The sequence below is a fragment of the Aegilops tauschii genome, chromosome 2 (assembly GCF_002575655.3).
Source record: "Aegilops tauschii subsp. strangulata cultivar AL8/78 chromosome 2, Aet v6.0, whole genome shotgun sequence".
NCBI lineage: Eukaryota > Viridiplantae > Streptophyta > Magnoliopsida > Poales > Poaceae > Aegilops > Aegilops tauschii.
Window position 1 is genome coordinate 425841495 of NC_053036.3, and position 72089 is coordinate 425913583.

General features: G+C 45.1%; 2 protein-coding genes across 5 annotated transcripts; one reads left to right on the forward strand and one right to left on the reverse strand.

Annotated features, from left to right (window-relative positions):
- The first annotated feature begins 18190 nt into the window (after window positions 1-18190).
- LOC109734200 (uncharacterized) lies at window positions 18191-18930 on the forward strand. Its single transcript, XM_020293410.4, has 2 exons — window positions 18191-18386; window positions 18491-18930. Exons 1-2 carry the CDS (start codon window positions 18287-18289, stop codon window positions 18748-18750), a joined length of 360 nt encoding a protein of 119 aa, XP_020148999.1. The 5' UTR covers window positions 18191-18286; the 3' UTR covers window positions 18751-18930.
- A 361-nt stretch (window positions 18931-19291) lies between these two features.
- Window positions 19292-26551, reverse strand: LOC109734216 (uncharacterized). 4 transcript variants are annotated; one of them, XM_040399273.2, is made up of 7 exons: window positions 24219-24358; window positions 23899-23981; window positions 23606-23809; window positions 23069-23152; window positions 21097-21887; window positions 19744-20711; window positions 19292-19664 (listed from the first exon to the last, which is right to left on the reverse strand). In XM_040399273.2, the coding sequence occupies exons 4-7, from the start codon at window positions 23076-23078 to the stop codon at window positions 19556-19558; spliced, it is 1878 nt and encodes a 625-aa protein (XP_040255207.1). In that variant the 5' UTR covers window positions 23079-23152; window positions 23606-23809; window positions 23899-23981; window positions 24219-24358; the 3' UTR covers window positions 19292-19555. The 4 variants fall into 4 exon arrangements, with proteins under 4 accessions (XP_040255207.1, XP_020149014.1, XP_040255208.1 ...); XM_020293425.2 differs by lacking the exon at window positions 23606-23809 and having other exon boundaries at window positions 24219-24392; XM_040399274.3 differs by lacking the exons at window positions 23606-23809; window positions 23899-23981; window positions 24219-24358 and adding an exon at window positions 26089-26551.
- Window positions 26552-72089: the final 45538 nt, after the last annotated feature.

Sequence of the window (72089 nt, forward strand, 5' to 3'; positions counted from 1 at the left end):
GTCCCTCGAACTCTTGATCCAGCAAAGTGTCGAGGGAGAGTTCCGTCAGCACGATGGCGTGGTGACGGTGATGTTGAAGTGATCCGCACAGGGCTTCGCCTAAGCACTACATGAATATGACCGGAGGCGTAAACTGTGGAGGGGGGCGCCGCACACGGCTAACAATGTTTGTTGAGTGTTCTAGCGGTGCCCCCCCATATATATATAGGTTGGAGCGGAGGAGAAGCAGCCAAGGAGGCGCCCCAATTAGGAGGAATCCTACTTGGGGTCCTCCCAATTCGGCCTCCCCCCTTTCCTATTCCTATTCGCGGTAGGAAGGGAAGAGGGGGAAGGGCGAATCCTATTCCCTTTTTTTCCTTTCCTTCTTCCCCTTCCCTTCTCCAATTTGGCCAACCCATATGGGGGGCGGGGCGCACCAGCCCCTTAGTGGCTGGTGTGTTTCCCCTCTTGGCCCATTAGGCCCATATAGCTTGCTGGGGGTTTCCCGGAACCCCTTCCGGTGACCCGATACGTACCCGGTACCCCCGGAACACTTTCGCTGTCCGAATACTATCGTCCTATATATGAATCTTTACCTCTCGACCATTTCGAGACTCCTCGTCATGTCTGTGATCTCATCCGGGACTCCGAACAACATTCGGTAACCAAATCACATAACTCATATAATACAAAATCGTCATCGAATGTTAAGCGTGCGGACCCTACGGGTTCGAGAACTATGTAGACATGACCGAGACACCTCTCCGGTCAATACCCAATAACGGAACCTGGATGCTCATATTGGTTCCTACATATTCTACGAAGATCTTTATCAATCAAACCGCAATGACAACATACGTTATTCCCTTTGTCATCGGTATGTTACTTGCCCGTGATTCGATTGTCGGTATCCTCATACCTAGTTCAATATCGTTACTGGCAAGTCTCTTTACTCGTTCCGTAATGCATCATCCCGCAACTAACTCATTAATCACATTGCTTGCAAGGCTTATAGTGATGTGCATTACCGAGAGGGCCTAGAGATACCTCTCCGATACTCGGAGTGACAAATCCTAATCTTGATCCATGCCAACCAAACAAACACCTTCGGAGACACTCGTAGAGCATATTTATAATAACCCAGTTACATTGTGACGTTTGATAGCACACAAGGTGTTCCTCCGGTATTTGGGAGTTGCAGAATCTCATAGTCAAAGGAATATGTATAAGTCATGAAGAAAGCAATAGCAATAAAACTTAACGATCATTATGCTAAGCTAACGGATGGGTCTTGTCCATCACATCATTCTCCTAATGATGAGATCCCGTTCATAAAATGACAACACATGTCTATGGTCAGGAAACTTAACCATCTTTGATTAACGAGCTAGTCAATTAGAGGCATACTAGGGACACTTTGTTTTGTCTATGTATTCACACATGTATCAAGTTTCCGGTTAATACAATTCTAGCATGAATAATAAAAATTTATCATGATATAAGGAAACATAAAATAACAACTTTATTATTGCCTCTAGGGCATATTTCCTTCACTCACAACATACATACCATCAAAAAATCGAACACATATAAAGTTCACATGATTACTTGCAACAAGATTTCTCGCGTGACATCAAGAACAAAAGTAACTACTCACAAATGATAATCATGCTCATGATTAGAGGGGTATTAAATAGCATATTGGATCTGAACATATAATCTTCCACCAAATAAACCATATAGTAATCAACTACAAGATGTAATCAACACTACTAGTCACCCACAAGTACCAATCTATAGTTCCGTTACAAAGATTGAATAAAAGAGATGAACTAGGGTTTGAGAGGAGATGGTGTTGTTGAATATGTTGATGGAGATTGCCCTCCCCAAGATGGAAGAGTTGTTGGTGATGATGATGACTTCCCCCTCCGAGAGGGAAGTTCCCCCGATGGAATCGCTCCGCCGGAGGGCAAAAGTGCTCCTGCCCAAGTTCCGCCTCAAGACGGCAGCGCTTCGTCCTGAAAGTCCTCTGCTTATTTTTCTAGGTCAAAATGACTTATATACCAGAAGATGGGCACCGGAGGTGGGCTGGGCTGAGCACAACCCACCAGGGCGTGCCTGGGTGGCCAGGCGCGCCCTGGTGTCTTGTGCTCACCAGGTGGCCCCCCTCCAGTAGTTATTTGCTCTAGTATTATTCATATATTCCATAAGAATTCCCCGTCAACTTTCAGCTCATTTGGAGGTGTGCAAAATAGGTAGCCTGTCGTAGCTTTTTCAAGTCCGGATTTCCAGCTGCCGGAATTCTCCCTCTTTGTGTGCACCTTGCATATTATGAGAGAAAAGGCATTAGAATTACTCCAAAAAGCATTATTATACATAAAAAATATAAATAACAGTAGGTAAACATGATGCAAAATGGATGTATCAACCATCATCCTCCATGTTCGTTCTGTGGAGGCTCCAGTGATGTCTACTACACAACTTTATTCTTGTAGACACGTGTTGGGCCTCCAAGTGCAGAGTTTTGTAGGACAGTAGCAATTTTCCCTCAAGTGGATGACCTAAGGTGTCGGTGTACAAAAGTAGGGGTCTTTTTGTACCCCTTTGCTTGTGCACGGCCAGTCATAGCCTCACCTGCGGCCATGCTCGGCGAGGCAAAAGAAGCAAAGGTACGAGACTGCCAAGGCAACACTCAAGCCAGAGGCATGAAGAGCGAAGGGGCAAGATGGGCTTCCCCCGGCAAGACCCTTGCTGGGACGGCCTACATAGCCCCGGCAAGAGCCTTGCCGGGGTGACTTGACCCACACCAGCAAGGCCGCCACCCTTGATCCTGAGAGCTCTGACACCATTGACAACGTCAGGACCAAGACTCAGGGGTGCCCGCGTGGTGGCGTGCAGATCTTTGTGAAGACCAAAGGCCTGTGAATCTAGACGGGAACCAGAAGACGAAGACCCGCGGAGAGATCCTTGCCGGGGACTGACGAAGACCCCCCTTGCCGGAGATAGACGAAGACCCCCGGCAAGATCCTTGTCGGAGATAGACGAAGACCCCCGGAAAGATCCTTGCTGGGGACGGCCATGAGACCCCGACAAGACCCTTGCCGGGGGCATCTGCGGAGCCGAGGCCAGGCCGCGCCTGCCAAAGCTTCGCTGCCCCGCGCTCGTTCCAACGTGGCAACCAGCCCGCCAACTAGGCAAGCGCCTGCATGGCGGCATGCAACTTCTAGGCCAACTAGTCAAGCACCTGCGTGGTGGCATGCAGATCTTCCTGAAGGCCCTGTCACCACACCAGCACAGCAGCCAGCCAACATGGCACTGCATGCCTCGTCAGCTTGGACGCGCGTCGAAGTAAGGCGAGGCGGTGACGGACGGGACGAGCTCTGTTGTCGTCCCTGATAAAGCAAGAGGGCACATAGGCAGCACATTAAATGCGTTTGTCCTACGGTGCCAGGGGATAAACTTATACACTGTAGATACTTTCCACCTCCTGTGTGCCACTGTGGCGACCCCTTTGACATATAAAAGGAGGCCCAAGGCGTACTGTGGAAGGATTCGGACATTTTTGGACTGGGCATGCACCGCAGCTAGTTCAAGAGCTCAAGAAAACCAAATAAACACAGACAAGCAGGACTAGGGTTTTACGCATCGTTTGCGGCCCGAACCTGGGTAAAAATCCCCTTGCGCTGATCGATAGACCTGCTCTTTGCGCAGCTCCATGCCTCGCCAACCATAGAAGGGATTCCCCGGGATCCCATAGGTTTCATTTCCCCAACATCTTTGGCGCGCCAGGTAGGGGGCGCTGAGGCTGTGAAAATCTGGTCTAAAAGTTAGCGCATCGACTCCTTGATCGCGATGGCTCCGAAGAAGAAAGCGTCCCCAGCGGTCGGCTCGTCTGGAGCCGGTCTGCCCATGCCAGCGCGGGCAGGCGACAGGGCAGATGCTGGCGGCGGAGGAGGTCAAAGTCATCTCCATCACTCTGGTGCCGTCAGCCAGGCGAGCGGTGTCGTCTGCAGCCGCAACAACCATCCGCGTGGAAACGAAAAGCTAAGTCACACAAATCCTTGAGCAATTTTCCTTTTTTATAGGGTTATCTTCCTCGAAAGATCTCGCTCCTTGTATGGAGAACCTGCACGCAAAGGAACCTTTCCGCTATTGGCAACGCCCTTGTTCTGTTTTGAGTCCGCTCAACAGTTCAAGCGGTTGCGCCGAGAATGGCAAGGTGGCTTGCCCGGCAGCAAGCGCCCCTCGGCAGGCTGCAAAGGATCCGTTCCTCAAAGCGCCACAGCACGGGTTTACGCGCTGGCAAACCTATCCAACTAAGCGTAGGGTGCGTACATACAAAGAAAGATCAAACAGGAAGATAGCACGCGCTATTTCAGAATACTGCAAAGTTATGTTACATCAATAGTTGTCGTGGTTCTAACTTAAGATAAAATTGTCTTGGGTATGAACTTGCAGCGGCAATGAGAAACAGGGTGGCTAGTCCCAGCGCTGGCCTTCCAACATCTTGACTCCGTCAACGCAGCTGATGATGGGCTTGATACGCTCTTCGAGTGTCGTGAGGTCCGCATCCTCCGGCAAGCTCTCAAGCACGTTGGCGAAGTCGGCGCTATGGTTCCAGAACGCGACCTTGGTGAGCACCTTGGTCAGGGCGCCTCGGCAAAGCTTCCGAGCCTCATCGGCTAGATAAGTAGCTCGACTAGAGCAGAGCTGCTTCAGGGCGTCGAGGACACCCTCAAAGAACAGGGTCAGCCTAGCATTGGCGCTTATGTTCACCTCCTGGGAGTACCTGAAGTCCGGCATGCCCATGGCGGATAGCTGCATGGTGAGCCTCTCTGCAACGTCGATGAGGCGGCCGGTCCAGAGATTTATGCTGTCCACATAGTCCTTGTGGGCAGTGGTGTCATCCTTCCACAGATTCCTCTTGCTCTCAAGGGCCTTGTTCAGGGTCTCCTCACGGGCCCTGACCTCCGAAAGCGTCTCCTCCAAGGTGTCCAGTTTCAGCTTCAGATCACCAATGGAGTTGTTGGCCTCGGAGAGCAGCTTGGTCTTGTCGGAGGTGGCGACCTGCAAATCCGCCAGAGTGCGTTTAGCCGTGTCCCTGTCCTCCGTCAGCTTTGAGATCAACTTCTTCAGCTCCTCCCGCTCCAACTCCAGCTTCTCCACCTTGCCGGCTTGGTCCAGGGCCAGAGCATCAAGTGCATCCTTATGCTTCCGCTCTAGCTCCTGGGTCCGCTGCGCGACGGTCTTCTCAATTTCCTCATCCTTGCCACGGAGCGTGGCGACAAGCGTCTGTTCATGAGCAACGAGGTCTTCCTCCTGGGTGTCCAGCAAAGCTTGCTGCTGCTGCCAGTCAGCTTCGTCCTTCGCGGCTTGTTCCTTCTCCACCTCTTGGGCCTTCTCGATGTCGGCCTGCTTCAGGAGGAGCTCTCGCTTGCGCTCACCCAACTCATCCTGGGTGGTCCTCAGTTCCTGTCGGGCCTCGCCAAACCAGATTTGCGTCTGAGCGATGCACTCCTAAAAATCTGCTTCCGCCTTGTCCACAGCCGCCATCCTAGAGTTCAGCTTATCCTGGAGCGCACGGTGGAGCGCCTGAAGCTTCTGGAAATTGGCGCTCATGGCCCGGAGGAGCTGCTCCTCTTGGGAACCGCCGCCGCTGGCGCTCGGTTCATCGACAACCTGGAGCCCGGCGGTGGCGAGCGCCTCATCATCGAAGACCTCCCCTTCGGCTGGCGCTCTGGTGCTTGTCGTCCCTGGGAGGTAGATGAACAGATCATCGCCCACCCTCAAGCACTTACCCGGGGTGGGGGCTGCAGGGAGGAAGGTTGGTCACCCCCTCCCTGGCAGGCCCCTTGGCGGCCTCCTCGGCAGCGGGCTTGGTGGCCTCCTCGGCAGCAGCCTCACCGGTCTCCCCGGCAGGCCCCTTGCCGGCCTCCCCGGCAGTAGCCTCGCCGGTCTCCCTGCCAGGCCCCTTAGCGGCCTCCTCGGCGGCGGACTTGGCGGCTTCCCCAGCCGCGATCTTGGTGGCCTCAGCTTCGGCATCCTTGCTGACCTCCTCAATGACAGTGTCGATGTCTATCTGGTCCGTCGAGGGAGGGTCTGGAAACCGGAAAGGAGAATGAAGCGAGGCCAAAATCAAAGTTCAGAACAAGGAAAAGTAAGAACATCGCATGGCAGAGATAGGAAGGGACGGGAGGGAGGCGACTTACCGTGCCGAATTGGGAAGAAGTGGTTCCCTCCCCACCAACGTTCGTTGCCGGGACGGAGCCACCAGCGCCCAAGCTTTCCCCCTCTTCCTCCGTGCGCGTGGGCTTGGCGGTAGATGCCCTTGCCGGTGACACCCCTCTGGGTGGCGTGGTTGACGGGGGCGGCGTGTCGGGGGTGGCCCTCAGCGGCTCCTCCTCTTGCCGCTGTCCTCCTGCGAACCCGGCAAGGTCAGCACCAAGGATACACACCCCAACGCCCGTCGATGGGGAGTGAATAATGAACTCACGCTGGGGCTGAAGCGGGGGCTGCGCCATGGCTGTTGTCTGGGCTGATCACCACCAACGCCGGTGTGCGCGGAGTGCTCACCGCCCGTCGAAGCTTTGGCCCTCTTCGCCGCCCTCTGGGCCAGCATCGCCGTGTCACTGTGAAGATAAGATCAAGTCAGGGAAAGATGGCACTGGCAGAGGGTCAGGAAATGGTGAGGGGCAAGGTGCTTACTCGTCCTCCTCCGCTGGCCTCCTCTTCCTCTTCGGGCTGAACGACCCAAGGTCGAAATTGGCCTCCGGGGCGGCATCCACAAGGGGAGGAGAATGGGATGGAGTCCTGGGCCGCTTGGACAAGGAGGCGGCGGCAACCGCGGCCTTCTTCGCTACCGCAACCCTCGTCTGGCGCGCGGGCTGCGCCTGGGCCCGTTCCCGTTGTGCGGTCTTGCCGGGCTGAACCGGCTCGCCGGAACCAGCCCGCAGCAGGACGCGTTTCCTCCCTGGGGACGAGGAGACATCCGCACCGGTCTCCTCTTCGGCCGACTCCTCGACCGCTTCTTCAGCAAGGGGAGCCCCAGCACCGGTGCCACCGGGTTCCCCGGTAGACCCCGTCCACTCGGCGAACCCCTTCTCTTCTGCGGCCATGTCGGCCTCGTCCTCCATAGTGCCGAGGCTGCCGGCCTCCTCGACAAGTGCTCCCTCCTCCGCCCTGGCAGCAATGTACGCCAGCTCTTTCGCGGTGGTGTTGCGGATGAGCTATGGCTCGTCACGAACATACCTCTCCGACAAGTTGTCGAAGAATGTCTACACCAGCTCCGCCTTTGGCTTGGCCCAGGTCGGACCGAGGCCATGCGCATTGAAAATCGGCATCATGGCGATGATGGCGGTCTGGCAAGAGTTGTTGCTCAATGGGACGACCCCTGCTAGCAACCCGAACAGAGACTTGCCAGCCTTGGCGGCCTTGCCAGTCCTCTCGACCATGCCGACCTCGTCAACCTTGAGCTAGAAAAGCCTCTGGCAAAGATGAGCATACTGTAGCACCGTGAAGTTGTGGTTCAGGCCGGGGCGGAGCCTCACGATATCGGCCGCGTTCCTGAAATCCCATGCCGGCCTCCCCTTATTGTGCAGAGGGGCAATCCGGCAATGGATGAAGTCAGCCCGATCATCTCAAGAGTAAGCCTGGCCGAGGTGAGGCGATGGATCCTGGTTGTGGCAACCATGAGCCTCTTGTCGTCGGCGTCGACATCACCCCAGTCCTTGCTGCGGACTGGCGGCCTCCGACAGACCCGGCAGAACTCCTGCGGATCTGCCTCCTCGATCCAACACCACCGGCCCCGCCACTCGTCCCACCTCTCCTTCTGGGCACCCTCCGGGTACGTGCCCTTGCTCTGGGTCCTTGAGATCCAAGTGATGCAGCCAGAGATGGCACCCCTTGGTTGGATGTGAGGGTGAAGTAATGGTGGAAGAGCGCCGTGTTGGGGAGCACTCCGGCGAAGCCCTCGCAAAGATGGGCAAAGAAGGCCATGCACGCCACGGTGTTCGGCGTAAGGTCCAGAAGGTGGAAGCCGTAGGTATGCATGATGCCGTTGAAGAAACCTGAGAAAGGTGGGCAGAGCCCGCAGGAGAAATAGTCGACAAAGAAGGGATATCGATTTGGACTGGCCTTGGCGAAGGAGGCAGGGACGATGCGTGTGGCAGGATTCCCCGACGTCTCCCTCCCCCACAAGGGCCGAAACTTCTCCTTGAGGGTCAGTGCATCAACCATCAAGGTGAAGAGGGCATACTGCGTCCGCAACTCCACCAACTCGCTCTCTGGCGCCTCCTTCCCCCCAGTGTCCTTGGCCGCTCCCTTGCCCTTGCTTGCCTTGGGCGCCATGGCGGCTGAGAGGGGGTAGGGGATCAAGGGCAATGGGGGCGCGGCGGCAGCGAGCAAAGGCAAAAGCTCCAATTTGTGCTTAGAGAAGAAGAGGGGAACAGCGGTTCCGAGATTGGAAAGGGCGTGGAGGGTAAATGAGCAGCGCCCCTGCGGTTTCCTCTTTTTTAGGGGAAGACGCGGGCCGCCTCTTTACTATTCACCACAGGGTGACGCAAGTGTGCTACGACCGTTCCACGCACAACCCCCACGTCACACACTCAATGCGGGTCGTGGGGAAGCGCAACAGTCGAAGAAGTTACCGCGGTCAAAACTCTGCCACGCGTACTCGCGCACCGTTTTGGGCCTGGCCCAACAACGCTTCGCGCTTATGTGTGGCCCGAGCCTGGGGGCTCCTGTCGGTGTACAAAAGTAGGGGTCTTTTTGTACCCCTTTACTTGTGCGCGGGCAGTCGTAGCCTCACCTGCGGCCATGCTCAGCGAGGCAGAAGAAGCAAAGGTACGAGACTGCCAAGGCAACACTCAAGCCAGAGGCATGAAGAGCGAAGGGGCAAGATGGGCTTCCCCCGGCAAGACCATTGCCGGGACGGCCTACATAGCCCCGGCAAGAGCCTTGCCGGGGTGACTTGCCCCACACCAGCAAGGCCGCCACCCTTGAGCCTGAGAGCTCTGACACCATCGACAACGTCAGGACCAAGACCCAGGGGTGCCCGTGTGGTGGCGTGCAGATCTTTGTGAAGACCAAAGGCCTGCGAATCTAGATGGGAACCCGAAGACGAAGACCCGCAGCAAGATCCTTGCCGGGGACTGACGAAGACCCCCGGCAAGATCCTTGCCGGAGACAGACGAAGACCCCCGGCAAGATCCTTGCCGGGGACGACCACGAGACCCCGGCAAGACCCTTGCCGGGGGCATCTGCGGGGCCGAGGCCAGGCCCGCGCCTACCAAAGCTTCGCTGCCCCACGCCCGTTACGACGCGGCAACCAGCCCGCCAACTAGGCAAGCGCCTGCGTGGCGGCATGCAACTTCTAGGCGAACTAGTCAAGCACCTGCGTGGTGTCATGCAGATCTTCCTGAAGGCCCTGTCACCACAGCAGCAAGCCAGCCAGCATGGTGCTGCATGCCTCGTCAGCTTGGACGCGCGTCGAAGCAAGGCGAGGCGGCAACGGACGGGACGAGCTCTGTTGTCGTCCCCGATAAAGCAAGAGGGCACGTAGGCAGCGCATTAAATGCGTTTGTCCTACGGTGCCAGGGGATAAAATTATACACTGTAGAAACTTTCCACCTCCTGTGTGCCATTGTGGCGACCCCTTTGACATATAAAAGGAGGCCCGAGGCGTACTATGGAAGGATTCGGACTTTTTTGGACTGGGCATGCACCGCAGCTAGTTCACACCAAATAAACACAGACAAGCATGACTAGGGTTTTACGCATCGTTTGCGGCCCGAACCTGGGTAAAAATCCCCTTGCGCTCATCGATAGACCTGCTCTTTGCGCAGCTCCACGCCCCGCCAACCGTAGAAGGGATTCCCCGGGATCCCATAGGTGTCGTTTCCCCGACATAAGGTTTATCAATCCGTGAGAGGTGTAGGATGAAGATGGTCTCTCTCAAACGACCCTGCAACCAAATACAAGAAATCTCTTGTGTGCCCAACACACCCAATACAATGGCAAATTGTATAGGTGCACTAGTTCGGCGAAGAGATGGTGATAAAAGTGTAATATTGATGGTAGAAATATATTTTTATAATCTGAATAAATAAAAACATCAAGGTAGCAAATAGTAAACAGGCACAAAAACGGTATTGCAATGCTTAAAAACAAGGCCTAGGATCCGTACTTTCACTAGTGCAATCTCTCAACAGTGCTAACATAGTTGGATCATATGATTATCCCTCAACGAGCAATAAAGAATCACTCCCGAGTTCCTATTAGCGGATAAAAAAAGATAGGAATTGTTTGTAGGGTACGAAACCACCTCAAAGCTATTCTTTCCGTTCGATCTATTCAAGAGTTCGTACTAAAATAACATAAAGCAATTCTTTCCTTTCGATCTATTCTAGAGTTCGTACTTAAATAACACCAAAGCAAATTCATATTCATAATACTCAATCCAACACAAAGAACTACAAGGAGACCCCAAAGTTTCTATCGGAGAAAAGATAATAAAAACGTGCATCAACCCCTATGCATAGATTATCCCAATGTCACCGCGGGAATCCGTGAGTTGAATGCCAAAACACATATCAAGTGAATCAACATGATACCCCATTGTCACCTCAAGTATTCATACCGCAAGACATACAGCATGTGTTCTCATATCTGAATATTCAGTCCGACAAGACAAAACTTCTAAGGGTAAAGATTCAATTCATCACAACAAGGGTATAGAGGGGAGAAGCGTCATATGATCTGACTATATTAACAAAGCCCATGATATAGATCACGAGAGAGAGAGATTAAACACATAGCTACTGGTACAAACCCTCAACCCCGAGGGTGGACTACTCCCTCCTCATCGTGGTGGCCGCCGGGATGGTGAAGATGGCCACCGAAGATGATTCCCCCCTCCGGCACGGTGGCGGAACAAGTCTAGATTGGTCTTCGGTGTCTACGGAGCCCTGCGGCGGCGAAACTTCTGATCTAGGTTAACCCCGAGGGTTTTCGGTATATTTGGGAATTTATAGTGCAAAGAAGGGTTACGGGAGGCCACCGAGGTGGGCACAACCCACCTGGGCGTGCCAGGGGGCCCTGGCGTGCCCTAGTGGGTTGTGCCCCCTCGGGGCACCCCCCAGGTGCTGCTCCGGCCCATCGGGAGTCTCCTGGCCCATAAAAAATCCACAAAAAGTTTCGCGGTGTTTGGACTCCGTTTGATATTCATTTTTGCGATGTAAAAAACAAGCAAAAAAACAGCAACCCAACGATCGAATCTCTGGTACAAGCAAAGTGACTAATGAGTTAGTTGCGGGATGATGTATTACAGGACGAGTAAAGAGACTTGCCGGTAACGAGATTGAACTAGGTATGAAGATACCGACGATCGAATCTCGGGCAAGTAACATACCGATGACAAAGGGAATAATGTATGTTGTCATAATGGTTCGACCGATAAAGATCTTCGTAGAATATGTAGGATCCAATATGAGCATCCAGGTTCCGCTATTGGTTATTAACCGGAGAAGTGTCTCGGTTATGCCTACATAGTTCTCGAACCCGTAGGGTCCGCAAGCTTAACGTTCGGTGACGATTTTGTATTATATGAGTTATGTGATTTGGTGACCGAATGTTGTTCGGAGTCCCGGATGAGATCACGGACATGACGAGGAGTCTCGAAATGGTCTAGAGGTAAAGATTCATATATTGGACGATGATATTCGGACATCGGAAGTGTTCCGGGGGGTACCGGGTACATATCGGGTCACCGGAAGGGGTTCCGGGCACCCCCGGCAAAAGATATGGGCCTTATGGGCCAAGAGGGGAAACGCACCAGCCACGAAGGGGCTTGTGCGCCCCCCCCCATATGGGCTGTCCAAATTGGAGTAGAAAAGGGGAAGGAGAAAAGGAAAAAGGGAATAGGATTCCCCCTTCCCCTCTTCCCTTCATACTCCGAATAGGAATAGGAAAGGGGGGAGGCTGTAGCGACCAGACCTCAAACAGTCTGTGCTGCTGTGCACCAGTGTCATCCCTGGATCAGTAATGCTGACACGCACAGTACAAATGGAGGATTTATAACAGAGTAGCAATCACACACTTATTACAACGAATATCTCAAAAGAGTATAAGTATGATAAATATGGCTTAAGGCCATCTAATACGATAACAGCGGAAGACTTGGAAGATAAGTGAGTCCATCAACTCCAACATCATCACTGAGTATAAGACCACGACCTAAGGCACCTTACTCGTCGTCTGAAAAGTCTGCAACATGAAATGTTGCAGCCCGAAAACGGGTCAGCACATGGAATATGCTGGCAATGTAACACATAGAGAGTAATGAACATAATAATACTATACTACATGCATATATGGCTGGTAGAAAGCTCTATGGTTACAGTTTTGCGAAAAGCCAGTTTTTCCCTACTACAAAGGAATAAATTTTATTTAACTATCATGGTGGTTGTTAAACATTGAGATGGTTGACAGCATCTCAATCCCAATTAAGTATCATCATTAACCCAACAATATTAATTAAAATAACATGGTGATGAGATTCACATGATAATCCAAGTACTAGATACTCAAGATGTCCATAACCGGGGAAACGGCTAACCATGATTAGTTTATACACTCTGCAGAGGTTTGTGCACTTTTCCCACAAGACTCGATCGCCTCCGCTGGATTCTCGCACTACATGATGTTTGAGAAACGGATGACCGAGACATAGTCTTTCAGAAGCGTTTGCACCTTACGATGTGATAGACTGTACCACCTACATCCCCTACATCTGCTAGTCTACCACTGTAAGAGTTCACACAACTTAATAAACTATGCTAGAGCCCATAATAGCTTGCGGCTGCACACGGAAGTTTCTAGCATGAAAAATCTCATGATCCCTTTGAACCTGGGTGGCGGTCCAAAAGAAAAACAGGCAATTCTGGAATACCCAGGTACCTCAATCCACCCAGATGTGAGTTTTAGTTGCCACCTTAAGTAAACCATTAATTAACAATCTCACAACTGTAGTGAATATCTCTCAAACCCAATCCACGTCTACAAGCATAGCATAGCAATATAGGAAAACGTAGAAGTAATTCCCAAGGGTTTGATAATGGAACAGGTAATAGGTACTACCTCATCTACTTCCCAATTCCCACATTTTAATTAGATCCTAGCCATGCAATGTTTGAGGGTTGATCTAATGCAATAAAACTGGGTAGTAAAAGAGGTATGATCAAAGTGTTACTTGCCTTGCTGATGATCCGTGAAACCTAGAGATTCGAAGTAGCAAGCGGCGCACTCCGGGTACTCTATCGCAAACAAACAAGCAAACAATAAGCACTCATCTAATGCACAAGTAAAACTCAAATAAAGATCTAACCAGAAAGTTCAACTTAAGAACTCCGGTTTGCAAAAAGAATCAAATCAAACGAAGCAACGAAAGTCAAACGGCCAAAGAAACAAGCTTCATTTACTAATCTGGATCTAAGTCAAATTTTACAGTAGCAAAAACTTGTTTGAGTAGGTTAAACGAAAATAGAATTTCGAGACGAAACTCTAGGCGCTTGAATCGCCTGATTCCGATAAACGAGCGAAAAGTAAAACCAGAACGAAAATCTGATCAGAAATCGCGATCTGGAATAATCGCAGAAAATCCGACGAAAAAGAAAACTGACGAACAGTTAAACGAACGGACGTTCGTTAACAGCGTCAAACCGACGAACACGTTCGTTAAAACAAACGGAACGGTGAACGCTCATTAGATAATTAACCGAAAAAAATAAAAAAAATAAACCAAACTAAAAAAATAAACCAAACGGTTTTTTTTTGAAAAAACCGAACGGCGGCTGCGGCTACCTCGTCGGGGCAACTCCGGCAGGGCTCGGGACGGGCTCCGGCGGGTCGGCGAGGGCGGCGAGGGGCGGCGGGGTGCGGGCGTCGGCGGGGGCGACGGGCGGCGGCGTACGGCGGCTCCTCCTTCGGCGGCGGGCGGGCGGCGGGCGGGCGGCGGGGCGGGGCTCCTCGGCGGCGGCGGCTTCGGGGACGAGATGAGGGAGAGGCGGCGGGGTAGGAGGGGTATATAAGGAGGGGGGCCTGCCTTGGGGAGGGGGCGACGGGCGGCGGCGGGTCTCGTCCCCGATCGGGACTCGGCGGCGGCGGTCTCCAGGAGGGAGACGGCTCGCGGGCGGGCTGGGCCGCGCGGCTGGGCTTCGGCCCAGTCGGCGCTCGACGTTTTTTTTAAATAGTTTCGCCGAATATAAAAAAATCGTAAAAAAATAAATAAAAATCCAAAAATACTAAAACAAATTTTTCCCGTCTAATTAAAATAATTAGAACGAGATGAACATTTTCTTGGCCCAAAAATGCAGTTTTGAAAACGTGCAAAAAAAAATTAATGCAATTAAAATTGCCAATAAAATTCGAATAAAATCCAATATTTGATTTTAATATTCCCCCCCCCCCCAATATTTCAATTATTTTGGAGAAGTCATATTTTCTCCTCTCATTTATTTTAATACGAAATATTTTTCGGAGAGAAAAATAATTAAAAACAAAAAAAATCCTTGTTTCATTATTTGATAAAAATCAAATATGAAAATCGAGAACATCCCCAACTCTCTCCGAGGGTCCTTGAGTTGCTTAGGATTTTTCGAGGATTTGCCGAAAATGCAAATAAGTATGCTATGCAATGATGATCTAATGTATAACATTCCAAATTGAAAATTTGGGATGTTACAGAGGCCGAATTGGGAGGACCCCAAGTAGGATTCCTCCTACTTGGGGCGCCCCCATTGGCTTCCTCTCCTCCCCTCCAACCTATATATTTGAGGTGGGGCACCGCTAGAACACACAACAAACATTTTTAGCCGTGTGCGGCGCCCCCTCCACGTTTACGCCTCTGGTCATATTCACGTAGTGCTTAGGCAAAGCCCCTAGATTATTGACCCTAGTAAACCCTTTTGGGTGTTGGTCACATGGCGATGTGAACTATGGGTGTTAATCACATAAAGATGTGAAACTATTGGTGTTAAATCACATGGCGATGTGATCTAGATTATTGACTCTAGTGCAAGTGGGAGACTGAAGGAAATATGCCCTAGAGGCAATAATAAAGTTGTTATTTTAAATTTCCTTGTTCATGATAAATGTTTATTATTCATGCTAGAATTGTATTGACCGGAAACCTTAATACATGTGTGAATACATAGACAAAACACTGAGTCCCTAGTGAGCCTCTACTTGACTAGCTCATTGATCAAAGATGGTTAAGGTTTCCTAACCATGGACATGAGTTGTCATTTCATAACGGGATCACATCATTAGGAGAATCATGTGATGGACAAGACCCATCCGTTAGCTTAGCATGTTGATCATTCAGTTATATTGCTATTGCTTTCATGTATGTCAAATACATATTCCTTTAACTATGAGATCATGCAACTCCCGGATACCGGAGGAATGCCTTCTGTGCTATCAAACATCACAACGTAACTGGGTGATTATAAAGATGCTCTACAGGTATCTCCGAAGGTGTCTTGTTGGGTTGGCGTGAATCGAGATTAGGATTTGTCACTCCGAGTATCGGAGAGGTATCTCTAGGCCCTCTCGGTAATGCACATCATAAGAAGCCTTGCAAGCAAAGTGACTAATGAGTTAGTTGCGGGATGATGTATTACGGAACGAGTAAAGAGACTTCCTGGTAACGAGATTGAACTAGGTATGAAGATACCGATGATCGAATCTCGGGCAAGTAACATACCGATGACAAAGGGAATAACGTATGTTGTCATAACGGTTTGACTGATAAAGATCTTCGTAGAATATGTAGGAGCCAATATGTGCATCCAGGTTCCGCTATTGGTTATTGACCGGAGAAGTGTCTCGGTCATGTCTACATAGTTCTCGAACCCGTAGGGTCCGCACGCTTAACGTTCGATGACGATTTTGTATTATATGAGTTATGTGATTTGGTGACCGAATGTTGTTCGGAGTCTCGGATGAGATCACGGACATGACGAGGAGTCTCAAAATGGTCTAGAGGTAAAGATTCATATATTGGACAATGATATTCGGACACCGAAAGTGTTCCGGGGGTACCGGGTACATATCGGGTCATCGGAAGGGGTTCCAGGCACCCCCGGCAAAAATATGGGCCTTATGGGCCAAGAGGGGAAACGCACCAGCCACAAAGGGGCTGGGGCAGGCCCCCATATGGGCTGGCCAAATTGGAGTAGAAAAGGGGAAGGAGGAAAGGAAAAAAGGACTAGGATTCCACCTCCCCCCTCTTCCCTTCCTACTCCGAATAGCAATATGAAAGGGGAGGCCGAATTGGGAGGACCCCAAGTAGGATTCCTCCTACTTGGGGCGTCCCCTTGGCTGCCTCTCCTTCCCTCCAACCTATATATATATGAGGGGGGGCACCGCTAGAACACACAACTAACATTGTTAACCGTGTGCGGCGCCCCCCTCCACAGTTTACGCCTCCGGTCATATTCACGTAGTGCTTAGGCGAAGCCCTGCGCGGATCACTTCACCATCACCGTCACCACGCCGTCGTGCTGACGGAACTCTCCCTCGACACTTTGCTGGATCAAGAGTTCGAGGGACGTCATCGAGCTGAACGTGTGCAGAACTCGGAGGTGTCGTACGTTCGGTGCTTGATCGGTCGGAACGAGAAGAAGTTCGACTACATCAACCGCGATAACAAACGCTTCCGCTTTCGGTCTACGAGGGTACGTAGACACACTCTCCCCCTCTCGTTGCTATGCATCTCCTAGATAGATCTTGCGTGAGCGTAGGAAATTTTTTGGAATTGCATGCTACGTTTCCCAACATCCACAACGGCATCGCCGACGAGATAGTGTTTGTTAACAAGGTACTCAACATATCCCAATCCCCAACGCCAGAAATCACAAGTCATCTATCCCAAAATACATGCCAAGGTCAAAAACTTGAATCTTTGCATCCAAAACCAAAGAGAAATCATGGAAAGGAAAAAAATATCAAAGAGAACCACTAACCCCATGTTTCTGTCATTTGGAAAAGATCCACCCGTCGTGCTTGTCAGTCGTGAAGACATACATGCACACCTCCTCCTTGTTGCTCGGGCAGCAGATGAGAGGCAACACCAATGCCCTACGATGGACAACAGAGACGGAGGAGCCTGCGACAGACATGAGCACAAGAGAGGAAGGAACTGACGGCGAGATGGCATCTCCCGGGTTCAGGCGGATTCCACAGCAGCAGCGACCAAGGTGGTGGCGGAGCAACGCGAGAGAGGGAGGATGCTAGGGATTGAAGAGGGGGTCGCTGCAGATTAGGGATTTGATGAATTGGGGATTTTTGACTTGTTACACAAACACCTCCATGCAAAGATTGGCCTAATCAGAGAAAAGTACGTGGCGGTCAACAAGTGATCAAACCAGGCCTCTATGCACTGCATACGTCGAATAATGACCTTATTTTCACGTCAAATCATATATAGTGACCGTAATGAGCGTATTCCTAAGTGCAGTGACCATCGGTGTATTTATCTCTTTTTTCTTTCTAGTGGGCAGTGGCGTGCGTGTCTTCGCGTGGGTAGCCAGGATAGCCAATGTTGCCCTGTGTGGGCCGTGGTGACAGTTTTAGCCCGGTTTTCCATGTATTAACCAGACAACTCTTTTTTCTTTAATGAACCGAGATCCTTGAGGGCCGGGAAAATATCACATGATAATGTGGATTTAGAATTTGGACCTGAAATTTTTAGTGATTGTACATTCATGTGATGTCAACATACATAATTTTTTTTCAGAATTTTTTGAACATTTAAATTTGATTTTTGTTTCAAATGGTATCATGGGAGCATTGGGGAGATGGTATCACCTGATACTCTCCCCTTAAGGGCCGACTTAAAAAAACTTGATAGCTGGGCCGAGTCTGTTCTCTGTGACTATATCTCAAAGGTATAACATTACAAGGACCATCAGATACCGAGTGAGATTATGTCTCTGCTCTTGGATACTTTGGGTTGATACTCACCACACCAGGCACAACCAGGAGCAGAGCATTAAACAAGTCCTGCCTGGGGGCTCGTTAAGTAAAACTAGCACGGTGGTACGGTCAGAAGAGATGTTCTCTAGGTATCCTCAGCTAGCTTTGACTGCATGTCTATCCCTAGACCCCTTACTAGCAAGCAAGCCAGCTAGCCTAAAAACACTGGCCACTGATTTCCCTATAAAACCTCAGCAAACCCCAAACCTGTACCTTCTCTTCCAACTCCTATTGACACACAAACACATACACACGCAGGAAAAGATTGAACACCATGAGCTGCACAAGGATCAGTGGTGCAGTCCTCGTTTTTGCCTTGCTCTTCGCCCCGTTATTGCTCACGCTCTGCCTTCCCCTTGCCTGCGCTCGCCATGGTGAGTTTCCTCTCCAATCTCCATGTATGTTTGTCAGTTTTGAGATGCATCCATCCACCCATGGATTGATCGATCGGCTTGCTAAATCGTTGCACTCTCTGCAGTGGTGGCGCTGGAGGCCAAAGATGGCCTGAACATTGGAGGGGGCCGGCAGCAGGTGGTTGGTGATGACGCAGGAAAGGCTGTCCCCGTCTCGAACGCCGGCGGCTCACGGCCAGTGAGGACGGTGGAGTTGCCCGCGGCGAGGAGGCACCGGGTGGACGCGGCGGAGGAGTTGCACGACATGCTGAGGAGGGACTACGCGTGGAGGGCGAGGCGCCGCAAGCCCATCCACAACGACGAGCCTCGCGACGACGAGCCCTAAGTCCGTCAGACTTTCCCCGGAGCGCAGCTAGGTAGGTAGAGTACATAGTTACAAGAAGCTTAGCTTAGCTAGAGCCGCTCTCTGTTTTACTACTGCTGCTACTACAACTAGTTAGCTAGATTTGCAGGCTTGCAGGATACCCAAATATTATGGAATAACGATGCCCTAGTTGGTACAGTATATCATTAGCTGGTCAGCCTTAATCTGGCATCCAAGATGGACATCAGGTTTAGCCCTGTTTTCTGCAAGGACTGCTGGAAGGAGTTCGTGCGAAAAAAGGGGCGGTTTTGTGCCGGATGTGCAGGCCTGGGGGTATGCTATATCTACATGTAATGTCCTATATGTCCACCGGTAATCAGGTTTGCAGAATATCAGCGTTCTATGTGTGTCAAAACTTATTTTGTTGCTTGTTCACATCCGGGTCATGGCACACTGAACTCGTTCTGGTGAGTGTAATAGCTTCGACTCTTGCTCTGTTTTGGGCATCATTGCTCGCGTCGCACTACATGTATGTATAAGCAAACAGGAATGCTGGCAGCAGTACATGAAAGAAAGCTATACCTCTTCATTTCTCACGCACAATCTCTGCAAATTACAAGCCACTAGCGAATCCGACAGGCCATCAACCTCCTGCTATTTGTAAATAAAAATAAAAGAGCAGGGCATATGGGGGGAGAAGAGCAAGGAAGGGGGGGAGAAACGATCAACATTTGAATGAATTTAACATTGGCTGGCTAACACTAGCTCAGGCGCGAGGCCGCCGGCCATGAGCTAGACTCATCAATCAAACAGGAAAAAAATGCTCTCAGAATTTACAGCAGAGGACCCTGTAACCCCAGCCCCGGTCTCGCCTGAAACGCCTGCGGTCCGCCTTCGCCATCCTCACCGGGCTGCTGTTCCACTCTGTCTGTAGCCTGTGGACGAACACATATGCGTTTATGTACTTGAGAAACAAGAATGTAGTGGTGATACTATTCAGATGTCCTCACTTACACTGGGAATGCGAAGGACCGAGTACTCGTCGTGCTGCTGTCCGAACGAAGAGAAGTGTTGCCGATGTGAGCAGAGGGCGCTACCGCGTCCAGCGTGATGTTTGCTCCAGAGAAGCTCGACTCAAAGGGGTTGCGAATGCCGCCCCGAGTCGTCAACTTTGCACCATCAGGTTCATTCTGCTGAACCGCCGACTCCGTTTGCGAAACCGTAGAGCTCTCATCGCCGCCGTTGCTTTCCTCCCTTGTCTTTGTGCCATCCCCCATGTCTCTTGGGTTGAAGTCATGTTCATCTTCGACAGCACCCGTCTCGCATTTTGGATGGCCCTCACTCTTGACATCAGTAGGCTCTGCGCCGACAGTACCTCTCTGATCATTGTTCTCTTCAGATGCTTGGACATCCAACCTACCTGAACTTTCTTCTATAGAATCTAGTCTATTGTGTTTGATTCTGGTTTCATCTGCTGCAAAAGAATCAAATCTACCTGGTGCACCCTTGATGATGTCACTAAAACTATCTGTTCTTTCGACAAGACCTCCTTGATCATGGCTCTCTTCAGATGCTTGGACCCCCAGCCTGCTTGAACGTGCTCCATAAGAATCTAACCTACTACTGTCTCCAATTCTGGATTCGGCTGTTTCAACATAATCAAATCCTCCCAGTGCACCACCGTTGACAATATCACTGAAGCTATCTGTCTTTCCAACAGGACAGATGGGTACAACAGAAACATCGTCGACAATGGTAGGTAGAGCGTACTTGGATTCCCATGTGTCCTCTAAAGATCCAAAGGCGATAAAAGGGTTGTAGTGAGTAGCTGGATTCAATCCTCTGTTATCTAATTCTGCACCAACATCTTCAGGAATTACAGCTGAGAGCCCATCAGAAGTTGATTCAACTGGTAAACCACCGAGGTAACTGGACTCTGGTGCAGTACTCGATCCAGTTTCATGGCAATCGATTTGTGTAACCTGTAATGACAATAATCATACTGAGAGGCAGAATATGGAGATAAATGAAATAATAGCAAAAAATAAATCTTAATAAAACATTCAATCTCATTTATTGATTCGGATAGAAACAACAGGTGGCGAGACTTGTTTCTTGGAACAGATCATTGAACCAAAAAACATATCTATGATAATAAAGCATATGGTCAGTAACCAAATAATTGCAGTGCATGTTTACGGCAATCATATATCTCTCCGTCCCTAATTACTTGTCGTAGAAATGGATGTATCTAGATGTATTGTTAGTCCTAAATGCATCCATTTCCATCCATTTCTGCGACAAGTAATTCGGGATGGAGGGAGTACTTTATAAGAGCAGATTGGTAATGCTGTAAATCTATCGTACCTCATCAATTGCTTCTCCATCGCGAAGTGGCTTGTGGGTTTCACAGATCTCAGAAATTACTGTGCCCACCTGCTGGCACTGTTTTGCAGCTTCATGACTTGATAACTGTCTAGGACTTGATTTCTCATCGTTTACATTGGTTAATTCATCTGTAGTCTTGTTGCCTTCAAGATCACGTGCTTCGCCACAAGAATATTGTTCCATCTTATTACCATCAGTAGCACATGGAACATGTAGGGTAACAATTTGTGACTCTGATTCATGTTCAGTTTTCAAAGGATCAGCTCTTATTTCTTCCATAGTATTACCATCGGTAGCATGCACGACATGAAGGGGAACTATCTGTGACTTATGTGCAGTTTTCACAGGATCAACTCGTATGTCTTCTTTCAGATCACCATTTCCATCGGCCATTGAAGAATCAAAGATTGGGCACACCTTTTCACTTACTACCTTCTCTGCAGAACCCTTTTGATCAGCAAGCACTCCCTCATCAATGCAGACATCCTTGACAAAATGGCCGCCATAATCAGAAGAAACCACAGAACTTGGCAGGCTGATCTCAACAACATCCTTGTCATAAGAAACATCCTCGATCCGTATTTGTCTGGTTTTACCTCCCTTCTCATGCTCAGCTTTCACAAAACCATGCTCTGATGGATTGGTCTGTTCAACCATTTTATCTTCCAAAAGATTGTCCTTAGTTTCCCTTTCAGGTTCACCGTCTACTTTAGGGCCACCACTGGGGACAAGCTCATGAAAAGCATTGGTATGGTAAGGCCTTTCATTATCTGCACGAGGACACCCAAATCATCAACCATTAAGAGTGTGAAGTGTGAACAAAAACGAACACAAGTCAATAATATGTACCACAATAAACACTGATGGTTTCTGATTTGAACAGTCAAGCAATTACTAAGACCATAAAAGGTTCAAACGGACAAGAGACACTATCACGATGGAATGAACAAAAGAGAACCTACGCCAAAGTCATAAGTTCTGCCGTTGGTTCCCTATCATTTAGCTGTACTGTCACTTTAACCATCAGAAGACATTAAATTTTCATTCACAACGTCTCTGTGACAGAGACAATGCAGTTTTCTAAGTTAAGCGAGGCTGCTGGTAGTGTTGAAAGAATAAGACAAAAAACACTACCCAAAATATTAAGTTTGAAATGAGAATTGACACTTGACAATCTTCCAACCAAAGAAGATCAGGGAATAAATGACTGCCTTTTGGTCACAAACAAAAGACAAAAGGCTGATAGGAACTGATACATAATGAGGAATTTAGCCCCTGGTTCAGGTCCTCTTCAACTAGGATTTGGGTGTTTTTATTCTCCTTGGTTGAAAAGGACCTAGTTCCTCGAAGGTACTCTAGAAAAATAGATACAAGATGAAACCTTCTCTACAAAAATCGATACAAGATGAAACCTGGTCACAGTATGGCAAATGATAAGAGACATACTACATCGTAAGTCATCGAGTGACTACTGACTAGATGTTTCATTCACTTGCGTTCATGGAGTAACAAAGTGAGATCTATGGCAATGATGCACACAAGCTATGAATCAGTATATGCAATTCAAAAATCAATCAGTGTATCAAAAATGTAATGCAATCAGTATATGCCATCAATCTATAGCTAAAACAATTAATCTCAGCTTTACCCGGTTAAGAAAAAACAAATTGATTTAAAGCTCAAAAAAGCCTGGTAAAAATAGGTATGATCTTCACTTCCCTGCCAATATGTGCAGTGTTCAACGAGAACCTCTGAAGTCTGAATACATAAGACTACCGTTCAAAGCATACTAGTACTACAATGTAGTGATAAAAAAACATATACTAGAATCAATGTACAGATTATTTCTTGCAGATAAGCGAATGCCGTACGTACATCGTCGCGGATAACGAAATTAACGGTACAAGAAGATTATGGAAGAGGAAGAGGGAGCCTCCCTCGCTTATTATACCTATCTTCATGATCTGCACGGTGTATCTCGTTAAGGCCTGGCCATGCGTGAGGAGATGCCTTCGGGAACAGAGCTGATTACTTCCTGCCATTATTAATATAACAAAAATAAGATCCACAAGTCAATGCTCCATCCATCCATCCAGGAAAAGAAGAAGCCATGCCTGCTTCCTGCGGAGCAGATCGAAGAAAACAAAACAAAAAGAAGCTCCTAACCACCGACGCTAATGGCAATGTCCATTTATCCGCAGACAGACGCCGTGCTTTGTGGATTTCGTTGGTGTGGAAGAGTGTTGTCCTGATAAAAACCAGGCACTTTACTTTGCACCCTCCGACAAGCTAGTAATACTACGGATAAAAGAGGAGGGACAGAAAACAGAAGAAGATAGGTTCAGTTGAACCTCTCAAAACACCATGCTTAAAAAGGATCTGGAGATTTTCTTGACACGGCGGAGCAGAGACGGACGGGAAAGAGAAAAGAACAAAGTAGCATTGGAGCAGAGCAGAGGAAGCAAAGGGAGGGAGGGAGGCCGGAAACCTGGATCACAAGTCGAGAACAATCCCCCGGCGTTTCCCTCCCTCTCACGAAACGAAGCCGAGACGCGGCCGGACGGCGGCGGGGCCGAGACAAGAGCGACGGCGTGGAAACTCCTATGCGTCGTCGGGCCTCGGGCGGTGTCCAAGAGTAGTAGTAAATACGCAGGACAGCGGTGGCTGTGCCGCCGGCCCCCCACCGCAGTAACTACATGCAGCAGCCGAGAAGGAACCACATGTATGTAGGCCGATGAATAGTAGCAGGCGAGAGGAAGGGGAGTCGGGGAAGATCGGTACCTTGGCCCCCTTTCTCCTCGATGATACGCCGGCCGGCGGCTCTGTCGGCCTACTCCCGATGGCGGCACTATGTTGTATCCGTCCTACCAATCCAGATCAAAATTCGTCAAGAGAAGAGACGGGTGGAAACAGGGGAAGATGCAGAGCCGCCGGCCATGGACGAGACGCTCACATGCAGAACCGACCATGGACGACTACCATGGGGTGTGAAGAAGAAGGAAGAAAGAAGAAGAGAAGAAGAGACAGACGAGGCGGGGGACAAGCCGAGTGAGGGAGTGGAGAAGGAAGGATCGATCGAAGGAACTGAGGAGAGGACTGACCTTTTCCTCCTCCCGTGTGTTGCTGGCCGAAGCACCGCAATTCTGTTGGCGAGTCCTCCCTGCCCGGCTGGACCAGAAAACCCGGGAGAATCGGCGGGGGCAGCGGGGGCCGGCGAGAACGGGATCGCGGCGAGCCCGAGGACCCAAAGAATTCCGAGATGCAATATAAAAAAGGAGGGCGGAGCGGGTGGAGGCGACTTAAATACACGGTGCGTGAGCGGAGAGGAGAGGAGACGAGAGCAGTGCAATAAATCTCGATTAGGTGGTGTCGTCGTGTATTTACGCTGCCGTCCCTGCCTCTGCCTCTGGCTCTGCAAACGAGGATCGCTTCGCTTCGAGACGAACGTGCTGTTCGTTGTTTTAGCCCACCGACTTCTGCATATTCTTTTCTTTTCATTCACCGTTTCTCGTTGCTACATTTTCCATTTCAAATATTTTTTGCTTTGTACTAGATTTTTCTAGGGACAATGCAGTAAGGTTGTATTTTTTTATTTTTTTTTGCGGCTAAATGCAGTAAGGTTGTGACGAGAATAGCACAAAGTGTAAGGGTTCCATTTGAAAATTGTGGGGAATAAATGATGTTGCTAAGTTTATTTGTTCGGAAAAGGCTCTGAGTTATTCTATTTTGTGATATAGTCCCAGTATATTATGGAATGTTTTGATAGTGGAGACGGAGAAGAAGAAAAAATATAATACTCCGTAGGATTCAATACATACCATTTATTCCGAGGGAAATTGCTTTCTAAAAATAGGATTCACTTGGATTTCTTCCGTGATATCTAAATCGCATTTTAGAATGGGAATGATCATCACTTAATTTTATGTTCATGTAGTATATATGGAAAATCTTACTCCTATTAAAGACGGTATGCCGAATACTCTTGAGGATACGAGACTCCTACTCTTCGTCAATGCTCCATGTTGATTTTAGTTAATGTGCTACATTTATTCAGATTTAAGTGATATACAAAGATAGGATTGCTTTGCATCCCGCCTTAGAATGGCAGTGTAAAAATCAATGTTTATATATATGGAGAATATTAAAGTGCGTAATGCGTATATGACATAGCATTAATAGTTATCAAAATCTCGCTAAAATGGAAGTATAAGTTAATAGGGCTTAATTAATATTCATATATATGGAAAATCTTAAATACAAAATGCACATATAGTATGATATTAATGTTATGTCATATATGCATTACACCCTTCATGATTTCCATATGTATGAACACTAATTAAGTTATGCTAACTTATACTACTATGATTTAAAAATGTGATTTAAATAATCACTAGAAAGTACAAAGAAATCATATCTTTGGATACCATTTATACTTCTAAATAAGTACTCCCTCCGTCCCATAATGTAAGACGTTTTTTGACACTAGTGTAGTGTCAAAAAACGTCTTACATTATGGGACAGGGGGAGTAATAGATAATGAGATCAATCATGTTTTTCATTGCATCGTCCAATAAATGGTTAACATTAAATTCATTTTTTTCGACATCCACTATTCAATTTTCCTATAATACCTTAGGATTATATGAAAAAACCTAATTAATTTAGGCCCAATTTTGGATTAAAAAAAATAAACATCTGCATATTTTGAGTACAACCTTATAATGAATGTTCATTCTTCATACATTCCACCTAGTCAAGAATCTCTACAACGCAAGAAAAAAACTAAGTGTAAGGGTCGAAAAAATTGCATGTGTATGCAATAGAATTTCTATGTAGCCCATCAAAAACAGTCAAAAAATATGTAAAGTTTCAAGTTTTCCATGCAAAAAAATAAAACTCTAGATAAGCAACGAAATCACATTCATTCAAACAAAACCTCTACAAAATTCAAAGCTCAAAAGTGCTAACCTTTTACTGCCAGAGCCCCACTTACACCAGATCTGGCAAACCCAAACCCATAGATCTCGCTGCTCTGTGCTCACCGGAGCCCCACCGACAACAGATCTGGCAAACCGAACCCATTTTCCATAGCCTTGGTGTCATCTCGAGCTTGATAGCACATCAATCAATAATAGGTTTATGATATGCGCCGCCATGATCAAAGAGACATGATATCACATGATCTGGATGGATGAAATCCATGGGAAAGAGCGATTGGAGATGAAATTGGTGGAGGGGAGGAGAAAAATCCATATGCTCGAGGTGAAATCGGTGAGGGAGAAGATGAAGACAAGAGATCCATGCTATGAAAAGGGGAGGAGACTTTGGGTAGAAAGGAGATTTGGAGCAATAGAGTAGAGAAGAGAAAGAAGATGGAATGCGCGACTCGCAGAGGCCAGCGAAGGTCTTGTGAGGCAAGCACATCAACGATACATGTCAATCGACCAAACCGATGGAACCTTTGGGCGACATAAATCATCCCCCCACCCCGCGTGCGCCTTGTGCATATGCTCAATTTCAACACGTGCTTATTTTGCTATGCGCTACTAGTGCTAATGTCCCTAAAAATATATGTTGTATTTTGTTCATATATTATATTATTAATTTATATTGTTATGATTAGATGCCATGTCTTTTGGAATGCTTTGAGAAGTGACTTAGATTTTTCGATGGTGGTGGCTCTAGTAATCTTTTTTGTCTAGGTGTCCTACATGTGTTGATTTGCTATTTAGCTCGCAGTTCTTATGTTCTTGAAAGTGCATCTAGAGTTCCCTAGTGGGTTTTGATGATCAATGACTAATAACCAAAGGAATTATGTATTACAAAGTGTATATAGGTGTATAGTCCCAAAAGTGATGATTTAACCAATGGATGTCTCCCCCTACGATTGTTGTTGAAGGATGGCTTGAAAAATATATAAAACCTAGGATAATATCTAGTAGTTTGGTGAATCATAGAAACTCGTGGATAAAATTTGTGATGGAGTCCCAGATTAGGGGGTGCTCGGCATGTCGGTTGCCCATCCTTTGGGCCGGGCCAAGGACCCCCCCCCCCCAAGCCTATCAGTGGTGGGCCTTGTTCGTGTGGTTCAGAAGCTTCAACAAGGAATGACCCGAAGACTTGGCATATACTCCAAGGCTAGAGATAGCCTCGGCACGTTTTCCCCTTAGATGCGGTTGACCATGTGTAAACCCTAGGGACCCTGGTATCTATATAAACCGAGGTGCCAGGGCCGTAGAGGGTAGATTCATTCACATATGAACTCGAGGTGGACCACCTATATTCTGTACCCATCCACAATCAACACAAACAAAGCAGGATATAGGGTTTTACCTCTTTGAGAGGACCTGAACCTGGTAAACCTCATGTTTGTTGTGTCCTTACCATCCAGCCAATTCAACCAGACCGGGACCCCTACCCAAGATCCGCCAGATCTAGCTCCGACATTGGTGGCCCATGCAGGTCCCTCTGGGGAATCGAATCGTCTCGATGCCGTCAAGCACCGACAATCAAATCGACGCAGACATAGCCTCCGTGTCGCATCTCGGCTTGATCGAGCTATCGGAGAAGATTGAAGCTCCAACCTCCCTGTCGAGACATCAAGCTCGAAAATTCAAACTCTACGGTCGTGTCCTCCCCCATGACATTAGATCTGGTCAAGGAACCGCAAATGACCTCTACCCTAGCACCCATTTTGAACCAGCAATGGGATGGAAATCACACTTCACCAGACCAAGCCTGGAGCTCGGATCTGATGACACACTATGGTGGTCAGATTAGCTAGGCCCCACAAGTGGGACCGGGGCCGATGTTAGACCGGCCTTGGGAAAATCCGCTTGGGAGACCAATGTCAGATCAGATCGGATAAAACTTTCTCTCCCACCCACCCCCCATGTTGAGTATCGCCCCGACCACCCAGGGCCGATCGACATCTGGGATCTAGCCCTAGTCGCGCAAAAGACGAATGAAACTGATCCAACAATTATGGACGCTCTTTTTGTTTACGAAAAATAAAATACCAGATTATACAGTCCAGGAGTTCCTAGCGGCATTCCGTTACAACATTTACATTGAGGGAACTGCAAAAGCTTTTTCACGAAAACATCTCAGAATGTTCACTGAACTTTTTGACATAGTGACAAACTATTGCACCATGGAGGATGCCTGGACAGCGAATCAAAGGCGCCAAAACGACAACTAGGAACTATCCAAGATCGGAGATGAAAACAGGCACCCACGACGCAACTGACGATACAAGAGCGACACCATCAACTAGGAAAACAAGCAACATTCTCGAAAGAGACGTCGGTCCAGCAACAACAGGGTTAAATCACAGCTAGACACCATGCTCGACGAATCATGCGCCATCCACTCCACCTCTTCGTATATACTGGCCACCCATAAGCTCAGGAATTGTTGGGTCATCAAACAAGTGGCAAAGGGAGGAGTAGAGCTTCTTGACAACCTCGACATTCATGAAGGCCGAGGTGAGACAATCAACTGCTGCCAAAGGCAATACCCATCAAAGGCCAGGGACATCTTTATGATCTACGAGAGCCCACTCCATGAGAAACCAACGAAAAAGAGCCCTTAAAGAGGTCTATCACATTGAGTGTGCACAAATATCAGACGATAGGTGGTTGGATGTTCCGATCACCTTTGATCGTCAAGATCAACCGATAGGAGCTCACAACTGAGGAGTGGCGGCTCTCGTCCTAGACCCTATTATTAATGGATATCTCTTATCAAAGGTCCTAATGGATGGAGGCAGCAGCGTCAACCTGATATACAAGGATACTTTAGAAAAAATGCAGTTCGACAGATCTCGCATCTAACCGAGTGATACGTCTCCAACGTATCTATAATTTATGGAGTATTCATGCCATGTTTACAACAATTTTATATGGTTTTGGTATGATTTGGATGGAACTAACCAGACTGGCGTTGTTTTCAGCAGAACTACCGTGGTGTTGTTTTTTGTGCAGAAATAAAAGTTCTCCAAATGCAACGAAACTTTTTGACGATTTTTTGAAACAAAAGAGGCACTAGAAGCTTAGTGGTAGGGCCAGAAGAGCCACGAGGTGGGCACAACCCACCAGGGCGTGCCAGAGGGGCCTGACTTGTCCCGGTGGGTTGTGGTCACCTCGAGGCCTATCTTCGCGTGATTCCAACGCTGAAAAATACTATAAATAGAGAAACCATAAGAAATAACCCTAGATCAGAAGTTCCTGAAGGAAATATGCCCTAGAGGCAATAATAAAGTTGTTGTTTTATATTTCCTTATTCATGATAAATGTTTATTATTCATGCTAGAATTGTATTAACCGGAAACTTCATACATGTGTGGATACATAGACAAAACACCGAGTAAGCCTCTACTAGACTAGCTTGTTAATCAAAGATGGTTAAGTTTCCTAACCATAGACATGTGTTGTCATTTGATGAACGAGATCACATCATTAGGAGAATGATGTGATGGACAAGACCCATCCATTAGCTTAGCATGTTGATGAAGGAAATATGCCCTAGAGGCAATAATAAAGTTGTTATTTATATTTCCTTATATCATGATAAATGTTTATTATTCTTGCTAGAATTGTATTAACCGGAAACTTGATAAATGTGTGAATACATAGACAAAACAGAGTGTCCCTAGTATGCCTCTACTTGACTAGCTCATTAATCAAAGATGGTTAAGTTTCCTAGCCATAGACATGTGTTGTCATTTGATGAACGGGATCACATCATTAGAGAATGATGTGATGGACAAGACCCATCTGTTAGCATAGCATAATGATCGTTTAGTTTTATTGCTATTGCTTTCTTCATGACTTATACATGTTCCTCTGACTATGACATTATGCAACTCCTGAATACCGGAGGAACACCTTGTGTGCTATCAAACGTCACAACGTAACTGGGTGATTATAAAGATGCTCTACAGGTGTCTCTGATGGTGTTTGTTGAGTTGGCATAGATCAAGATTAGGATTTGTCACTCTGAGTATCGGAGAGGTATCTCTGGGCCCTCTCGGTAATGCACATCACTATAAGCCTTGCAAGCAATGTGACTAATGAGTTAGTTACAGGATGATGCATTACAGAACGAGTAAAGAGACTTGCCAGTAACGAGATTGAACTAGGTATGAGGATATCGACGATCGAATCTCGGGCAAGTAACATACCGATGACAAAGGGAACAACGTATGTTGTTATGCGGTTTGATCGATAAAGATCTTCGTAGAATATGTAGGAGCCAATACGAGCATCCAGGTTCCGCTATTGTTTATTGACCGGAGATGTGTCTCGGTCATGTCTACATAGTTCTCGAACACGTAGGGTCTGCATGCTTAACGTTCGATGACGATTTGTATTATGAGTTATGTGATTTGATGACCGAAGTTTGTTCGGAGTCCCGGATGAGACCACGGACATGACGAGGAGTCTCGAAATGGTCGAGAGGTAAAGATTCATATATAGGATGATGGTATTTGGACACCGGAAGTGTTCTGGGTGATACCGGGTCAACGGAAGTGGTTCCGGGCAACCCCCGGCAAAGATGTGGGCTTAATGGGCCAAGTAAGGGAACACACCAGCCCACAAGGGGCTGGTGCGCCCCCTATAGGGCCAGCCACGTGGGGAGAAAGGTAAAGGAGAGGAGGAAAAGGAAAGTATGAAGTAGGACTCCTACTTCCTTCCCCTCCCCCTCCTTCCTTTCCCCCTTGTCCAAATATGGTAAGGGGGGCCGAATTGGACTAGGGGCCCAAGTAGGATTCCTCCTACTTGGGCACGCCCTAGGCTGCCTCCCTCCCTCTCCCTCCTTTATATACGTGGGGAGGGCAACCCTAGAACACACATCAATTGTTCCTAGCCGTGTGTGGTGTCCCCCTTCATAGTTACACACCTCGGTCATACTGTCGTAGTGCTTAGGCGAAGCCTTGCGTCGGTAACTTCATCATCACCTCGCCACGCCGTCGTGCTGACGGAACTCTCCCTCGGCCTCAACTGGATCAAGAGCTCGAGGGACGTCATCGAGCTGAACGTGTGCTAAACACGGAGGTGCCATACGTTCGGTGCTTGGATCGGTTGGATCGTGAAGATGTTCGACTACATCAACCGTGTTACTATTTCCGCTTTCGGTCTACGAGGGTACGTGGACACACTCTCCCCGCTCGTTGCTATGCATCTCCTAGATAGATCTTGTGTGATCGTAGGTAAAACTTTTGAAATACTGCGTTCCCCAACAGTGGCATCCGAGCCAGGTCTATGTGTAGATGTTATATGCACGAGTAGAACACAATGAGTTGTGGGCGATAATAGTCATACTGCTTACCAGCAACGTCTTACTTTGATTCAGCGGTATTGTTGGATGAAGCGGCCCGGACCGACATTACATGACCGCGTTCATGAGACTGGTTCTACCGATGTGCTTCGCACACAGGTGCCTAGCGGGTGTATGTTTCTCCAACTTTAGTTGAATCGAGTTTGACTACGCCCGGTCCTTGTTGAAGGTTAAAACAACACACCTGACGAAAAATCTTTGTGGTTTTGATGCGTAGGTAAGAACGGTTCTTTCTAGAAGCCCGTAGCATCCACGTAAAACTTGCAACAAGAAAGTAGAGGACGTCTAACTTATGTTTGCAGGGCTTCCTGTGATGTGATATGGTCAATACGTGATGATATATAAATTGTTGTATGAGATGATCATGTTTTGTAAAAGTTATCCGCAACTGGCAGGAGCCTTATGGTTGTCGCTTTATTGTATGAAATGCAATCGCCATGTAATTGCTTTACTTTAGCACTAAGCGGTAGCGATAGTTGTAGAAGCAATAGTTGGCGAGACGACAACGATACTACGATGGAGATCAAGGTGTCAAGCCGGTGACGATGGAGATCATGACACTGCTTTGGAGATGGAGATCAAAGGCACAAGATGATGATGGGCATATCATATCACTTATTTTGATTGCATGTGATGTTTATCCTTTATGTATCTTATTTTGCTTAGTACGGCGGTAGCATTATAAGATGATCTCTCACTAAATTTCAAGGTATAAGTGTTCTATCTGAGTATGCACCATTGCTACAGTTCGTCGTGCCGAGACATCATGTGATGATTGGGTGTGATAAGCTCTATGTTCACATACAACGGGTGCAAGCCAGTTTTGCACGTGCAGAATACTCGGGTTAAACTTGACGAGCCTAGCATATGCAGATATGGCCTCGGAACACTGAGACCGAAAGGTCGAGCGTGAACCATATAGTAGATATGATCAACATAGTGATGTTCACCATTGAATACTACCCCATCTCACGTGATGATCTGACATGGTTTAGTTGATTTGGATCACGTGATCATTTAGATGACTAGAGGGATGTCTATCTAAGTGGGAGTTCTTAAGTAATATGATTAATTGAACTTAATTTATCATGAACTTAGTCCTAATAGTATTAGCATATCTATGTTGTAGATCAATAACTTGCGATATAGCTCCCCGTTTATTTTTGATATGTTCCTAGAGAAATATAAGTTGGAATATGATAGTAGCAATGATGCGGACTTGGTCCGTGATCTGAGGATTATTCTCTTTGCTGCACAGAAGAATTATGTCCTTGATGCACCGCTACATGACAGATCTATTGCAGGAGTAGATGCAGACGTTATGAACGTTTGACAAAGCTCGGTATGATGACTACTTGATAGTTTAGTGCACCATGATTTACGGCTTAGAACTGGGACTTCAAAAATGTTTTGAACGACATGGAGCATATGAGATGTTCCAAGAGTTGAAATTGGTATTTCAGACTCATGCCCGTGTTAAGAGGTATGAGACCTCTGACAAAGTACTTTGCCTACAAGATGGAGGAGAATAGCTCAGCTGGTGAGCATGTGCTCAGAATGTCTGAGTACTACAATCACTTGAATCTAATGGGAGTTAATCTTCCAGAGAAGATAGTGATTGACAGAGTTCTCTAGTAACTATCACCAAGTTACTAGAACTTCATGATGAACTATAATATGCAAGGGATAACGGAAACGATTCCCAAGCTCTTCGCGATGCTGAAATCGGTGAAGGTAGAAATCAAGAAAAGCGTCAAGTGTTGATGGTTGACAAGAACACTAGTTTCAAGTAAAAGGGCAAGGGAAAGAAAGGGAGCTTCAAGAAGAATGGCAAGCAAGTTGCTACTCTCATGAAGAAGCCCAAAGCTAGAACCAAGCCTGAGACTGAGTGCTTCTACTGCAAAGGAAATGGTCACTGGAAGTGGAACTTACCTAGATACTTGGCGGATAAGAAGGATGACAAAGTGAACAAAGGTATATTTGATATACATGTTATTGATGTGTACTTTACTAGTGTTTATAGCAACCCCTCCGTATTTGATACTGGTTCAGTTGCTAAGAGTAGTAACTCGAAACAGGAGTTGCAAAATAAACAGAGACTAGTTAAGGGCGAGGTGATGATGTGTGTTGGAAGTGATTCCAAGGTTGATAATATCACCATCGCACACTCCCTTTACCTTCGGGATTAGTGTTGAACCTAAAATAAATCTTACTTGGTGTTTGAGTTGAGCATGAATATGATTGGATCATGTTTATTGCAATATGGTTATTCATTTAAGTCAAAGAATAACTGTTATTCTATTTACATGAATAAAACCTTCTATGGTCATACACTTAATATAAATGGTTTATTGAATCTCGATCATAGTGATACACATATTCATAATATTGATGCCAAAAGATGCAAAGTTGATAATGATAGTGCAACATACTTGTGGCACTGCCGTTTAGGTCATATTGGTGTAAGGCACATGAAGAAACTCCATGCGGATGGACTTTTGGAATCACTTGATTATGAATCATTTGATGCTTGCGAACCATGCCTCATGGGCAAGATGACTAATATTCCGTTCTCCGGAACAATGGAGCGAGCCACTGACTTATTGGAAATATATACATACTGATGTATGCGGTCCGATGAGTGTTGAGGCTCACGGCGGGTATCGTTATTTTCTGACCTTCACAGATGATTTGAGCAGATATGGGTATATCTACTTGATGAAACACAAGTCTGAAACATTTGAAAAGTTCAACGAATTTCAGAGTGAAGTGGAGGAACATCGTAACAAGAAAATAAAGTTTCTACGATCTGATCGCAGAGGCGAATATTTGACTTACGAGTTTGGCCTTCAATTAAAACAATGTGGAATAGTTTCACAAACTCATGCCACCTGGAACACCACAGCATAATGGTGTGTCCGAACGTCGTAACCGTACTTTTTAGATATGGTGCGATCTATGATGTCTCTTACCGATTTACCACTATTGTTTTGGGCTTATGCATTAGAGACAACTACATTCACGTTAAATAGGGCACCGCCTAAAACTGTTGAGACGACACCGTATGAACTGTGTGGTTTGGCAAGAAACCTAAGATGTCGTTTCTTAAAGTTTGGGGTTGCGATGCTTATGTGAAAAAGCTTTAGCATGATAAGCTCGAACCCAAATCGGAGAAGTGCGTCTTAATAGGATACCCAAAAGAAACTGTTGGGTACACCTTCTATGACAGATCCGAAGGCAAGATCTTTGTTGCTAAGAATGGATCCTTTCTAGAGAAGGAGTTTCTCTCGAAAGAAGTGAGTGGGAGGAAAGTAGAACTTGATGAGGTAATTGTACCTTCTCTCGAATTGGAAAGTAGCTCATCACGGAAAACCGTTCCCGTGATGCCTGCACCAACTAGTGAGGAAGCTAATGATAATGATCATGAAACTTCGGATCAAGTTACTACCGAACCACATAGGTCATTCAGAGAACGTTCCGCACCAGAGTGGTACGGTAATCCTGTTCTGGAGGTCTGTTTACTTGACCATGACGAACCTACACTACAAAAAAAATACACTTCCGTGATGATACGTGTTTGTCATAGTAGGTCACGTTTTCTGTCATGCATGTACATCCATGATGATTTTATGACAGAATCAAGATAGTCATACCTGTGCTGCCGTAGAAGTGTTCCATGACATTACCAAAATTATCATCATGGAAGTGTCCACTTCCATGACGATAAATCGCGCGTCATAGAAGTGCTTTCGTCAAGGGTGACCGACACGTGGCATCCACCATAACAGGTCACCGTTAAGCTATCGGGTCCGGTTTTGGATCCGATAACCCGTTAACAACCCGGACCAATGGGGATTTTCCACGTGTAAAATTATCATTGGCCAGAGGAAACACGTGTTGGCTCACCGTTGGGACAGATGTCATCCACTCATTGGACAGGAGGCGCCTATGATACGTCAACACATGGCACGGCCCAACAGAGGTCCATTCCAGTGAAAAGGCCGTCCCATTTGACGTGGTCAAAAGGTAACGGGCCGGCCCACGGAAAGCCTGTTAACGGCATGTTCGTATATCGCCTATTTATGGCCCGCTAACTCCCAGCCCGTTACGGCCTATCGGAATTAAGCCCAGTAGCTTCATCTGGGCCGTCCAATATGATTCCAGCCCGTTGTAACTTCCAGCCCATGTATGGCCCATGATGTCTTTCGCCCCATATGAGGCCCTTCGTAACTCTGGGCCCATTAAAGGCCCGAGATGAAACTAGCACATAATGAACCGTGTATCGCTTTATACCCATTAACGACCCATTATTCCGTCGGCCGTTTCCAGCCCGTGTTAACTTTCGGCCTTCTAAGGGCCCATTTATTCTTGGGCTCATTTCTAGAATTCGGTTAGTTATGGTCCGTTACTGGCCTGTTCCGTTTGTGGGCCAAATTCAGCCCATGGTTACATTCGGCCTGTTTGTGAACCGTTAACCCGTTGGGCTGTTTTCATAGCGTTATCAAATATGGCCTATTAACGGCCCGTTATGGTCCACGAATAGTACGGCCCATGTTTGGCAAAATGATGATACACCCCATACAAGGCCCATGGATCCTACGACCCGTAGAAGACCGATGGATCCGGCTCGTAGAAGGCCCATGGATCATACGATCCATAGAAAGTCCATGGATCCTATGGCCCGTAGAAGGCCCATGGATCCTACGTCCCGTAGAAGGCCCATGGATCCTACGGCCTGCAGGAGGCCCATGGTTACAACAGTCTGTGTGTTGCCATGATTATTGTGGCCTGGTTACCAGAAGTAGGTTATTATGGCCACTAGAAAAATGCGGAAAAAGAACTGCAGTGACTACAAGCAAACAACTAAACAAAGACAATAAGGAAATAAATAAGCAAGCAACTAACGGTAGGCTATTACAGCTATTAGACATATTACATCCACTGGGCATCAAAGTTCGCCACCAGTGCAAATATAGGGAACAAAGCAGCATATTACATACACTGGCCGTCAAAATTGGCCACCAGTGCAAATAAATGCGGCAGCAAAACAAGGGCATAACTGAAACAACTTCAGAAGAGCTCAAGAAATGTTATCCTGGGTATCCACCATGTTGGCAATAAGCTTAGCAAGCTTATTAGCTTTGTCCTGCTTGGCGCTAAAATCCTCCAACGCTTGCTGTTGCAGCAGAAAGTATGCATCTGAATGCTCCAGGGACTTCCGTTGTCCTTCCACTTCTTGTAGCAGCATAGCTGATCGATATCTTTCAGCTTGTAGTTGAGACTCAAGAAACCGAACTGATTCAGACAGTGAGTTTGAATAGCTTGTGCAAGCGGTAGTGGCTAGTAACTCGAACACTAAACCAAGACACGACTTTGGGGTTGTCTCACTGTCTTCGAGATAGTCCTCCTTAGCTGTTTTATCAGCTTTGTTGGAGACCAACAAGGATGTCTCACTATCCTGAACCTCATCTGTATTACTTCCTTTACCATTGCTTAATAAGGCACTCTTCCCCAGTATTCTATCAGCATTCTAAAAGAAGAAACAAGCAGACACATAACAGGTTTAGCATGTACTAGTATATGAAACTCATTTCGGTGAACCAGTTCATTAGTAAGGTGGACAGGATTAAACTACCAAGTCTTCTATTGCCAAGTACTAGTACATAATAAAAGCATCAAACAAACATATATCTATGTCCTATGATCGCTGCATTGTCTTGCCAAATCAAAATAGAGACACGGTTCAAATCATATCAGTTCAAGACAAAGCAGCAGTGAAAGAATACAAAGCGTGGGAAACTACACGGCACAACAAGATTTCAGATGGGTACCACGGGTCTACATGTACAACAACACTATTGGCTTTGTTGTGATGCTAGCAATCACTACTGCAGGATGCTGCTAACGCGACACTACGATCAGAGACCCTTCGACGAAACTGTGTGCGATGCCATAATCACAAACGGTGGTGTAAAAACCCGTAAAAAAGGTGCAAAACGTTTGCGATGGCGGAGCCATCAACCACGGCTTAGATTTTAGTTGCGTGTGCGATGTAGGGCATACGGTTCAGTTCAATTTACTGTTTGCGATGAGGAGGAACAAAAGAAACGGGCAGCCAGATGGAGGTGTGTGCGATATACAACATACGATTCACTCGGATGAACTGTTTGTGATTAGGCAACACAAAATAAATGGTCAGCCAGATCAAGGTGTGTGCGATATACGGCATGCGGTTCACTCGGATGAACTGTTTGAGTTAAGACATGAGAACAGAAACGGTTCAACTTAACAAGATGTGTGTGATACGCGGCAAACAGGTCTGTAATCAGAAATGTGTGTGAAGACCGATAATTACATAGACGGTTGCTACTAATAAGACGTGTGTGTTGTGCAATGGGATTGCATACAGAACAATAATACACACACACACACACACACTTATAAGGACATGCTTGCATAACCAAATTAAACATCCACTTACATAGGTGGCTACTACAACCATGGCATTTGCACACACCAAAGTAAACTATTACATGCATAACTACATAGGTGGCTACTACACACATGCCATTTTCACACACCAATAAAGTAAACTATATATTACATGCATGATTAACTAGCATAAATGATTATCTGATCATCGTCTACTTCTTGTGACGCTTGCTCTGCTTGTGGCTCGATCCGGGCTCGTCGATTTGGGTAATGAGGCACTTCCTCATGTCAATGGTCCGACTGTGCATCTCGTAGCATGTGTACACGCTCTTGGCCGCGAACCCGAGGTGAGGTTCATCTAGTTGCCGCATCCAGGCCCTGTGCCAGGATAGGGGACTTGTTTTCTGGGCATCCTGCTTCATCTTTTTGTAGTAGGGGTCGATGATGGACGAGGCGAGTTCGACCAGGGAGTCCTTCGTGCTGCCCCAGACCCTGTAGTGGTCACGTATTTCGACAAGGTTCTTGCAGGCCAAGCCCGTAACACTGAGCGCATTTACATCGTCTTTGGTTTCCACCGTGGCGAACTTGTAGTCGCCGCTGTTGACAAACCTGTTGAAACGGTCGCAAGGCTCTGCGGCCATGTTGTAGTGGTAGATGAGGACATGATGGCGCACGCACAACTGGGCGACGGCAACCTTCTGATCTATGCCGGGACGACCGGCGGTGTACTGGAGGTCGATGCCGACCACCTTGTACTTGTCTCGAGCAAGCAACTGCTCAACGCTGTTGATGTAGTTGTCCACCACGGCCGGGTCGATGGTGTACACCATCGAGAGATCCGTCTCCCTCGCGTGGGTCTCCACTCTATGCTCGCCGAACTCCATTGGAGCGCCGCTGGACATCCCCTCTCTATGTGTCGTCATGGGTGTGCTTGTTGTGTTGTGGGGCGCGATCGAAAGGTTGAAGAGACTAAGGTTATAATGGCCGCGGGAATTAAAGGGGAAGCCGGACGGCCAGGAATATCGGCAGGCGCTGATGGCAGTTTTAATTGAAGTGCGTAACTCCATCGTGCCGCACGTAACTACATCGCGTGGCAATGTGCGCGGCGCAACCGCATGCATATGGGGCCTCGACGTGATCGTGCGCACGCCCAACCGCTGGCAGAGTGCGCGCGGAGGGACGCGAGCAAAGCACTCCGCGGTCACCTCAATGGCGAGCAACCATGTATATACATATAGCAGTTGAACGTGCAAGGAAAAGTTGTCCACAAGCCGAGCGCGCCGACGGACGCGAGCAGAGCACGCCAACGGACGTGGCAGAGTGTGCCACGGCGCCTAACGCGAGCACAGCACGCTGCGGCGCCTAACGGCGAGCAGAGCTTGCCGAGGGACGCGAGCAGAGGCCGGCACAGTGATACGTGGCAAATAAGACGAACTGTGCGAGCGATGTCGGAGACATCAAGCACGAATCAGATTAGAGTTGCGTGTGCGATATATGGCATACAATTGATCCATCCGAGCTGTTTGTGATGGAATAAACCGCGTGTGTTGTGGGCAAACGCTTGCTGGTATATAACATTAAATTTAACCAAAAAAGTGATAATGAATGTTACGAAAATTGTATAGCCGGAAACGAGAGAGGCGTTTTGGAGGCCGAGATCCATGGAGGCCTTTATACTTGAAAAATTCAAATTCAAACTTTTATGCTTCAAAAAATTCTGAAAAAATATGCGTGTATGTAAGGATGTAACCCACATGTGTGTAAAAATTCATGATGAAATACCTTGAGTTGCGACCTATACAAAAAGACAAATTCATGCCATGGAAAGATGAATAGTATCATGTGTTAAACAGCCTCTGATTTGTCTTTTTTGCACAACCCTTATTTCAATGTATTTTGAACTGGAAATTTACACACATGTGTGTTATACCTTCATGTATATCTATATTTCTTTAGAATTTTTTAAATGTAAAAATATGAATTTCGATGAAATTTCAATTTTGAATTTGGAGGCCTCACCGGAGGCTGAGCTCCAAACGGGATTTCCGGAAACTATGTTCAAATACGACTCCAACGATATAATCTTTGGCGACATGCATTCGTATTTTAATAGTTAAATCCTACTTATCAACCAGGAGGGGGGTATAGTAGGTAATTAAATCACAAGCGTTTTTTATTAACCGTATGCGTACGTGTCCTTTCGTCCTCCTCTCGCACGTCTTGTCATCTCGCTGCCGCAGACGGCTTACAGCGCAAGCTTGCGCACGCGCGAGGATGTTCTTTTGGCCAAACGGTGGCGCCAATGAATCGTCGGTGAGCCCGTTCCCGCGCAACCTCGCAGGTTCCCGCACAAGCTTCCCGCCCGACTCGGTGAAATCCCCCAAAATCCCAATGCTTACCGGCCTGCTATAAAAACCCTCACGGCCGGCGAGTCCTGCGTCGCATTTTCCCCTCCCTCCATGTAGCTTATCTCGTCTGCTTCTCCCACAATCGCCAATGGCACAGGTCCGTCGTCGTCGCTCAGCCACTCCGCCATCATCAGAGGACAGCTCCAGCTGGGAGGCTACACCGCGGCCGCGGCGCAGTCCCCGGCGTAGTGTAGTGCATGTGGCGTCCCTGTTGGGTGTGCGCGGAACACCCACCACACGCTCCGCCGCCGCTGCCCGTCGGCAGCTGTTGCCGGCCGCCGTTGCCGCCACACCACTGTCAAAATCCAGGCCATCTCCCACTCCGCCGCCGCGGCCGCCAGCCCACCGTCGACCGCTGGGATTATCACCCGCTCCGCCTCTACGGCCCGAAGGCGGGAGGCGGAGGTGGAGGCCCGCACGTGCGCCAGTGACCTTGCGCGCTACATCGAGTTCCTGCGGGAGGAGGAGGAGCGCCTCGTCGAGCACGCAAAGAGCCTTACCGCAATCGTGGCCGCAGCACACGCCGACGCAGAGGCGAGGAATCAGGAGATCTACGAGCAGTCCGGCCGCTTCGAGAGGGGTCGTCTGGAGCGGCAGTGGGCGTTCGAGCTGGCGAGCGCCGCTAAACGTGCAGTAGCGGCAGGCACCGTATTGCATTTGTCCAGCTCGTCGGTAGGCTCCTCCTCCTCCTCTGCCTCTTACTGAGCGCGCTCGGCAAAGGAGAGGCTGCCGGAAGTAGCACAAAGCCCCTCTGTGGTAGTAGCAGTATTTAGGGGCTATTTTGTTCAGTTCATCTGACCATGGATGTGTGGTCGAACTGTACAACGTACTTAAAATTAGCTAGTATATATAGTTGAACTAGCTATTTCAGTACGTGGTTGGCAACAATTGGGGAGAAGTTTGGTCGGTTCAGCTGTCAAGTTGAACTGTTTGTATAAATTAAGAACGACTGCTTAATCTATGAATGAAATCTATGCTTAATTACTGAATTTTAGTTGCAAAAATTAGATAATACTAGTGATTTCTAGCTGCATATTTTGACAAATCACAGTGTTACAAGGATTAACAAATGGCAACGTTACTAGATCAACAAATGTAAATCTTTCCAGTTTGACAAATGGCAACATACCCAATATGACAGATGCAAATCTTACCAAATTGTTTGTACGTGGTTGCACACGGGTCATCCAAAACAAACGTTTGCGTTGAAGGGATGCACAAATCCTGCGCTGCGGATTTTCCCTCTACTTAAGGGGGAAGACAATAGCTCTCACTTTGCATACGGGTGTTCTATTTAAAACGTTTGCGTTGAAAGGATGCATTAATCCTGCTCGGCACATTTTCCCTTGGCTTCCTGGGGAAGCTGTCGGTTTGCATACGAGTGTTCTAACTAAAATGTTTGTGATGAGTGTTTTATATTTAAAAACCGAATTAAACTACGGCTTGGGCGCCATTAATGTTGAGGATGCGAGCAAGGCGGGCGGCCATGGAAGTCAAAGGGCTCGCTTCCCGGTGAGCCTGCGCGGCGTACAGCTCGCACGCTTCCCGTTGAGCCTCCGCATTGGAGTACTGCTTGCACGCCTTCCGTTTAGTCAAGCACTCAAGCAACTGTCCGCATGGCACCTCCTAGCCAAAAGAGTGAGGCGTGGCGTCACGTGAATGGTTAACAGAACACACACAATTTAAATTATACAAAGCGTTTGAGATGTTACAGTGGCAGCTATTTGTTTCAAAATGCCTTTATTGGCTGTTATTCGAGTGCGCCTTCTCTCAAAATGGACATGAAAAATACCACAACATGTCAGGTGCCATTCCATTATAGCATGCCAAGTTTCATGAATTTCAGACGAGTTTTGGATTTACTAGAATTTAAAAACAAAGTATCTCAACGTTTTGCCGACAATCAACAGTGCCCTGGTGTTTGAAATTCATTCCCATTTCTTGCATGGGACCTAAGCATGCCCCGAAGGACACAGATTTGATTTTTCAACTAATTTATATGCACTGGAGCTTGTGCATGTAGTTCAAATTTGAATTATGCACATGAAATGCCTAGAAAACCCAGTTAATGTATAAAAATGTCCAAACGAACCCCGAAAAAATCCAAAACTAAACACAACACTCCTATTGTTCTATGTTGACACTAGAAATTTTTTTAAAGCAATAAGAGGCAACGGATATCGTTTCGTCCCCAAAGGTGGCACGTTCCCTACCGAAACCATCACGCTTGTTGTGAGAAGCTAAGGTTTGTGAGAAGCTTATACCCAAACCTGCCCCAAATGGGACAAAAAATTTACCACGGCGTGTTGCTGCTCCATGATAGCAAGCCAAGTTTCATGAATTTTAGATGAGTTTTGGATTTACTAGAATTTAAAAGCCATGTATCTCAATGTTTGCGGCCGAGTGATGGTGGCAGGGTGTTTGAAATTCATTCCCATTTCTTGCATGGGACCTAAGCATGCAACCAAGGACACCGATTTGATTTTTCAACCAGTTTATATGCACTGGAGAATGTGCATGTAGTTCAAATTTGAATTATGCACATAAAATGCTTGGAAAACCCAGTTAATGTATAAAAATGTCCAAACTAACCCCGAAAAATTCCAAAATTGAACACAACACTCCTGTTGTTCTATGTTGGCACTAGAAAAAAATTGAAAGCAATAAGAGGCAACAGGTATCATTTCGTCCCCAAAGGTGGCACGTTCCCTACCGAAACCATCACGCTTGTTGTGAGAAGCTAAGGTTTGTGAGAAGCTTATACCCAAACCTGCCCCAAATGGGACAAAAAATTTACCACGGCGTGTTGATGCTGCTCCATGATAGCATGACAAGTTTCATGAATTTCAGACGAGTTTTGCATTTACTAGAATTTAAAAACTAGGTATCTCAATGTTTGCGGCCGATTGAAGGTGGCAGGGTGTTTGAAATTCATTCCCATTTCTTGCATGGGACCTAAGCATCCAACCAAGGACACATATTTGATTTTTCAACCAGTTTATATGCACTGGAGCATGTGCATGTAGTTCAAATTTGAATTATGCGCATAAAATGCCTGGGAAACCCAATTAATGTATAAAAATGCCCAAACGAACCCCGAAAAATTCCAAAATTGAACACAACACTCCTGTTGTTCTATGTTGACACTCGAAAAAATTTGAAAGCAATAAGAGGCAACGGATATCATTTCGTCCCCAAAGGTGGCACGTTCCCTGCCGAAACCATCACGCTTGTTGTGAGAAGCTTATACCCAAACCTGCCCCAAATGGGACAAATTTTTTACCACGGCATGTTGATGCCGCTCCATGAGAGCATGCCAAGTTTCATGAATTTCAGATGAGTTTTGGATTTACTAGAATTTAAAAACCAGGTATCTCAATGTTTGCGGCCGAGTGACGGTGGCAGGGTGTTTGAAATTCATTCCCATTTCTTGCATGGGACCTAAGCATGCAACCAAGGACACATATTTGATTTTTCAACCAGTTTATATGCAGTGGAGCATGTGCATGCAGTTCAAATTTGAATTATGCGCATAAAATGCATGGAAAACCCAGTTAATGTATAAAAATGTCCAAACGAACCCCGAAAATTTCCAAAATTGAACACAACACTCCTGTTGTTCTATGTCGACAGTCGAATTTTTTTGAAAGCAATAAGAGGCAACGGACATCGTTTCGTCCCCAAAGGTGGCGTGTTCCCTACCGAAACCATCACGCTTGTTGTGAGAAGCTCTGGTTTGTGAGAAGCTTATACCCAAACCTGCCCCAAATGGGACAATTTTTTTACCACAGCATGTTGATGCCGCTCCATGATAGCATGCCAAGTTTCATGAATTTCAAACGAGTTTCGGATTTACTAGAATTTAAAAACCAGGTATCTCAATGTTTGCGGCCGAGTGACGGTGGCAGGGTGTGTGACATTCATTCCCATTTCTTGCATGGGACCTAAGCATGCAACCAAGGACACATATTGATTTTTCAACCCGTTTATATGCACTGGAGGATGTGCATGTAGTTCAAATTTGAATTATGCGCATAAAATGCCTGGAAAACCCAGTTAATGTATAAAAACATCCAAACGAACCCTGACGAATTCCAATTTTTTTGACTACACACCTATAGATGCATGTTCACTGCAGATAAAAGTTCTAACAATTCAAACACCATCCTTTGTAGCTGTGACCCCATTACGTAATTCAAATGAAGATGATAAATCAAGTAGATCGCACACAGTTTATTATCACCAACCGTGTGAGATGCAGCACAAAATATCTTGGAGCACCGTCGGTGTATAGTACGCCTATGGCTTACGCGAGAAGGTGCGTCAGCTACAGTCCATAGCCGGCGTGTCAAGCACACTAGCTCACTCCCCAAATATCATTTCACTGTTCATTCGTCGCCGGTGAAAGATGGGGACGTGGACCCACGTCGTGAGGGCAACTTCGGCGGCCCACTCCGGTGAGAGCGCGGCCGCAGCCACCAGGCGCGTGCTAACAAGCTTCATGAGGGCTGATACGTATCCAAAGTATCTATAATTTTTGATTGTTCCATGCTATTATATATTCTGTTTTGGACGTTTAATGGGCTTTATTATACACTTTTATATTATTTCTGGGACTAACCTATTAACCGGAGGCCCAGCCCGAATTGCTGTTTTTTTTGCCTATTTTAGTGTTTCGAAGGAAAAGGATATCAAACGGAGTCCAAACAGAATGGAACCCTCGGGAACGTGATTTTTGGAACAAACGTGATCCAGAGGACTTGGAGTGGACGTCAAGCAATCAACAAGGAGGCCACGAGGGAGGGGCGCGCCTACCCCCTGGGCGCGCCCTCCACCCTCGTGGGCCCCTCGTAGCTCTCCTGACCGACCTCTTTCGCCTATATATACTCATATACCCCAAAAACATTAGATATGGAGCCAAAACCCTATTTCCATCGACGCAACCTTCTGTACCCGTGAGATCCCATCTTGGGGCCTTTTCCGGCGCTCCGCCGGAGGGGGCATTGATCACGGAGGGCTTCTACATCAACACCATAGCCTCTCCGATGATGTGTGAGTAGTTTACCTTAGACCTTCGGGTCCATAGTTATTAGCTAGATGGCTTCTTCTCTCTCTTTGGAGCTCAATACAAAGTTCTCCTCGATTCTCTTGGAGATCTATTCGATGTAACTCTTCTTTTTGTGGTGTGTTTGTCGAGATCCGATGAATTATGGGTTTATGATCAAGATTATCTATGAACAATATTTGAATCTCCTCTGAATTCTTTTATGTATGATTGGTTATCTTTGCAAGTCTCTTCGAATTATCAGTTTGGTTTGGCCTACTAGATTGATCTTTCTTGAAATGGGAGAAGTGCTTAGATTTGGGTTCAATCTTGCGGTGCTCGATCCCAGTGACAGTAGGGGAAACGACACGTATTGTATTGTTGCTATCGAGGATAAAAAGATGGGGTTTATATCATATTGCATGAGTTTATCCCTCTACATCATGTCATCTTGCTTAAAGCGTTACTCCGTTCTTATGAACTTAATACTCTAGATGCATGCTGGATAGCGGTCGATGTGTGGAGTAATAGTAGTAGATGCAGGCAGGAGTCGGTCTACTTGTCACGGACATGATGCCTATATACATGATCATACCTAGATATTCTCATAACTATGCTCAATTCTATCAATTGCTCTACAGTAATTCGTTTACCCACCGTAATACTTATGCTATCTTGAGAGAAGCCACTAGTGAAACCTATGGCCCCCGGGTCTATTTTCCATCATATTAATCTCCCGTCAACAAGCTATTTCTATCGCCGTTTATTTTGATTTCTTTACTTTTACTCTTTATCATAAAAATACCAAAAATATTATCTTATCATCTCTATCAGATCTCACTTTTGCAAGTGGCCGTGAAGGGATTGACAACCCCTTTATCGCGTTGGTTGCAAGGTTCTTATTTGTTTGTGTAAGTGCGTGGGACTTGAGCGTGGTCTCCTACTGGATTGATACCTTGGTTCTCAAAAACTGAGAGAAATACTTACGCTACTTTGCTGCATCACCCTTTCCTCTTCAAGGGAAAACCAACGCAGTGCTGAAGAGGTAGCAAGAAGGATTTCTGGCGCCGTTGCCGGGGAGGCTTACACCAAGTCAAGTCAAGATTTGATCTCCCGACAACGTGCGATTTCTGGCGCCGTTGCCGGGGAGATCTACGCTCAAGTCAAGACATACCAAATACCCATCGCAAACTCTTATCCCTCGCATTACATTATTTGCCATTTGCCTCTCGTTTTTCTCTCCCCCACTTCACCTTTGCCTTTTCTTCGCCCTCCTTCTGTTCGATCTTGTGTTACCACTAGACCATAGTGGCGCGCGTTGCCGCACCTGTCTATTGTGGCAATAAAATTGTAGTCATTTTCATATCTATATATGCAGAGACACCGAATATGAAAGTGAAATTCACATGAACCTACTTCTTTGTTAGTCTGAAAAAAGTGTTTTGTCGCGCCAAGAATGAATGGAAAAAATATTTGAACATTATAGTGGCAGGACATCAGAGTTAGGGAAATTATTTAGATTCAAAACTGATCCACCGACATGCAAATTCTTTGTACGTAACAAAGAATGATGATGTTTCATTGAACCATCTCAAAATAAGAACTCTGATAAACTTCTCTCCTTCGTTAGGGAACCCATATACATACATGAATTTCAGCATTTTCTGTATTAGTTCACCGTGTAAATTTTGTCCACAACGATTTAGAATTTAATTGCAGAGCAGTGCTTCTTTTGCCCTTCTTTAAGCTGTATCAACATAACTCTTCAGCAAAAAGTACATCATGCAATTTAGCTTATTTTCCTATGAGTTAGCAAGCTCTTTTAGGGCATCTCCAACGCCAGACGGCAGGATAGATTTCCTATTGATTTCCCGGCTAATTAGCAGTTAGCCCATAAAATCCTAGCTTCAAGTGTGGCGTCGATGCAAAGGTTTGCATCGGGCGCTAGGCCTTTTTTCTTCGCTCCGCTAGGCATACGTCTTCCTCAACGTGAGAATGCATCATATAATTTATACATGCAATTCACTGTTGCTACCAGATCTAAATAAGTTCACCTTGTATTGAGCTAATTTGAAAGCAGTAGAGGGCCGGGAAGGTGTAACCTGTAAGTTACATAGGATGAATTTTCAGATGTGAAACAATTACACAAAAATTTGGAACAACCAGGAAAAGTATCAAGCATTTTTCATGCACTGACAATGATACTCTGTTGATAGATAATTAGAAAGCCAAGAGGTAGATGAGTCTACATGTTGTTCTAATCTTGTACCTAACGTTGCTCTAGAATCTAAACCACAGAAACAATTCTGGACAAGACTCATCGTCGTATTAGTTATAGAATTGGAGCAGTTACATGACATCGGGAATGGGAGCAGGATGCCAATTATTCCCCATGGATGGATCTGCAAGGTTGAAATAAATCAGGACAAGACACATCTCGTATCAGTTACAGAATTAGAGCAGTTACAGAAAATTGGGAATGGGAGTAGGATGCCAACTCCACATGGATGTATCTGCAAAGTTAAAATAAAGATCGGACCTGCTGCGAGGAGCCGACATGGGTTGTAGAGGAGCTCCTTGCACAGGATCCGCCGCCGCATCGCCTAAGGCCCACTTAATTATCATCGCCTCTCCTCATCAGAAGAAAGAGAATCAACAAAAGATGAACTCCAAATTCGATGGCGAATGACCTGGGATGGGATGAAGTCTTGAAAGGGGGTGGGGATGGAGCAGCCGAACCGAGGACACTATATGCACGCGAAACATCATAGATCAGCATGGAAACTGACTTGAAATTATCCACCGCCCCATCACCCGCCATTAAAGTCCCACATTGATTTTCTTCCCGAATATCTGGCTACTTGACTTCAATCGACAGCGACGGTTTCCAGGGCGGCGAGGCGTGAAGCGCTCGCCTCGTACATGCCACTTACCCAGCCGCGATGAGTGCGTTGTGGTGGATATTCTTTTTCACTTGGGACGGGAAGAAACTGGATGACACGGGCCCAGCAGGCCCAAACAATAGCAGATCATTGATTTTGCTGCGAGAGCAGCGGCCTAGTCCGTCTACCGCTCTCAGCGGGGTGGAAGGTGCATCCAACGGCCAAAAACGCGTAGAACTGCTGATCTAACAGTTGAGGTGCTAATAGCCTGAGAAGGCGGCTAAGGTGCTCGGTTGTAATGTTTCTAAATGTGCCTTCTTTTTGCTTGCATCTTCGCTTTGTAAAAGTTTATGGATCCTCATCCGCTTGCCAATCTTTTTAAGAGATCCAAGTATGATGAACCAATTCCTAGTGATTTGGGTGCACTAGATTATCTTTATAAGGTTTTGCTTGAAATCCGTGAATCTGAAAATTGTGATGAAGTGCTTTATGAAGTGATTCACGATAGATCTTTGAATAAAAAGCATGATTGCAATGATGTTATTATAAATTCTATTAATGTCAATCGTGTTAATGATATGCAAAACCCTAAGCTTGGGGATGCTAAGTTTGCTATGTCTACTACTTGTTGCAATGATCATGATTGGGGTGATTCTTCTTATGATCTTGAAAATTTATTTAAGCCCCATAATGAATATGAGATTGATAATAATGTTTGCAATAGTATTAAAAGTGGGTCTGGAAGAGTGTCAACTTTAGATCCCACATATTTGGACTTTGATCAATCTTATGAAGTTTTTGATAAAAGTGGGTTTGAAGAGGTCAAAACTTTAGATATCAATGAACCCACTATCTTGGATTTCAAGGAATTTAATTATGATAATTGCTCTTTAATAGATTGTATTTCCTTGTTGCAATCCGTGCTAAATTCTCCTCATGCTTGTAGTCAAAATAAAGCTTTTACCAAACATATCGTTGATGCTTTGATGCAATCTTATGAAGAAAAACTTGAGTTGGAAGTTTCTATCCCTAGAAAACTTTATGATGAATGGGAACCTACAATTAAATTAAAATTAAAGATCAAATGCGATGCTTTGTGTGATTTGGGTGCTAGTGTTTCCACGATTCCAAAAACTTTGTGTGATTTGCTAGGTTTCCGTGAAATTGATGATTGCTCTTTAAACTTGCACCTTGCGGATTCCAGTATCAAGAAACATATGGGAAGAATTAATGATGTTCTTATTGTTGCAAATAGGAATTATGTGCCTGTAGATTTTATTGTTCTTGATATAGATTGCATCCTTCATGTCCTATTATTCTTGGTAGACCTTTCCTTAGAACGATTGGTGCAATTATAGATATGAAGGAAGGAAATATTAGATTCCAATTCCCGTTATGGAAAGGCATGGAACACTTTCCTAGAAAGAAAATAAAATTAACTTATGAATCTATTATGAGAGCCACCTATGGATTGCCTACCAAAGATGGCAATACCTAGATCTATCCTTGCTTTTTGCTTTTATGCCTAGCGAAGGGCGTTAAACGATAACGCTTGTTGGGAGGCAACCCAATTTTATTTTAGTTTTTTTTTGCTTTTTGCTCCTGTTTAGGAATAAATCTTTGATCTAGCCTCTGGTTAGATTTGTTTTTGTGTTTTAATTAGTGTTTGTGCCAAGTAAAACCTATAGGATCTTCTTGGATGATAGTTATTTGATCTTGCTGAAAATTCCAGAAACTTTCTGTTCACGAAAACAATTGTTAAAAATCACCAGAACGTGATAAAATACTGATTCCAATTTCAGTAGATCAATAAAAAAATTATTTAGGTCGTCCTATTTTGGTAGATTTTTCTGAGTTCCAGAAGTTTGCGTTAGATACAGATTACTACAGACTGTTCTGTTTTTGACAGATTCTGTTTTTCGTGTGTTGTTTGCTTATTTTGATGATTCTATGGTTAGTAAAATAGTTTATAAACCATAGAGAAGTTGGAATACAGTAGGTTCAACACCAATATAAATATATAAATAAATAATGAGTTCAATACAGTATCTTGAAGTGGTGTTTTGTTTTCTTTCGCTAACGTAGCTCATGAGATTTTCTGTTGAGTTTTGTGTTGTGAAGTTTTCAAGTTTTGGGTAAGGATTTGATGGATTATGGAACAAGGAGTGGCAAGAGCCTAAGCTTGGGGATGCCCAAGGCACCCCAAGGTAAATCCAAGGACACCAAAAAGCCAAAGCTTGGGGATGCCCCGGAAGGCATCCCCTCTTTCGTGTTCGTCCATCGGTAACTTTACTTGGAGCTATATTTTTATTCACCACATGATATGTGTTTTGCTTGGAGCGTCTTGTACGATTTGAGTCTTTGCTTTTAGTTTACCACAATAATCCTTGCTGTACACACCTTTTGAGAGAGACACACATGATTCGGAATTTATTAGAATACTCTATGTGCTTCACTTATATCTTTTGAGCTAGATAGTTTTTGCTCTAGTGCTTCACTTATATCTTTTAGAGCACGATGGTGGTTTTTTTATAGAAACTATTGTTCTCTCATGCTTCACTTATATCATTTTGAGAGTCCCACAAAACAGCATGGTAATTTGCTTAAGTTGTGAAATTAGTCCTAATATGATAGGCATCCAAGATTAGTAAAAACTTTCTTATAAGTGCATTGAATACTAAGAGAAGTTTGATGCTTGATGATTGTTTTGAGATATGAAGATGGTGATACTAGAGTCATGCTAGTTGAGTAGTTGTGAATTTGAGAAATACTTGTTCTAAAGTTTGTGATTCCCGTAGCATGCACGTATGGTGAACCGTTATGTGATGAAGTCGGAGCATGATTTATTTATTGATTGTCTTCCTTATGAGTGGCGGTCGGGGACGAGCGATGGTCTTTTCCTACCAATCTATCCCCCTAGGAGCATGTGCATAGTACTTTGTTTCGATAACTAATAGATTTTTGCAGTAAGTATGTGCGTTCTTTATGACTAATGTTGAGTCCATGGATTATACGCACTCTCATCCTTCCACCATTGCTAGCCTCTCTAATACCGCGCACCTCTTCGCCGGTATCATATACCCACCATATAACTTCCTCAAAACAGCCACCATACCTACCTATTATGGCATTTCCAGAGCCATTCCGAGATATATTGCCATGCAACTTACCACCGTTCCATTTATTATGACACGCTTCATCATTGTCATATTGCTTTGCATGATCATGTAGTTGACATCGTATTTGTGGCAAGGCCACCTTTATAATTCTTTCATACATGTCACTCTTGATTCATTGCATATCCCGGTACACCGCCGGAGGCATTCACATAGAGTCATATTTTGTTCTAAGTATCGAGTTGTAATTCTTGAGTTGTAAGTAAATAAAAGTGTGATGATCATCATTATTAGAGCATTGTCCCATGTGAGGAAAGGATGATGGAGACTATGATTCCCCCATAAGTCGGATGAGACTCCAGACGAAATAAAATAAAATAAAAGAGGCCATAAAAAAGAGAGAAGGCCCAAACAAAAAAATGAGAGAAAAAGAGAGAAGGGACAATGTTACTATCCTATTACCACACTTGTGCTTCAAAGTAGCACCATGATCTTCATGATAGAGAGTCTTGTATGTTGTCACTTTCATATACTAGTGGGAATTTTACATTATAGAACTTGGCTTGTATAATCCAATGATGGGCTTCCTTAAAATGCCCTAGGTCTTCGTGAGCAAGCGAGTTGGATGCACACCCACTTAGTTTCTTTTGTTGAGCTTTCATACACTTATAGCACTAGTGCATCCATTGCATGGCAATCCCTAGTCACTCACATTGATATCTATTGATGGGCATCTCCATAGCCCGTGGATACGCCTAGTTGATGTGAGACTATCTTCTCCTTTTTGTCTTCTCCACAACCACTATTCTACTCCATATATAGTGCTATGTCCATGGCTCACACTCATATATTGCGTGAAGATTGAAAAAGTTTGAGAACATCAAAAGTATGAAACAATTGCTTGGCTTGTCATCGGGGTTGTGCATGATTTAAATACTTTGTGTGGTGAAGATAGAGCATAGCCAGACTACATGATTTTGTAGGGATAACTTTCTTTGGCCATGTTATTTTGAGAAGACATGATTGCTTTGTTATTATGCTTGAAGTATTATTATTTTCATGTTAATATTAAACTTTTATCTTGAATCTTTCGGATATGAATATTCATACCACAAATAAGAGAATTACATTGAAAATTATGCCAAGTAGCATTCCACATCAAAAATTCTGTTTTTATCATTTACCTATTCGAGGACGAGCAGGAATTAAGCTTGGGGATGCTTGATACGTCTCCAACGTATCTATAATTTTTGATTGTTCCATGCTATTATATATTCTGTTTTGGATGTTTAATGGGCTTTATTATACACTTTTATACTATTTTTGGGACTAACATATTAACCGGAGGCCTAGCCCGAATTGCTGTTTTTTTTGCCTATTTCAGTGTTTCGAAGGAAAAGGATATCAAACGGAGTCCAAACGGAATGAAACCTTCGGGAATGTGATTTTCGGAACAAACGTGATCCAGAGGACTTGGAGTGGACGTCAAGCAATCAACAAGGAGGCCACGAGGCAAGGGGCGCGCCTACCCCCCTGGGCGCACCCTCCACCCTTGTGGGCCCCTCGTAGCTCTCCTGACCGACCTCTTTCGCCTATATATACTCATATACCCCGAAAACATCAGATATGGAGCCAAAACCCTATTTCCACCGCCGCAACCTTCTGTACCCGTGAGATCCCATATTGGGGCCTTTTCCGGCGCTCCACCGGAGGGGGCATTGATCACGGAGGGCTTCTACATCAACACCATAGCCTCTCCGATGATGTGTGAGTAGTTTACCTCAGACCTTTGGGTCCATAGTTATTAGCTAGATGGCTTCTTCTCTCTCTTTGGATCTCAATACAAAGTTCTCCTCGATTCTCTTGGAGATCTATTCGATGTAACTCTTCTTTTTGCAGTGTGTTTGTCGAGATCCGATGAATTGTGGGTGTATGGTCAAGATTATCTATGAATAATATTTGAATCTCCTCTGAATTCTTTTATGTATGATTGGTTATCTTCGCAAGTCTCTTCGAATTATCAGTTTGGTTTAGCCTACTAGATTGATCTTTCTTGCAATGGGAGAAGTGCTTAGCTTTGGGTTCAATCCTGCGGTGCTCGATTCCAGTGACAGTAGGGGAAACGACACGTATTGTATTGTTGCCATCGAGGATAAAAAGATGGGGTTTATATCATATTGCATGAGTTTATCCCTCTACATCATGTCATCTTGCTTAAAGAGTTACTCCGTTCTTATGAACTTAATACTCTAGATGCATGCTGGATAGCGGTCGATGTGTGGAGTAATAGTAGTAGATGCAGGCAGGAGTTGGTCTACTTGTCACGGACGTGATGCCTATATACATGATCATACCTAGATATTCTCATAACTATGCTCAATTCTATCCATTGCTCGACAGTAATTCGTTTACCCACCGTAATACTTATGCTATCTTGAGAGAAACCACTAGTGAAAGCTATGGCCCCCGGGTCTATTTTCCATCATATTAATCTCCCGTCAACAAGCTATTTCTATCGCCGTTTATTTGCTTTCTTTACTTTTACTGTTTATCATAAAAATACCAAAAATATTATCTTATCATCTCTATCAGATCTCACTTTTGCAAGTGGCCATGAAGGGATTGACAACCCCTTTATCGCGTTGGTTGCAAGGTTCTTATTTGTTTGTGTAGGTGCGTGGGACTTGAGCGTGGTCTCCTACTGGATTGATACCTTGGTTCTCTAAAACTGAGGGAAATACTTACGCTACTTTGCTGCATCACCCTTTCCTCTTCAAGGGAAAACCAACGCAGTGCTCAAGAGGTAGCAAGGGCGACCACAGTCTGCGTCCGGGCGGCCAGCCCAAACGGCCACTGTTGCTTCTTAGGCGGCGGCAACAGCATCTGCCTCGGGGATAGCAACTGGCGAGAGCGGCACAACAGCTGTCCGTTCTGCAGCGGCGGCCTTAGCCTTGATGGAGGCCACACACTACCATGTCGAGGTCGGCAACGCCCAGCTCGTGGCGGTCACCGCACAAATCGAACGAATCTTCTCCGACAACGGTCGGCAACCCACGGCCGAAGAGTTGGCAATCGCCAAGAGAGTTCAAGCAGCCGTCCGTTCCTGCGCGGCATACCTTGCCACGATGGAGCCTGCCAGAGCCCAGATTGCGGCCGCCCACGCCTAGCTCGTGGTGGCCTATGCCAAAGAGATGGCAGACGCGGATGGCGAGATGCTTGCCGAGTATGGTGCGATGGATGCCATGGAGCCCCTTCCCCAGGAGACCGTCGGGCGCGAGCTAGACATGGAGGCGGCGGCGGAGATCAACGAGGACCAGCCGTGGTAGTACTCTTTGTTTTGTTTAATTAAGAGCACCGGTATTTAATTTGTTAGAGTAATGTTTAGGTCAACTAGCTCTGTTTAATTGCTGAACTTGCTCGATTAAGAAGTTAGTCTCCTTTGTGTACCCAAATTATGCAATGACGTGGATGACCACTGTAACCAGGGAAATTCCAACCAAAATTTTTGACGTTCAAACTCAACACACACGGGTTAAGCTATCTGAATCGTTTGTGATGTTCACATATCGTACACAGTTCTGAATAAGGGACCGCCCCTCCCCCTTACCAAAAGCCACATTTCCCCTGTTTCCGCCTTCCTTTCCAAGTTGAAACCTTCACTCCTTGCTTGCAGCGCCGCCTCCTCGCCGGCGACCCTCCTTCACGCTACTCGGCCTCGCCTATCTAGGCAGGTAATCCACACCGACCCCCATCCTCCTCCTCCTTCCACATCCCACATGCCCCGACCGCCGGCGCGAGCGCGACACCTTCCACCCAAATCACCAACCCCTCCACCAAATAAGCGCCGCCCTAAGCCATGGTGCATGCAGTATAGCCAGGATCTCAAGGAGCATTTGGCAGTGGAGAAGCAAATCGCGGCCGCACGCGCGGATGAGGTCGCGATGGCTGCCATCCGTGCCGACCCCCAGATCTTGGAGGAGCACCTCGCCGTCGAAGCCACCGTTGACGCCTCGCGCGCCGACGCCATGACGCGGTTGGCTGCTTTAAACAATAGTTCGTGGCGTTTTCTCAAGGCCATCGTTTGCTAGCTACTGCCTTTCCTTAACAAATTCTAGTGAATTGTGCTATCTACTTTTACCATGCAATCTTCTGCTATAGTGTATATGTTCTATATGTTGTGCAATGTGGTGTTCAGTTAACTGCTTGGTTCAATTCTGCAAATGTGATGTTCAATTCTTCAGGGTGCAATATTTCCAAGTTGTTAAGCATGCTTGGTTTGGTTAATTGTCTGATCTTCTATTACGAGTATGTTATATTGTGCAATGTGGTGCTCAGTTAACGTTTGGTTCATTTGTTGTGGTGTTTAGTTAACTGCTTGGTTCAATTCTGCAATGCAATGTTCAATTGTTGTGGCTGCATTCTGTTATTGTATACCACGTGAGGAATAAATCGAATTTGGCTATACTAAATACACGAGAAACAAATACAATTGCTATATTTCCAAGTTGTTAAGCATGCTTGGTTTGGTTAACTGTCTGATCTTCTATTAGGAGTATGTTATATTGTGCAATGTGGTGCTCAGTTAATGTTTGGTTCATTTGTTGTGGTGTTTAGCTAACTGCTTGGTTCAATTCTACACTGCGATGTCCAATTATCATGGGTAGAATTTTGTATTGTTGTGCATGTGAGGAATAAATCGAATTTGGCTGCACTTGATACATGAGAAACATATACAAGTGCCATATTTCCTAGTTCTTAATCATGCTTGGTTTGGATAAATGGGTTTCCATGTGGCTTGAATTAATCTGATGAATCTGCAATGTGCTTATTTTTCATCAACATGTTTTACTGATAGCATGCGAACCCTTACTTAACCTGATGACTAGCTACCTTATATGTGTTGCAGGGAAACAATGGGAAGCACTGAGGTTTACAACCGAGGTTAGCACGTGCATGCTCCGTTGTCTAATAGCACATTATTGTGCAATTGCAGGAACCATTCTAATATTTAGGTTTTTAACAATTTGATCTTGCACATGTAGGTCCTGCTGTTAGAGGTTTTGACCCACTGTTCGACCCTTTTTGCATATGGGGAAATGAGTTGTCCATGAATATCAGTCAAGTAAAGGAACTCAGAAAGATGGTTAGGATAAAGAAATTAGCGACAAAAAACAACAAGATCTTTGTCTGCACAATGAAGAAGACATCAGTTCACTACAGGATGGTACTAACTATTATACCTTGCCTTTTTTATTCCTTTGCCCCATTTCCAATATAGAGAAGTTATTTATGCACATCCTTGTTTTCAGGCCTTTCAAAAGCAGTTCACTAATGATTACCTCTCAAACCACCTGTATGGTCAGGAGGTGAGGAAGGTATTCATACAATACCCACGATTCAATATTGAAGTGTTCCTGAAGAGGACGAAGGATGGACGGTCAATCATCCACAGGCACTGGCCTAAAGTTACGAAGACCTTCAACATCAATGAAGGCTCAATATTCGCCTTCTGCTTCAGCAGTTTTCTAGATGAGATACATCTGTCTATGTACCTTCTATGATGCTAATTTCGAAAGGTTATAGATGTTGCATGTGAAACTTGGTCCTGGTGTAGTTGTGTAATGGGGTAGCTGAGTGCTGAAGCTATATGATGTTGTACTCTGATGTATTATAATTATGAAAATGAAATATATTGTGTGCTTAATATGAAATGTCAATTAGATTAATAAATGGATTATGAATAATTGGATAATTAGCCTGCTAATTGGGTTTTTCTAGTGCAAACGGTTATTGAGAAAACACCGTGTGCGATGCATTCAATAACGTACACAGTTTCTAGGAATAAACCATGTTAGATTAATGAACAATCACACACGACATCCTCTTGAAAACTGTTTGCGTTAGGCCACCTGACGCAAACGTTTACCATATAAAAACTGTGTGTGATGGATAGCCCTTGACACACATTTTCTTCTAGGCACCGTGTGTGATGAAGTCAATAACGCAAACGATAAAATTGTTAATACCGTGTGTAATGGAAACGCTATCACAAACGATTTAACCAGGAAAATTGTGTGCGATGTACTTGCGAACAGAAACGTTTTCCTTGGAGCGACTGTGTGGGATGTATATATGAACGGAAACATTTAGCGCTGGCTGGCTGTGTGGGATGTACTTACGACCGGAAATGATTTCTCCTATATAATTGTACTTTTTTAGCACTACTGTACGTATTTCTGTATTTGAGTGCTCGCCGGTCGCACACGACCTTATTTTGCCGAGCGTGTGTGCCAGGAGGGCATATCCCCGACGGTTTCTGGGTCATGTCGGAAGGACCCCCCTATCGCCCTCACTTGGAGACGGTTCCAAAGGCCGTCGCAGAAAGGGGTTAAAACCGTTTGTTTAGCAGCTCGCTGTACTAGTGAATGTGCATGATATGAGAAGTCAACTGTATACACAATTGAAATTGATATCATTAGAGCTATTGATAAGAGCAAACCTGTTAAAGAAATATGCGCAGACATACCTACTGTGCCATTGGAGTTTCGATTGGATCCTTCAATTTAAAAATTAAGTTTGTATGAGTAAATACAGTAATACAAGAGCAAAGCAGTATGCACGATAGCAATGGAATCTTAAATTAGAACAGTTGTTCTTCAGGTTTAAGCACTTGTTCTACATGAACAAAGTACAGTAAGACGCAAGAATATAGTACTTAAAAATAGAAAATGAGCTCATAGACCTTACCACATTCTTGGTTCGGCACCAGTACAGAACAAGGCGTTCCCAGTCATCGTCCAGTAAATGTATCTCAGGAGAACGTAAGGGAATTTGATGAGTTTCTTTGCCAGTGAAGTACGTTTTCTTCAGGTAATTCTGATACTGCCACCAAGCATTCTTGAAGATAGCAGAGGTATTAGCACAGGTTACCTCATCCTGAGTTTCCAAATCGGTCCTTCTCTATGGAGAAAAAGGGGAAAATTTGCTGTATTATAACCATCATGGAGGTAGAATGTATGGGACAAAGCAAAGTAATTGCCATGAATAACATTACTTCCACATAACTCCTGGACAAACACCTGCAACTGGCATTTTCTTTCATCTTCAGCATAATATTTCCAAGATGGGAAGATGCACACATAGGATTTAACAACATCAAATGCGATAGATGCTAAACTACGACTGGCTGGTTGTGCTTCCTCCACAGGAATAGGCGTACTAACTGGTGGAGTTGGGGTTCGCCGTGGTAGTACTGGCCCTTTGGGCTTTGGAGCTGCCTTACTAACTGCTCTTGTTTGGGAGCTGTGGTGGATGGTGTTGTGTAAACAAGAACTGGGTTACTATCTGCTGGGGTTGGGGTTAGATTGGGTGAAGCTGGTTCTGTGTCCATCGCAGTAGGGGTACAATCTGCGAGAGTCTGGGTTATGTGTGGTAGGGCTGGTTCTCGTGCATGTACAACCGGGGTGCTATCTCCACCAAGAGGTAGCACTATTTTATTTGAAAACCGTGTTTTTATTCCGCTAGATACTGCCATCACCCGCTCCAATTCAAATGGCTGATAAATAGGAAACATAGTTGAATGTACAGACATTGTATGAGAGACAGATGCAATAGATAGTGTGGAAAGAAAGAGGGCATGAAATAGTTGACATATATATTGTTTAACTAAAACAGATAGCATGACATAATTTCACATATATGATGTCTATTTAAACTGGATAGCATAGCATAACATAATTCAAAGATATGATGAATAATTAAACAAGATCGCATGACATAATTGACATACATGTTATCTATGTAATCAGGATCGCATGATTTAATTCACATATGTGATTTACTAGCAAGATGCCCATGTGTTGCACGAAACATCAAGATGCATTTATATGAGTAGTTTATCATGTGAGAGAAAAGGATGAACGATGGAAGGCCTTATTTGCAAATGTGGAGGGGGTGTGGGTATCTTTTCGCAAAACTGCCATAGTTTCCTTCTTATCCGTCAGATATAAATCGGACGGCCTATATTGCAGGATGGCAGGCACACCATCAACACCAACTCTGTTTTTTATAAGAGTAGAGATATGCTAAACAGAGGGCATTCGATATGATGTCTGAACTAAGAACATGGCGTTGAATATTGTGTATATGATGTCTAAACTATGCAATGCAAGACACCGTATGCATGATACGAGCAGTATAACCGTGCCAAGTTAGAGCATACACCTTGATGGGGGAATGGGACTGGTCATCTGTCTCTGAATCCATCTCTGAGGAGCTATCGGGACCCAACAAGAGATCTGCTTCGATAGGTAGCACTGTCTGCTCTGAAGGCCTTGTTTTCACTCCAGATTTTTCCATCTCCCACCCAAATGGCTGATTCACAGGAAGAGTAGTTTAATGTACAAACATTGTCGACAAATGGAAATGTAATGAAGAAAAGGATGGGCAAGATATCATTCAAATATATGATGCCTGGTTAAACAGGATGGCATTGCACATTTCACATATATTATGGCTGGCTAAAAGACAAGAGACTGCATAATTCCCATATATGATATAGAAACTAAACAGGTGGCATTACAGAACATGTCTAAACTAAGCAGATGACATATATGATGTGAAAAGTAGGCACTGCAAGGCAACATATGCATGATATGACTAACATCATCATGCCAAGGTAGAGCAAACACCTTGGGGGTAAATAGGAGTGGTCAGCTGCGTATGAATCCGCCTCAGAACAGATATCTTCCTCTGGATTACAATCTGGAGAGGGGGGGGGGAGGGTTTACCATTGAACCCACCATGGAGCGATGTCTGCATGACATTGTATTGCCGCGCAAAATTCTTCTCTTTTTCTCTACATGTTCAGCATGACTGTGTACAATATCCGGCATGCATACGAAAAGAATATGGTGAGATTATTTAAGGAGAGCATGCAGAAATCTAGAGTGATGGTAACAACCAGTGGATGGATCCAAAAATAATGATAGCAGGCTGATGATTGCTTTAATTTAATAAAAAGACAGATGATGATTGCTTTACTATTTGTTTCCCACCCAAGATGAACAACATAGGCATACCCTAGGTGAAACATATATTAGACAGAGATACTATTCATTGCTGCCTCGATATGTGCCCCACAACTAATTTAGAACTCAAGTTTGAACATTAATTTGGACCTGACATGGAGTTTAAGAGGTGAAGAGGACGATAAAGTAGCAGGTAATTTTAAGCAATGCATAACATAAGCAGAAACAAAAGAGTGCGACCTCTCTTGTGGACCCGTCTACTCCTCAGGTTCATCTGCTGAGTCGATGATGGTGATGCCATTGTGGTCGGTGCCGGCGGCAGGGAAGGAGATTTGAGGCGGCGAAAGACGGTCAGGAATCGTGATGTCTGGTTTGGTGGATGCTTCTGTCGATGGAGCAGCTCAGGTGAGGTGGACGATGTCGCGGCAGGAGCAGGACAAACCACACAAAGTTTCCTTCGACACCTACCTGTAACTGAAGTAATTCTGTAAGGGCTCATTTGGCTTGCATGATTCTAAAAACGCAGGGATAGGAAAAACACTAGAATAGGATAGGAATGTACATGGTAAACAGAGCATTTGTCAACTTGGGTGTTTGGTTCACATGAATTGGAAGACCAGAGGAATGCAAAGAAACATGGCCAAAATAAAGTGAAACCATATGAAAGCGTGTACAGTTAGAATGTTATTCTGCCACTAATGCACTTGGTCTTGTTTTCATGCATAGGATTTTGAAAAGTAGGTCGAGGTGGATGTTTTGCTCCATTCCTTTCAACAAAATGCATGAATAATTGAATAGTAGAGTGCCATAGGAAAATTTCCTATTGCTATGTTTTTCCGTTGAACCAAAATAGCCCTAGTGGATCGACATGAATGTAGAGTAATAAGTGATGCAACAAGTGTACAACCTCTTTGCCGTAGCCGTGTCGACCTCGGCATCATTGGGTTGGTCACTGAAGAAGTGGAGGCAGAGGTGGCTGTCGGAGGTGTGGAGGAAGATCTGAGGAATCTGTAGACGGCGTCCAGGGCACTGCTCTATTGTGATGGATCGTTCTGTCGTTGGAGCAGCTCCGGTGAGCCGTAAGACGTCAAGGCTGAAGCAGCACAAGACAGACATCGTTAATCTCAAGTGGGATTCTAATAGCATCTCCAATAGATGATGTAAAATAGATGTAAAATTTACAACACCAAAAACCACCCGACTACAACAGATGAGGTAAAAACTGTTGACTCTGAACTTAACTGTCGAAACTGAAATTTACTGTGGAATCTGAATGTTACTATCGAAACTGAACGCAATGGTAGCAGAGAGGCACTTGACATGTAGTTTAGGGAGGGCCTGCAATTCATCTTCAACCTGCACCCCCTGAGCCACCAGCCACCACCGGCCGAACCGCCGGTCCCCGCGCCACCTCACCGCCCCGAAACAACTCCCCACCGCTGGTCTGCCGTCGCCCCGGCCAGCCCTCTAGCCCTCCCCCCCCCGCGCCGAGCTTTTTCTCTGGCGATCCCCACGCCACCGCCCCACCACCGCGCCCCCACCGCCGATGACCACCGCCCGCCACCCTGAACCCTAAGATAGATAGTGGGGTACCTCTCCGGCGAGCCCACCTCCCCGCTGCGGGTGGTTCTTCCTTAACTCCGGCGAGCCCCCCCACCCCCTGAAAATCGACTGACCCAAAAGTCGATTCAGTCGACTGAAGTGTAGCTAAATCGGAGCAGAGCAGCAGCACAAGCGAGGGGGAGAGCAGCAGCAGCAGCAGCGCGAGCAAGCGAGAGCTGGAGCAGCAGCAGCGCGAGCGAGAGCCGGAGCAGCAGCAGTAGCGCGAGCGAGCGAGAGCTGGAGCAGCAGTAGCAGATCCGGCTGGTATGGCCGCCGCCGCCGAAGGGGCCTCGCACTGGGGGAGAGCCGCCTTGGAGATGTCGCCCATGGCGCCGGCTTCGAGGTAGCCGCTCCATGGGGGTGCGGGATGGAGCACCGTCGGCGCCGGGAGGTCGAATTAAGGAGAAGGTGCAATGCGATGAGTGTACAACCTCTTTGGTGGCGCCGAGTAAGCCTCGGCTTCGTCCGAGGAGTCGGTGAGGATGATGCAGTTCCGGTGGAGCAGGTTAAGGCGGTGCTGTGGGGATGGAGCAGCCACGATAGACGAGGCGATCGTCGGAGCAGCTCCTTGGAGGTGGAGGACGGGGCGGCTGAACCGGCAGGACGACGAGATGGACGATGGATCCTCATCCCGGGAGGTGGACGAGGGACGTCGAGCTATTGCGGTGGATGACGTCGTCGGGGAAGAGGCTCCGCTGGGCAGCGGTGAGGTGGCGGATGGAGGAGGGTGGGGTTTCGCGGCTGGAGTGTAGACGTTATGGCGGCCTGGGATTTCGAATGGCAAAAAGGAGGTGATGGGAGGGGGAACCATGACTTAGGGATGCGCTTGTCCAAAATGTAGGGTGTGTTACAAAAGTACCCCCACCGATTTGAAATAGCGGCCCTTTCGGCTCAGGGTTAGAAGGGAGATTTCACGTGTTGGGATTTGGCAGCTGGAGGGAGTTTTCGCGCGTGTTGTAATTTCGGGATAGCAAGGCGCGGGTTGTGAAGGCGCCAGTTTTAGGAGCATGATATCTGAATTTTCGGGATATAACAAGGCGCGGGTTGAATTTTAGGGACAAGCCTAACGTGTAATATTGTATTCGCACTTCCCTCAACGAAAAAAAGAAAAAACAAAACTATTCACGCCACACAAAGAGAGAGTCTTGTCCCGTTTAACTATACAGATGCTATTCAAAGCTACTCATACCAACATGTTATGTCCAATTATTATTTTTCGTTGGCCGTATAGTGCATGTAACCTACTTATACCAACATTTTAGTGCATTCCAAATGTCTATACTACCGCTGCAATTCAAACTAAATTTGAATTCGTTTCTCTATTTCAATAAGAATCTACAATCATGGTTGTTGCCAACTTCAACCATCATTCGTGTATTACCTTAACAACACACCACATGATTACTATAGAGATAGATATGAACTATGCGTACTATATGAACTCAAATTCTATTTTTTTTGAATACACTTGATGTTGATTCCAAATAATAGTACATTTGATGTACTAACTATATATTCATAATCTAAACCATGTTCCATACGTACACCGTGTTTATCACACAAAGTATAGTGCCCCGCCCCCTACATTATGACAAGTATTTAGCCCTGAGCTGCAAAAGCCACACATTAGCCCAAATTATAATCAATGTTCTATATATTATATGTAGTACTAGCAAGATGCCCATGCATTCCACGGAACATCAAGATGATCGAGGGGAGGCCTTATTTGCAAATGTGGAGAGGGGTGTGGGTATCTTTTTTAAAAATTGCCATAGTTTCCTTCCTATCCGCCAGATATAAATCGGACGGCCTATATTGCTGGATGGCAGGCACACCATCATCAACAACTCTGTTTTTTTATAAGAGTAGAGATAAAATATATTATATGTAGTATAACATGTTCATAACCACACCATGTGTATCACCGTTATATATATTCACGGATGCGTCGGTTTAAAACACTATGATAAATTCTTCAAACATCCAAATTCACTTTTTATAATGAATTATGATCTCTATTCGTCTTTTCCACCCACACAATCCTCTTATCTTTGTAGCTAGCGCTAACTTTCTCTCGTGCATGCACACGCCCGCATCCCTCTGACCCTCCTCAGCATTCTCTAGCTCCATCACACAAATTCGTTTTTTCACTTTAGGTCGTTCACCCACGGTGTGTGTAGCCCCCCAGCTCCTTCTTTATGGCACACATCGATCGATAAGCCTCTCTATCCAGGTGTGCCTACGATAAACACAAGCTTTCCCTCTTCTCTTCTCACCGTCCATGCCTCACTCCCACCCCTCTTTTCATCGATCTTGTACTCGCACACTCCTTTCCCCTCGATATAGTATGCCTCTCGCACCACCTCCTAGCTGCATCCATCTCTCTATCCTTCTCCCCGGGCATTATTTTCTTGTAACACATACATGCATGTATACCGATCGATCTCCCTACATATACCTAGGTCGACTTTAACTATTTTCCCCCACCCATCGATCAACGTACCTCACAGGTTATGTCTCTCCTCTCTCTGACAAAGGACGATTGATCTTCCTATGTAGTTACATCTGCTTACCACAGCCATATCGTCCCCCCTCATCATTCGTGCATGCCTCCTATCCCGTCTCTAACATGTGCGTGCACAGACAGGCAGCCATCCCCTCTCTTATTAATATTGCAGGCGTGCCCTCGGTTTTTCTAGCAAGCCTCTCCCACCATTTGTTAGAAGCAACTGCACCACCACCCCCTCCAACACTCTAGCTCTCTCTCTCTCTCCCAACCTTATTCCTCTCCTACACATATGCATGGATGCCGATCGATCTCCCTCAATACATAAGGTAGGCCTCTCTCCTCCTCCACACATATACCATCCATTGTACCTCTATAGTTAATTAGGTCTCCCCCCACCCCACCCCCACCACTGCTACCTCTTGAGCACTGCGTTGGTTTTCCCTTGAAGAGAAAAGGGTGATGCAGTAAAGTAGCGTAAGTATTTCCCTCAGTTTTTTAGAACCAAGGTATCAATCTAGTAGGAGACCACGCTCATGTCCCACGCACCTACACAAACAAATAAGAACCTTGCAACCAACGCGATAAAGGGGTTGTCAATCCCTTCACGACCACTTGCAAAAGTGAGATCTGATAGAGATGATAAGATAATATTTTTGGTATTTTTATGATAAAGACTAAAAGTAAAGATAGCAAAATAAACGGTAATAGAAATAACGGTAGATTAATATGATAGAGAATAGACCCGGGGCCATAGGTTTCACTAGTGGCTTCTCTCAAGAGCATAAGTATTACGGTGGGTAAACAAATTACTGTCGAGCAATTGATAGAATTGAGCATAGTTATGAGAATATCTAGGTATGATCATGTATATAGGCATCACGTCCGTGACAAGTAGACCGATTCTTGCCTGCATCTACTACTATTACTCCACACATCGAACGCTATCCAGCGTGCATCTAGAGTATTAAGTTCATAAGAACGGAGTAACGCTTTAAGCAAGATTTCATGATGTAGAGGGATAAATTCATGCAATATGATATAAACCCCATCTTTTTATCCTCGATGGCAACAATACAATATGTGTCGTTTCCCCTACTGTCACTGGGATCGAGCACCACAAGATTGAACCCAAAGCTAAGCACTTCTCCCATTGCAAGAAAGATCAATCTAGTAGGCCAAACCAAACTGATAATTTGAAGAGACTTGCAAAGATAACCAATCATACATAAAATAATTCAGAGGAGATTCAAATATTGTTCATAGATAATCTTGATCATAAACCCACAATTCATCGGATCTCGACAAACACACCGCAAAAGAAGATTACATCGAATAGATCCCCAAGAGAATCGAGGAGAACTTTGTATTGAGATCTAAAGAGAGACAAGAAGCCATCTAGCTAATAACTATGGACCCGAAGGTCTGAGGTAAACTACTCACACATCATCGGAGAGGCTATGGTGTTGATGTAGAAGCCCTCCGTGATCCATGCCCCCTCCGGCGGAGCGCCGGAAAAGGCCCCAAGATGGGATCTCACGGGTATAGAAGGTTGCGGCGGTGGAAATAGGCTTTTTTGCTCCTCCTCTGATGTTTTCGGGGTACGTAGGTATATATAGGAGGAAGAGGTAGGTCGGTGGAGCCATGAGGGGCCCACGAGGGTGGAGGGCGCGGCCCCTGCCTCGTGGCCTCCTCGTTGATTGCTTGACGTCCACTCCAAGTCCTCTAGATCATGTTTGTTTAGAAAATCATGTTCCCGAAGGTTTCATTCCGTTTGGACTCCGTTTGACATTCCTTTCCTTCGAAACACTGAAATAGGCAACAAAACAACAATTTGGGTTGGGCCTCCGATTAATAGGTTAGTCCGAAAAATAATATAAAAGTGTATCATAAAGCCCATTGAACATCCAAAACAGATAATATAATAGTATGGAACAATCAAAAATTATAGATACGTTGAAGACGTATCAAGCATCCCCAAGCTTAATTCTTGCTGGTCCTCGAGTAGGTAAATGATAAAAACAGAATTTTTGATGTGGAATGCTTCTTAGCATAATTTCCAATGTAATTCTTTTTATTGTGGCATGAATATTTAGATCCAAAAGATTCAAGATAAAAGTTTAATGTTTGACATAAAAACAATAATACTTCAAACATGCTAACCAAGCAATTATGTCTTATCAAAATAACATAGTCAAAGAAAGCTCATCCCTACAAAATCATATAGTTAGGCCATGCTTCAATTTCGTCACACAAAACGTTCTCATCATGCATAACCCCGATGACAAGCCGAGCAATTGGTTCATACTTTTTAACGCGCTTCAGCCTTTTCAACCCTTACGCAATACATGAGCGCAAGCCATGGATATAGCACTATGGGTGGAATAAAGTATAATGATGGGGGTTATGTGAGAAGACAAAAAGGTAGGAAGTCTCACACTGACGCGGCTAATCAATAGGCTATGGAGATGCCCATCAATTGATGTCAATGAGAGGAGTAGGGATTGCCATGCAACGGATGCACTAGAGCTATAAATATATGAAAGCTCAACAAAAGAAACTAAGTGGGTGTGCATCCAACTTGCTTGCTCATGAAGACCTAGGGCATTTTGAGGAAGCCCATCATTGGAATATACAAGCGAAGTTCTATAATGAAAAATTCCCACTAATATATGAAAGTGACAACATAGGAGACTCTCTATCATGAAGATCACGGTGCTACTTTGAAGCACAAGTGTGGAAAAAGGATAGTAACATTGTCCCTTCTCTCTTTTCCCTCATTTTCCCCCCTTTTTTCTTTTTCTTTTTTTTGTTGGCCCTTCTATTTTTCTTTGGCCTCTTTTTTTTAGTCCGGAATCTCATCCTGACTTGTGGGGGAATCATAGTCTCCATCATCCTTTCCTCACATGGGACAATGCTCTAATAATGATGATCATCACATTTTTATTACTTACAACTGAAGAATTATAACTCAATACTTAGAACAAAATATGACTCTATGTGGATGCCTCCGGCCGTGTACCGGGATATGAAATGAATCAAGAGTGACATGTATAAAAAATTATGAAATGTGGCTTTGCCACAAATACGATGTCAACTACATGATCATGCAAAGCAATATGACAATGATGGAGCGTGTCATAATAAACGGAACGGTGGTAAGTTGCATGGCAATATATCTCGGAATGGCTATGAAAATGCCATGATAGGTAGGTATGGTGGCTGTTTTGAGGAAGATATAAGGAGGTTTATGTGTGATAGAGCGTATCATATCACGGGGTTTGGATGCACCAGCGAAGTTTGCACCAACTCTCAAGGCGAGAAAGGGCAATGCACGGTACCGTAGAGGCTAGAAAATTGTGGAAGGTTGAGAGTGCGTATAATCCATGGACTCACATTAGTCACAAAGAACTCATAACTTATTGCAAAAGATTATTAGCCCTCGAAGCAAAGTACTACTACGCATGCCCCTAGAGGGATAGATTGGTAGGAAAAGACCATCGCTCGTCCCCGATCGGCACTCATAAGGAAAGCAATAAAAGAACACGTTATGTGTCAAAATTGTCACACAACTTTTACCATATGTGCATGCTACGGGACTTGCCAACCTTAACACAAGTATTTCTCAATTTCACAATTACTCAACTAGCACACTCTAATATTACCACCTTTATATCTCAAAACACTTATCAAGTATCAAACTTCTCATGATATTCAATGAACTCAATATGGAAGTTTTTATTATGCTCATCTTGGATGCCTATCACATTCGATTAATTTCACAATTAAAGAAAATTACCATGCGGTTTAAAAATCTAAAAATAATATAAGTGAAGCATGAGAGATTAATAATTTCTATGAAATAAAACCACCACCGTGCTCTAAAAGATATAAGTGAAGCACTAGAGCAAAAACTATATAGCTCAAAAGATATAAGTGAAGCACATAGAGTATTCTAACAAATTCCGAATCATGTGTGTCTCTCTCAAAAGATGTGTACAGCAAGGATGATTGTGGTAAACTATAAAGCAAAGACTCAAATCATACAAGACGCTCCAAGCAAAACACATATCATGTGGTGAATAAAAATATAGCCCCAAGTAAAGTTACCGATAGACGAAGACGAAAGAGGGGATGCCTTCCGGGGCATCCCCAAGCTTAGGCTTTTGGTTGTCCTTGAATTTTACCTTGGGGTGACTTGGGAATCCCCAATCTTAGGCTCTTTCCAATCCTTGTTCCATAATCCATCAAATCTTTACCCAAAACTTGAAAACTTCACAACACAAAACTTAACAGAAAATCTCGTGAGCTCCGTTAGCGAAAGAAAACAAAACACCACTTCAAGGTACTGTAATGAACTCATTCTTTATTTATATTTGTGTTAAACCTACTGTATTCCAACTTCTCTACGGTTTATAAGCTCTTTTACTAGCCATAGATTCATCAAAATAAGCAAACAACACATGGAAAACAGAATCTGTCAAAAACAGAACAGTCTGTAGTAATCTGTATCAAACGCAAACTTCTGGAACTCAGAAAAATCTACCAAAATAGGACGACCTAGATGATTTGTTTATTGATCTACTGCAATTGGAATCAGTAATTTATCACGTTCTGGTGATTTTAAACAATTGTTTTTGTGAACAGAAAGTTTCTGGAATTTTCAGCAAGATCAAATAACTATCATCCAAGAAGATCCTATAGGTTTAACTTGGCACAAACACTAATTAAAACATAAAAATACATCTAACCAGAGGCTAGATCAAAGATTTATTACTAAACAGAAATAAAAGCAAGAAAATTAAAATAAAATTGGGTTGCCTCCCAACAAGCGCTATCGTTCCCTTAGCTAGGCATAAAAGCAAGGATAGATATAAGTATTGCCATCTTTGGTAGGCAATCCATAAGTGGCTCTCTTAATAGATTCATAAGGTAATTTAATATTCTTTCTAGGGAAGTGTTCCATGCCTTTCCTTAACGGAAATTGGAATCTAATATTCCCTTCTTTCATATCAATAATTGCACCAATCGTTCTAAGGAAAGGTCTACCAAGAATAATAGGACATGAAGGATTGCAATCTATATCAAGAACAATAAAATCTATGGGCACATAGTTCCTATTTTCAAAAATAAGAACATCATTAATTCTTCCCATGGGTTTCTTGATAGTAGAATCCGCAAGATGCAGGTTTAAAGAATAATCATCAAATTCACGGAAACCTAGCAAATCACACGAAGTTTTTGGGATCGTGGAAACACTAGCACCCAAATCACTTAAATCATAGCATTCATGATCTTTAATTTTAATTTTAATTGTAGGTTCCCACTCATCATAAAGTTTTCTAGGGATAGAAACTTCCAAATCAAGTTTTTCTTCGTAAGATTGCATCAAAGCATCAACGATATGTTTAGTAAAGGCTTTATTTTGGCTATAAGCATGAGGAGAACCTAGCACGGATTGCAACAAGGAAATACAATCTATCAAAGAGCAATTATCATAATTAAATTCCTTGAAATCCAAAATAGTGGGTTCATTGCTATCTAAAGTTTTAACCTCTTCAATCCCACTTTTACCAATTTTTGCATCAAGATCTGAAAACTCCGAATTTTTGGGACGCCTTTTAACTAAAGTTGACTCATCTCCAGTCCCATCATTATCTCATAAAAACTAGAAGAACATGCCTTCACAAAGCAATCTTTCTTAGCACGTATCCTAGCGGTTCTTTCTTTGCACTCATCAATGGAAATTCTCATGGCTTTGAGAGACTCATTGATATCATGCTTAGGTGGAATAGATCTAAGCTTCAAAGAATCAATATCAATAGAAATTCTATCCATGTTCCTAGCCAACTCGTCAACCTTAAGCAATTTTTCTTCAAGCAAAGTATTGAAATTCTTTTGTGAATTCATAAACTCTTTAACACTAATCTCAAAATCAGAGGGCAACTTATTAAAATTTCCATAAGGATTGTTGTAGGAATTACCATAATTATTAGAGGAATTACTAGGGAACGGCCTAGGATTAAAGTTTCCTCTATACGCGTTGTTACCAAAATTATTCCTACCAACAAAATTCACATCCATAGATTCATTATTATACTCAATCAAAGTAGATAAAGGCATATCATTAGAATCAGAAGAAGCACTCTTATTAGCAAACAATTTCACAAGTTCATCCATCTTTCCACTGAAAACATTAATTTCTTCAATTGCATGAACCTTTTTACTAGTAGATCTTTCAGTGTGCCATTGAGAATAATTAACCATAATATTATCTAGGAGTTTAGTAGCTTCTCCTAAAGTGATTTATGTAAAAGTGCCTCCCACGGCCGAATCTAAAAGGTTTCTAGAAGCAAAATTCAATCCGGCATAAATTTTTTGTATAATCATCCACAAATTCAAACCATGAGTATGGAAATTACGTATCATTACTTTCATCCCCTCCCAAGATTGTGCAACATGTTCATGATCAAGTTGCTTAAAATTCATAATATCGTTTCTAAGAGAGATGATCTTAGCGGGAGGGAAATACTTAGAGATAAAAGCATCTTTGCACTTATTCCAAGAATCAATACTATTTTTAGGCAAAGATGAAAACCAAGTTTTAGCACGATCTCTAAGAGAAAACGAAAATAGCTTTAATTTCACAATATCATTATCCACATCTTTCTTCTTTTGCATATCACACAAATCAATAAAGCTATTTAGATGGGTAGCGGCATCTTCACTAGGAAGGCCGGCGAATTGATCTTTCATGACAAGATTTAGTAAAGCAGCATTAATTTCACAAGATTGAGCTTCGGTAAGAGGAGCAATCGGAGTGCTAAGAAAATCATTGTTGTTGGTATTGGCAAAGTCACACAATTTAGTATTGTCTTGAGCCATCGTGACAAGCAAGCAATCCAACACACGAGCAAACAAGAACCAAGCGAAAAACAGGCGGACGGAAAGAGAGGGCGAATAAAACGGCAAGGGTGAAGTGGGGGAGAGGAAAACGAGAGGGAAATGGCAAATAATGTAATGCGAGGGATAAGAGTTTGTGATGGGTACTTGGTATGTCTTGACTTGTGCGTAGACTCCCTGGCAATGGCGCCAGAAATCCTTCTTGCTGCCTCTTGAGCACTGCGTTGGTTTTCCCTTGAAGAGGAAAGGGTGATGCAGTAAAGTAGCGTAAGTATTTCCCTCAAAATTTGAGAACCAAGGTATCAATACAGTAGGAGACCACGCTCAAGTCCCACGCACCTACACAAACAAATAAGAACCTTGCAACCAACACGATAAAGGGGTTGTCAATCCCTTCACGGCCACTTGCAAAAGTGAGATCTCATAGAGATGATAAGATAATATTTTTGGTATTTTTATGATAAAGACTAAAAGTAAAGAAAGCAAAATAAACGGTAATAGAAATAACGGTAGATTAATATGATAGAGAATAAACCCGGGGGCCATAGGTTTCACCAGTGGCTTCTCTCAAGAGCATAAGTATTACGGTGGGTAAACAAATTATTGCGAGCAACTGATAGAATTGAGCATAGTTATGAGAATATCTAGGTATGATCATGTATATAGGCATCACGTCTGTGACAAGTAGACCGACTCCTGCCTGCAT

Bases quoted from the DNA above. Each gene is read 5' to 3' on its own strand.
- LOC109734216 (XM_020293427.3), bottom strand. From the start codon at position 24,615: ATGAAAAGAAAAGAATATGCAGAAGTCGGTGGGCTAAAACAACGAACA. The intron at 23,153-24,218 runs GTCAGTCCTCTC...TAATAATGGCAG, and splicing joins ACACACGGGAGGAGGAAAAG to GAAGTAATCAGCTCTGTTCC. The intron at 20,712-21,096 runs GTACGATAGATT...TTGTCATTACAG, and splicing joins ATGGAGAAGCAATTGATGAG to GTTACACAAATCGATTGCCA.
- LOC109734200 (XM_020293410.4), top strand. From the start codon at position 18,287: ATGAGCTGCACAAGGATCAGTGGTGCAGTCCTCGTTTTTGCCTTGCTC. The intron at 18,387-18,490 runs GTGAGTTTCCTC...CACTCTCTGCAG, and splicing joins CCTTGCCTGCGCTCGCCATG to TGGTGGCGCTGGAGGCCAAA.